At 50.4% G+C, this 69,216-nt stretch overlaps 4 protein-coding genes across 5 annotated transcripts in view; 2 read left to right on the forward strand and 2 right to left on the reverse strand.

The window, feature by feature from the left end:
- Positions 1-6,663: 6,663 nt before the first annotated feature.
- Positions 6,664-16,439, forward strand: LOC129507930 (SEC14-like protein 3). Its single transcript, XM_055322746.1, has 12 exons — positions 6,664-6,757; positions 7,760-7,835; positions 8,130-8,173; positions 8,307-8,366; positions 9,388-9,576; positions 10,492-10,587; positions 11,229-11,289; positions 12,401-12,484; positions 14,263-14,369; positions 14,769-14,908; positions 15,007-15,176; positions 16,023-16,439. The coding sequence occupies exons 1-12, from the start codon at positions 6,704-6,706 to the stop codon at positions 16,142-16,144; spliced, it is 1,203 nt and encodes a 400-aa protein (XP_055178721.1). The 5' UTR covers positions 6,664-6,703; the 3' UTR covers positions 16,145-16,439.
- Positions 16,440-28,391: 11,952 nt separating this feature from the next.
- On the reverse strand, positions 28,392-33,057 carry MTFP1 (mitochondrial fission process 1). Its single transcript, XM_055322690.1, has 4 exons — positions 31,563-33,057; positions 30,545-30,672; positions 29,936-30,168; positions 28,392-28,965 (listed from the first exon to the last, which is right to left on the reverse strand). The coding sequence occupies exons 1-4, from the start codon at positions 31,627-31,629 to the stop codon at positions 28,893-28,895; spliced, it is 501 nt and encodes a 166-aa protein (XP_055178665.1). The 5' UTR covers positions 31,630-33,057; the 3' UTR covers positions 28,392-28,892.
- On the reverse strand, positions 30,566-54,792 carry SEC14L2 (SEC14 like lipid binding 2). Its single transcript, XM_055322689.1, has 13 exons — positions 54,635-54,792; positions 52,376-52,451; positions 47,900-47,943; positions 47,446-47,505; positions 46,984-47,172; positions 45,835-45,930; positions 45,597-45,657; positions 45,094-45,177; positions 41,247-41,353; positions 41,005-41,144; positions 40,680-40,849; positions 33,157-35,292; positions 30,566-30,672 (listed from the first exon to the last, which is right to left on the reverse strand). Exons 1-12 carry the CDS (start codon positions 54,686-54,688, stop codon positions 35,162-35,164), a joined length of 1,212 nt encoding a protein of 403 aa, XP_055178664.1. The 5' UTR covers positions 54,689-54,792; the 3' UTR covers positions 30,566-30,672; positions 33,157-35,161.
- A 13,638-nt stretch (positions 54,793-68,430) lies between these two features.
- The window catches only part of RNF215 (ring finger protein 215), a 7,075-nt gene continuing 6,289 nt past the window's right edge, over positions 68,431-69,216 (forward strand). The window contains exons 1-2 of one of the 2 annotated variants that reach the window (XM_055322320.1): positions 68,431-68,772; positions 69,029-69,172. In XM_055322320.1, coding sequence (XP_055178295.1) covers positions 68,491-68,772; positions 69,029-69,172 — 426 coding nt within the window. In that variant the 5' untranslated portion in view covers positions 68,431-68,490. The remainder of the gene's footprint in view (positions 68,773-69,028; positions 69,173-69,216) is intronic. The other variant, XM_055322318.1, reaches the window with a different exon arrangement.

The raw sequence follows: 69,216 nt of genomic DNA on the forward strand, positions 1-69,216 counted from the left end.
CTCTCAGCTGACATTGGAGACCTCTGCTTTTAGCCACCAGAGGGCAGTGTTGGGACAACTGCACCTCTCTCTGCGGGTGGTGGGTGGGAGGCAGTGTGAACTGGGCCCCTCAGCATCTCCCTCACCCCCGAAGGGGGGTTTTACAGGTGGGTTGAGGAGCAGTACACTGGGCCCAGGCTGTCTGTGGGTCCACTGGGAGCAGCAGAAAGAAGTGGTCCCACCTGGGTTCAGATCCTGGTTCTGCAACTTGCTGGTTTTCTTTCCAAATCCCTGTGGACTCCCATCTTCCGTCCTGTGGCTGTTACCTTAGTCAGGGCCTCCATCATCCCTGGCTTGGATTATTAGAAAGGAGCGCATGAGTCAGTCTCCTGGTGCCCATTCCTACCCCATCCCCTGAGATTCCACAGGGCAGCCAGAAAAAAATCTTTCTGAAATGAAAATTCTGATCAATCCTTCCTATGTGCATCCTTCACTGGCTCCCCTGTGACTTGGCTATGACACCCTCGTTGCAGCCTCACCCAATACCACCAATTCATCAGATTCCTTCCTGCCTCCATGCTTTTATTCATGCTGTGTCCTCAGGCTAGGACCCCCTTCCCAGTCTTGTTCTGTGTACCCTGGAGCCTTCAGGCTCCCAGAGCCCTCTTTTCCCAGCCAGCCCTGCTCCCACTCCCTGACGTCCCTAGCAGAGTTAGAGTCTCATCTCCATGCTCTTGGAGCAACAGGGGTGCTTATAATGCAGGAGAGTCATCATCTGTCTCCTATTCCCCACTAACCACTGGCCCAGGCTACACTCTCCAAATGTTCAATAAAGCCTTGCAAAAATAATAGATACCATTTACTGAGAACCTACGTAGGCCTGCTGATCTTGTGCTATCTTGTTTAATCATCATGGCAGCCTTGTCAAGTAAATATAGTCATCCTGGTTATATGGGGAGGGCGGTGAGTAAGGCTCAGAGATGCAGTTGTTTGCTCAGTGATGGCGCCAAGACTGGAATTCAGGATGTTTGATTCCAGGGCAACATCTCCCTCACCCATCCACACCGCCCCCCCAGAGGTTGGGTCATACTAGGAGCACTGCCAAAAAGCAGAGCCTAACAGCATGACTCAGCACCAGGGACAGACCCCAATAGAGGTTTGGACAGCCACAGAATAGAGAAGGAACCAGAAAGGATGGGCTCACCTAGCTGTGCCTTCATCCTAGAGTTGATGGTAGGCTGCATGGCCAGCCTGACAATAACTATAAAAGCAAACACTATTAGGGTGCCTGACTGGCTCAGTCAGAATAGCATGTGACTCTTGATCTCGGGGTTGTGCACTCAAGGTGCACATTGGGTGTAGAGATTACTAAAAAAAAAAAAAAGTAAATAAACTTAAAAAAATTTAAAGCCAACACTATTGGCTACTTATTGTGTACCAGACAATGGGTGGCTACTGGCTTCTAACCATCTCAGTAGCCTTATAAGAGGAGGATGTTATTAGCCCTAATTTACAGGCGAGAAAACTGAGACTTAAAATCACACAGAACATTAAAGGTGAAGCCAGGATTCAAACCCAAGCACCCAGGCCTATGCTTCAGCACCATACATTTCTGAAATATTTGGGGATTGTTTGCTCAGTGTTGGGAGAGGAATTACAGCTGCTTGGGTGGTCTGTTTATGGTCACTCCAGATTCAGCCTCCCCCAGAGTAGTCTTGGGCACTCCAGTTTTCCCAAAGATGGCAATAAAAGCAGAGTCCAGTTTGGCATGAAGAACTTGGAACACTCAATGCCCTTACGGTGCCCCAGGTATTGTGAGAGGGGATATGCCAGCTCCTCCCCCAGAAAGTATATAAGCTCCCCCACTTTGAGCCTCCTTCACTCTCTTCCCCATGTTCCTATCACCATAGCCTTCCATCCCTATGATAAGCAGCATATGAGAGAAAGAAGGGAAGAGCCTAGGAACTTGACCAACAGCTTTGTCACCAACTCAGAGTTCTTTGGGGTCTCCTCCAGCAAGAGTTTTGACTTCTTGGTGGCTCTTAGTACTCCATGGCACAGACATTAGAGGCAATAGTACCATCACCATCATCATCATCATCAACATACTTAATTTTATTTTTTGATCACAAAGGGACATGAAACAATGGAGAATATACACCAGAAAAAGAATTACCGATTTCAGCTGGGTTTCTGGATATAAGAGTAATATACGAAAATCAGTTGCATTTTTATACATTAACAAGGAACATTCGAAAAACAAAATTAAGAAAATAATTTCATTTACATCAGCATCCAAAAGTAAAGTACTCAGGTTTAACCTTAGCTAAAGAAATACAAGATTTGGGAACCCTGGGTGGCGCAGCGGTTTGGCGCCTGCCTTTGGCCCAGGGCGCGATCCTGGAGACCCGGGATCGAGTCCCACGTTGGGCTCCTGGTGCATGGAGCCTGCTTCTCCCTCTGCCTGTGTCTCTGACTCTCTCTCTAGCTCTCTCTCTGTGTGACTATCATAAATAAAAAAAATTTTAAAAAAAGAAATACAAGATTTGTACACTGAAAACCACAAACTATTGTTAAAGGAAAGACTACATGTGAAAAGACATCTATGTTTGTGTTTCAGAAGATTTAATACTATTGAGATGGCAATACTCCCTAAAGTGATCCACAGATTCAGTAATCCCTACCGAAATCCCAACTGCCCTTTTTGCAAAAATGGACAAGCTGATCCCAAAGTTCATGTGGAAATGCAAAGGACTCAGAGTAGGCTAAATAAACAATCTTGGAAAAGTAGAATGGAGTTAAGGAGGATTTGTACTTCCTGATTTCAAATTTTAACATAAATTGCAGTAGTCAAAACAGCGCGGTCCTGGCATAATATAGACATACAGATCAATGGAATAGAATGGAGAATAGATGTGAAATCCACACACTATGGTCAAGTGACTTTTGACATGTGTGCAAAGGCCTTTCAATGGGAAAAAAATAATCTTTTCAACAAATACTGCTGGGACAATTCTACTACAACATGGATGAGCCTTAAAAACATTACATTAGGTGAAAGAAGCCAGTCACAAAAGACTATATGATTCTCTTCATATGAAATATCTGGATGGAATATCCAGAGCAGGGAAATCTATAGAGATAGAAAGGAGATTTGTAGTTGCCAGAGGCTTAAGTAGGGCCCGGGAAACAGAACGGCTGCTAATGGGTACAGGGGTTGGTTTTTGGGGGGTGATGAAAATGTTCTATAATTAGTGGTGATAGTTGCACAAACTTGTGAATATGTTAAAGATCACTGAATTGTACACTTTAAGGATGGTGAATTTACAATATGTGACTTATAACACAATTTTTAAAAATTTATGATGGCGACAAAAATACTTAAGAGTAAAGATGGAAAGTAGATTGTTTCAGGATGCTACCAAGAGCATCATTACAACTCTGGTGGGGCACCCCCAAATCCTCTTCCATCTCCTGTTTTCAAGTCATCCCCACCTCACCTTATAGCCATCTGAACCCTCCCCGCTTGCCTCTTCCCACTAATGCTCACCCCACTCATCCTGTGGAAAGGCTTCTCCTGGGCCCCCTCTGTACTGGCCCAACTGATTCTGGCATGACCCATCTAGGGGAAGGTGAGACAGGAATGTGACTGTGCTGAGGCCCAAGAGGGTTGAGGGGCAGCCTTTTCACACTTCCTAGTAACTACCTAGGAGGAGTGGCAGGGTGTGGCATGTGTGGCCCTGTCTGCCCCCTGCCGTTGTTTGCTTCTGGGGTTGTTGCCATGGTCCTCTGAAAGTTTGGCAAACTAATAGCTAAACACAATCTGGGGATATACGAGGAGATATATCCTGTGAATAGGGGTTGGGGGTTCTTCTTTGCCAGGGCCTTTGTTTCAAAGGAGGGAAATCACTTCTGCTGGCCTCAAGACACTCCACAGCCCAAGGGTTGTGGACCCAGACTTCCTAATACATGATTACGATTTAGACCATCTATTGAGCACTTACTATGTTCCAGGCACAATGTTAAACCTTCCAAGGGAAGGCAGGGCTGGGCTGTGGTTCTGGTGCAGGTTCCAGAATCAGACAGGCTTGGGTTCAAATCGTCACTCCCCATTTCCTGGCTGTGTTACCTCAGAAAATTTTCTTACTTCTCTGATCTTCCATTTCTTTGTAAAATGTGGATACCTTTACCTGTTTTCAAATAGTCTGATAATGATGTACTGCTCTCAATACAGAGGAAATGCTCCACAAATGGGAAACTGAGTTCCCCAGGCAGAGACCTAATCCATCTGGTTTACTGCAATATCCCCAGCATTCCCCTCCACATGCTCTTCACTTTCCTACCTCCATACCTTTGCCCATGCACTTTCCTTCCATCTGGGGATGCTCTTTCCTCTACTCCAATCCCCACTATCTACATCCTTCCTTTCTTAAAAGTCTGGCTCAAGTGCTGCCTGCATCCCATGGGAGTAACTTCTGTGCCTGGATCCTCTCCCTGGTTAGGATGGAAGCTCTTGGAGCCGAGACTGTGGGATAGTGCAACAGCAGAGTGCTTAATTGCATGGGCTTAACTCTGGCTAAGTTACTTAACTTCTTTATACCTCAGTTTGCTTGTCTGTAAAACAGGCTCAACAATCGTATCTACCCCTAGGGGTGTTCTGAGGTTTAAATGAGGTAATGCACTTAGTATGGGACTTGACATGGAATAAACTTCCAATAAGTGTAATAAACTTGCACTGTCCAATATGGTAGCCACAGACCACCTGGAGTGATTTAAAGTAAAATAAATCAAAATTAATCAAAATTGAATTAATTCAACTCACACTTGAATTCCTCAGTCTCACTAGCCATTTTCCTATGTGACTAGTGGCTACCAAATATGTCCAATTGGATAGCCCGGATGTGAAACATTTCCATCTTTGCAGAAAGTTCTGTTGGATGACACTATAAATGATGATGCTGTGTGCACAACAGGCACTCTTCCTGGCTCTCCCTGCCCAGCCTCTGATGTCCCTAGAAAAAACTGGGGCACCTCACATGACAGGGATGGGGGAGAGAAAGGAGACTGGTGGGAAATAGGTAGGATTAGGGGCTAATGAGCGGGCAGTGAAGGAACTCAATCTCCACTTGCTCCTGGCCTGGCAGGAAGTAGGTGTTGACAGCAGCCTGTGGCTTTGCAGAAAGAGGCTGGAATGTGAAGTGGGGCGGGGTTGAGGTGTGGAGTTACCTAACTGCTCCTGAGTGAGCCTGCCAGGTGCCTCAGATGAGGGAGATGGCTAAAGATGCACCCCTTCTCCCTCTGGGCCAGATTCAATCAGGCCCAGAGCAAGGAAGGTGTCCAGCACTAAGCGATGCCAGCTAGCTTAAAAAAGTTCTGAGATTGCCCAGGGATGGGGATGCAGGATGCCTATAGATAGAGAACCTGGGAGAGCCTTGGGCAGGGTGGCTTGAGCTAGGCCATGGGTCGTTTCAGCCGACGTGGATCCTCTCGCCTTCCTGACCTGGAAGACATGGTCACAGGGATGTGCTATGCTCTCAAGCAGATGTGTTCCTGGTTTCTTTATAGACAGTCATTGGTAATGTGGCCTCTGCTGTCTTGGAGCTTCTGACAGTTGGACAAGAATAATCCCTTAGATGCTATGACCCTGGATAGTCTGTATACCTCCTTAGATCTTCCCTCCAACTTCATAAGGACAAGGCAAGCATCGATAGCCCCATTCCATAAACAAGGCAAGTGACACTCAGAGATGTCCTCTTGACAGGAGCTTCTCATAGGGGATTGGGGAGCAAGGGCCAGGCCTCGCCAGCAGGTCTAACAGTGAAATATCAGGCACCACGACAGAAATCAAAGGACAGGGAAATATTCTGGGCTTCCTTCATCACTTGGCGTACTTGGTGGACACTTCTCACTGATCAAGTGTTTAAAATTCCAAGAAACATCCCCACTGCCCCAAGACCATCAATATGCCCTACCTCTCCCTTAGGGCCCAGGGAATGTGGGATCCCAGACAAGGACCCTCATGTCCTCATGATCTCAGCAATGGGAAAGCAGGCAACAGGGTGGGGAGTGCTTAGCCCTTTCCCATGTTGAAGGAACAGGGCCAGCATTGCATGATAGGACTTGAAAGACACCAGAAAGAATAGTGTCAGTGCCATGGAAAAAAAATACCTTCAGTAAGGACACATTTGAGTTCCATTTCTCTACCCCAGCCTGTCTCTTCTTGAATATGGACTTTGGTGCAGAAGGATATGTTTCCTACCCCAACAAACTGAATGAACTGTGTACTAGACTGACCAAGTCCCTGACTCTTACCAGTCAGAGCTGGGTGTAGGGGGTGAACTTTGCAGAACCCTAGATGTGGAGTCTCTTCATTAGGGAGATGGGGAAACTGATGATGGGAGCAGTTCTCACTCCTCCTGAAATCCACCCCCTTCTCTGGAAGCCTGGGAGCATGGGTGGATGTTTTATGGCACTCAGCCTGGGCTCCTGCGCCCTCTGGCACACCCTCTTGTGCCTGCCTGCCCCTCAGACCTGTCCCAGAGCCAAGCATGGGACCTCACTTAATCCCACTTATGTAATGTGCAATCCAACAGTTGGCCAAGAAGGAGGTGCCTGGAGCCACACCCAGGAGTGGGGGCTAAAGGCCCCAGTTGGGTCAGGGCAACAGATCAGGCTTGGCTTCTACCTGCAGTGGCCCCTACTCCTCCAGCCTCAACCAGACACCATGAGTGGCCGAGTCGGAGACCTGAGCCCCAAGCAGGCAGAGACCCTGGCCAAGGTGAGAGCCCCTTCTCTTGGCACCCCAGAGGGCTGAGGGGCAGAAGGAGAGGGTGGCCGGAACCCTGTCCCACTCTGTTGGCTTAGTTTGTCTCTGATATTTTGTCTTTACTGTCAACCTACCCAGGATCATGTTCCACAGCAGCCAGTGACATCAGTTCTGTCCAGGGCAGGGGTTTAGGGAAAAGTTCCACATCCAAGTAATAGTGTATGCGCTGGATCAAACTTGACTTCTCATGTGGAAGCCAGAACCAGAGAGGTTTTTCGACAGCTGCCCCCTCCCATCCCTCCCAGGTCCCTTTGGTGGGAACTAAAGGATGTTAATGGTCCGCCCTCTGACTCTGTTTGCCCTCCTTCTCTGATAAGTGACTCTGAAAGATGACCTGTGTGTAAGAGTGAGAGGGACAGAGCAGAATGTGTTGTCATCCCCACAGTCAATGGGGAAGAGAACATATAATCATTAACCATGCTTTTGTAGAAAATGGGATGAAAAAAGGCAGAAGCCTTGATGCCCTAAAAAAAAAGTAAAGAACTACAAATACACTCGTATGCCAAGCCACTTACCCACCGACCAACTCACTCATTTATCCTTTCTTTCATACATCCTCCCACACCACCCAGCCACCCGTCTATCCAATCCTCTTCTGTCTCTTCACCCACCAATATCTCCTCCCTCTACTCACCTCTCTCTCCCTCCTTCCATCCTTTGATTTCTCTTTCCTTCTTTTTCCATCCCCCCACCCACTCATCCATCCCCCCATTCATCCATCCCCCCATTCATCCATCCATTCTTCTTTCTATCCATTTACTCAGCATCTATCTTTGCTTTCATTCATCTACCCATCCAATGATCCATCTCTCATGCTATTCCATCTGCCCATCCATCCTTCCATCATAATGGGCCAGACTGCATGTGGAAGATAAGGGATGATGAAAACCATTATTGAGTTTGGGGGCCAAGGTTAAGTACAAAAACCACTTTAACCAGCATCTCCCTTCTCAGTTCCGAGAAAATGTGCAGGACGTGTTGCCCGCCCTGCCCAATCCTGATGACTATTTCCTTCTGCGCTGGCTCCGAGGTAAGGTCAGAGGTGGGGGAGATCAGGGTGAGGAGCAGCAAGAGGGGCCTGGTCCCAACTGCCCAGAACAACTCATTGCTCTCAGGATCCAATTACACTGTCTTGCTTCACATGTTCAGGTCCAGGAGAGGGGAGGGTACAGGGAAGGAAGGTCCTACATAAGCCCCCAGTGCCATGCATAGCTCCTCACAGCCTGGGGCCAGGACAAGCTGACTAGAAGTCAATCTCTCAAAAAAAAAAAAAAAAGAAGTCAGTCTCTCTCCCACCTCACACCTTCCTTCTATCTTCACACAGCTCGGAATTTTGACCTGCAGAAATCAGAGGCCATGCTCCGCAAGGTGAGACCTGTCCACTCCTGGAGATTTGAGAAGGGTTTTGTGGGGGGCAATCTAGACCTTGAGTCTCCATCTCCATCCTCTCCTTGGAAGTGCTGGGAGCCCAGTGGGGCCTTACCTCTCTTCTCCCTTTCAGTACATGGAGTTCCGGAAGTCCATGGACATTGACCACATCCTTGATTGGCAGCCCCCAGAGGTGAGCAAACACCCTCCCTCCCACACCCCAGTCTTTTACAGATATAGCATTCAAGCAGCCTCTAGATCACTGGAGAGCATGAGTGAAGGGTAACAAGCCCAAACGGCCTGTGGAACTGCCCGCAAGCTGACAAGCATTTCTCCTATAATAATTATGAATATTTCCTGGGTGTTTATGAGGTCCTGGCCTGAGTTAAAACTTTACCTGCATGAACTCATTTAGACATTACAACTCAGTGAGGTGGGTACAATTGTCCCCATTTTACAGATGCGGACACTGAGGTCCAGCAAAGGTTAAGCAGGCTACCCAAAGTCCCACAGGCCCAACATGGAGCTGGGATTTGAATTCATGAAACTGGCTTTTCATCACCACAGTTAGTTTGTGCCTCTGAGCCCTAACCCCTAGGGTCCTACTCAAACATCTTGTCTGTGTGGGAAAGAAATTTAGTCCACCAAGTTGTTGGAGAGAACAGTCCCACCGCTGGCATCTTAGTAAAGCAATGGGTATAGTTTCATTTGTAGAGTGTGAGCTCTGGGCCAGGCACTGTGCTTTACCTACATGATATTGAGGATTTTCCCTAAGAGAAGGACTATCCAAACCATTTTACAGAAGAGGAAGTGGAATGGGACTCAGAGAGGTAGTGTCACTTGTTCAAGGATGCACAACAAGGAAGCAGTAGTGTCTGTATTTGAACCAGGTATGTTGACCTTTCAGAATCCATGTTCTCCATCACTCAGCCCAACTTCTCTCAATGGAAAGGGACGTGGGAGATTTGGGAGACAGAATTAAGGAGCCCAGAGGCCTTCAGCCAGGCCCAGCTGAGACTTGGCTCTGCCATGTTCTCACTATGAGCAAGGCTTTCCCCTGAGGGCCCCCTAGTTTTCTCACCTGGACAATAGTGCCACCTTTCAGGGAAGGTGACATCTAAGTTTGTGTAGGCTTGAGCCACCCAGGTCAGCCTAGTCTGGGGGTCTCCGGGGAGGTGCATAATGCCAAGTTTTGTGTATCTTTCCATGCCCAGGTTATCCAGAAGTACATGCCTGGAGGCCTATGTGGCTATGACCGGGATGGCTGCCCTGTGTGGTATGATATCATTGGGCCACTTGACCCAAAGGGGCTGCTCTTCTCAGTCACCAAGCAGGATCTGCTAAAGACCAAGATGAGGGACTGCGAGCGCATCCTGCATGAGTGTGACCTGCAGACAGAGCGGGTGAGGCCTAGGCTGAGCAGGAGGGGAACTGGGGGCAGGTGAGGCTGTCAGGGGATGTGGTCCCAGGAACACACCTGGCTCTCTACTATCACAATCAGAGGACTCTGGGGTCAAGCCACAGCTCGGCTACTTCCTAGTTGTGTGGTCTTGGAGAGTCGTGTTCCTTACCTACACAACAAGAATAATAATAAATAACAGTTGTAAAGATTAAATGGGATAATGCAAATGTATGGCTCAACACACAGAGCCTCATGCATATTTCTCAAGATACTAGTTACTGTTATTCCTTCTGAGCTCTTTTGCCCCTGCTGTTCCTTCTGTTTGAATAACTTTACCCTCAGCATACCTCTACCTCCCATGCTTCCCTTGGCTCTCTCCCTTCTATCTTCCAGGTCCCAAACTTAGATGTCAGTTTCTCTTAGATGTCCCTGTCTCGGTTAGCGTGTGTCCCCACAACTCCTGTGCTATTTATTTGCAGCACTTATCTCAGGATTTATAGTGGCCTAGTTGCTCGCCAGTCTCTCCAAACAGATTGTGAACGCTTTGAGGACAAGAGTATTATATAGTATCCTCTCCATGACTGGCACAAAATAGGTGCTTAATAAATATTAATTGGACAGAGAGATGAATGGATGACTGAATTTTAGTATGAATGGATGGATGGGTGAATTGATGGATAAGTGGGTCAATTAATGGATGGATGAACAAATGAATGGATGGATGATAAATGGATAATGGATGGATAAGTAGGTGGATGTGTGGGTAAGTGCATTCACTGTTTTGTCCACTTGTTTATCTGAGGACAGAGTAAGGACTGGGAGAATTGCTGAGGGGTCAGGTACTAGGGTCACCATGTCCCAAATTCTGAGCCTGCACCCTGAACCTTGGGACTGGTCTTTGCTTTCATCCTTGCAGCTGGGGAAGAAGATTGAGACCATTGTGATGATATTTGACTGCGAGGGCCTGGGACTGAAGCACTTCTGGAAACCACTGGTGGAAGTGTACCAAGAGGTGAGGAGAAGGCCCCCTGGGTGACCCCTGCTTGCCTTAATGATGAGCTTGGTCTGCTGTGACCTTGTTGCTCACTCAGAGCCAGAATTTGGTAAAATATGGTTGACTTCCTGGGCTCCAGCGCTGCAACTCAGGACTCAAAGAGCTTTAATGTATTTCCCAAAAGACAGGCTCAGAGTCAATGCTGTACTGAGACCGTAGAGGCCACCTTCTGCCAACCCTTCCCAGCTCTGTTGTCCCTAGCTTTGTGACTCCAGCAAGTCACTTCTTGCCTTCATGCTTCAGATTCCTCACCTACAAAATGGGGATATTGATAGTCTGCATTTCAAAGGGATGTAGGGATATTCCAGCGGGTTGATACATAAAACGTGTATATAGTGCTTGGCAAATTGTGAATATTTAATAAACAATAGTCATCATTATTACTATACTACTATTACTATCAGATTTATTCTAAAAATGATTATTATGAGAGTGTGGTTGTAATAGTCTAAAGGGAGAAACTCTCCTCCAGAGGCCAGTGGAGGTGAAGGAAAGAAAGGAAACACTCCTTGGCCCTTTGGACACTCCACAGAGGAGAGTACAAAGATGATGAGGTAGAAGGTGAGATGTGGGTTCTGATGGGGTCTTTGGTTCCACAGTTCTTTGGCCTCCTTGAAGAGAATTACCCAGAGACCCTGAAGTTCATGCTCATTGTGAAAGGTATGTGGCAATTGACTTCAGTCTTTTGTGCCTCTGTTTCCTCATTTTGCCTTGGGAGCAATAAAAGTACCTGCTTCCCTGGTAGTGGTGAGGCAGGCTGGTTGTGTGTCTGCATGCTAATCCCTTAGAGTGCCTGGAACAATGGAAGTGTTCCATAAATAGCAATTTCTATGATTGGCCTTACTGCAAGAAGAGGCAGTTCCAACACTAGCCCTTCCAGGAATTCTCCCTCATTTCCCCCACCCACGTTGATCTCTCCACTCCCAAACTGCCTGTGGCACCAGCAGCTGGAGGGGCCGAATCTGGCATTTCTTGTCTGCTGACTTCTGGAGACCTCTTGTCGTCTTGTGTGTGTTAATCCTGCTTATTTCCTAACTTATCTGCTCCTTGAAGGCAGGACCTCTGATTTTCCACTTCTGTTGTATTCTTCACAGGCCTGGGAATATGTGGATGCTCAGTAGGTATTTTGTTGTTGAGCAGGCTGATGGATGGATGTTTAATGATTGGCTAGTTAATTGGTTGGTTGGTTGATTATTTACTCTGTTGGTTGTCTAGTTCATTGGCCAGTTGGTTGGCTGTCTAGTTGTTGATTGAATAGTTGGTCAGTTAGTTGATTAGTTGGTTTGTTGGATAGTTTTAGCTTGGTTGACTGATTGAGTGACCACCAGGCATTTTGGTTGGGTGCATAGGTGAGTAGTAAGGTGGTAGATGGATTAGTTGGCTGGCTGATTTGTCATTTGGCTGGATCCTGGATAGTTGGCTGGCTGCAGAAGGTAACTGGCTGGGTGGTTGGCTCATTGCTAAATAGGCTGATGGGTTTTCTGGTTGGCTGATTTGTTAATTGATTGGCTAGTTATTAGGTTGGCTGGCTGACTGATAGTCTGATTAGTGGGCTGATTAGAAGGTAAATTGATTGGCCATTTTGTTGGTTTGTTGATAATTTGGATGATTGGTTGGCTGGTTAGTTGGCTGCTTGTTGGCTGATTGGTTTGGCAGGTGCAGGGCCTTTTCTAATTCATGACTCCTCCATATTATTGGCTATGACTATTGTGGAGAGAGTGTCCCAATGGAATAATTTTTTTGTCCATTATCTTTTTTTGTATCTCTTCAGCCACCAAGCTATTCCCTGTGGGCTACAATCTCATGAAGCCCTTCCTGAGTGAAGACACTCGCAGAAAAATTGTAGTATTGGGAAGTAAGTAATTCCAGCTCTATCCTCTGAATTCTGTGCCACCTGGAGTCAGAAATTCCTCCTCAAAAATAAAGTGAAGTGTGTTTTACACTATAGAGTCTATCCAGTTATCTCTGCCTCTTTCCATGTCTTTGGTAACTGAAGCCTCACACCTTCCTCTTTATCAGTTTCAGTTTGGTTGTTAGTAAACCTCTAGGCTATGGGCCTCATTTTCCTTTCAACACTCATCACTTCAATGCTTCTAAAGGAAATTTAGGCTGAGGAGGATGAGGAAGAAGAGCAGGGAAAGGAGATGTGATTCAGAGAAGGAAGGATCAACAAGAAGGGACTGAATAAATAAATAATAATGCATCCATTTGATGATATTGGAAAACCATGAAAAATGATTTGATGTCAAGGGAAATGTCACTAAGATTTTAAAAAGCAGATGATAAAGTGATATGGATAGTATCATCTTCCTTGTAAAGACAAAAATATATTGCTAGAAAAAAATGCAACAAAACGTTGATTTGTGGATGGCAAGAAATCAAGTGGTTTTTAATTTTATTTTTTGTATTTTTCTGTTTCCTAAAGTCTTATAATAACATGTATTACTTTTATAAGTAGAAAAAATTATTATTTTAAAAAATGATATGGAAAGAGAATGGAAAAAGAGAAATAGTTCTTAAATTCAAGCCAATGACCATGAACTGAGAGGACAACTTCTCAAAAGCAGAATGGTCAGATCATCAAATAAGGAGATCTAAGGCTCTGGGGGTAGAAGTCCTTGCTTTCTTTTTTCTTTTTTAGGTTTTTAAAGTCCTTGCTTTCTTTTTTCTTTTTTTAGGTTTTTATTTATTTATTCATGAGAGACACAGAGAGAGAGGCAGAGACACAGGCAGAGGGAGAAAGTAGGCTCCCTGAGAGGAGCCCAATGTGGGACTTGATCCCAGGACCCTGGGATCATGCCCTGAGCTGAAGGCAGACGCTCAACCACTGAGCCACCCAGGTGTCCCAAAAATCCTTGCTTTCTTTCTCTTCTTGATATTTGAGCCTCAGCCTTTGCCCAGTTCCACAGAGAGAGGGAACAAGGTGGATCACAATGGAGCCTCCCAAATCCTGAAGCAGTGTGGGTAATGCCACACTCCAGGTCCAAGTCCAGGGCTCTATCCTACTTGGTGGTGCATAGAGCCCTGTCCATTTGTCCCTGGTGTGCCAGACACTGTGGTCTTTGCTTTTATCCCACTAGTGGCAGGGAATATCCCATGACCACAGTGGGGCTGAGGGTGGGCGGGGGAGATAGCCTGGCCACAGACTTGTTGCAAGACTCAGGATGCTTAGAGCTTTGCACAGGGCATGAAGAACAGTAATAAGCATTACAGCTTTGGTGATTAAGCAGCACAGAAGGGGAAGGTCCATTCAAAGGCCCAGGGCTATCCATCCTCCCCCAAGAGGTCTGTCTTGAGTATGCCACCTACATGCTGTATGGCCCCCAATAAGGTCCTTGACCTCATAGGGCTTTGAAGTCTCCTTGAGACAATTAGATGATTTTTACCTTCACTACTCATGACTGGAAGACCCTCAAAAATGTGCAAACCCCTATCAGCTAAGAGGGAACATGTTTCCATAGCAACACAATGCTAGAAGACACTTTCTGCAGCCCGATGGGAGGCTGGAGAATTGATCGTGGTAGCCTAGTCCCTGTAGGGCTTCTCCTGAAGCTCAGGGCCCCCTGGTGGGAATACAGGGCTGACAAGTCCCCTCCATGCCTGATAACAACCCTTCAACCCCTTTACCCACAGACAACTGGAAGGAAGGTTTGCTGAAACTTATCAGTCCCGAGGAACTGCCTGCTCATTTTGGGGGGGCTCTGACTGATCCAGATGGAAACCCCAAATGTTTAACTAAGGTATGAAGAACCCCAGATAGGGGAGGGGAAGGAGTGGAGCTGAATTCCTTTCTCACCCACTCATTTATTCCACATATGTCTATGGAGAGACCCCTGTGGGCCAGGTATTGAGCTAGAGAGCTCTAGCTCTCCTATCACCAGGCTCTCAGCAGCTATTCAAGCAAACAAGAAATGAGGAAAATTTGACTCAGGGGGATGATCTGTAAGGGGAAGTTTCCAGAGGAGGACTTGACCCAGGAGGGTCAGGAAAGGCTTCCTAGGGGGTGAGAGAGGATGGGATGAGCCAGATACTTCCAGAAGATGGTGAAAGCATATCAGGCAGGAGAAATAGCATGAAATAGCACAAGCAATGCAATGGCCAAAAGAGGGAAGCAAGCCCATTCTGTCCTATGTCTGCAGATCAACTATGGTGGGGAGATCCCCAAGTCCATGTATGTGCGGGACCAAGTGAAAACTCAGTATGAGCACTCAGTGCAGATCAGTCGTGGCTCCTCACACCAGGTGGAATATGAAATTCTGTTCCCAGGCTGTGTCCTCAGGTAAGGGCCAGGCTGCCAACCCATTTCTGGCTGGGGCTTAGACACCCAGGGTCCCAATCAGACTGAGCAGCACCTTGTCCCCCCTCCTGCCCACCCAGGTGGCAGTTCTCATCTGATGGTGCAGACATTGGCTTTGGGGTTTTCCTGAAGACCAAGATGGGGGAGCGGCAACGGGCTGGGGAGATGACAGAAGTACTCCCCAGTCAGCGCTACAATGCCCACATGGTGCCTGAGGATGGGAGCCTCACCTGCTCTGAAGCCGGTGTCTGTAAGTCTACCCTGGCTGGGCCATAGGTCTGGAAAGCTGGAGCCACCTGTCCCATTGTTTAGAGGAGGAAACAGAGGGGCAGTGACTCCCCCTACCCCAGGAACATACAGCCTAAATTAGCGTCATTCATTAACACAGTTGGTCATTCTTCAGGCTAAATTCTCAAGCATTTACTACACACCAAGAGCTAGCAACACACAGGTCTCAAAGAGGGTGAGAGCACTCAGGCCACAGGATGCAGGTAAGGGACAATAAGGCAGGTGCAACATTTCCCGGGAAAAAACCAGGGCTCTGAGAAGTAAATCAACTTTTCCAGAGCCACACAGCTGAGTGTGATGCCAGGGTCCCACTTCAGCCTCATGGTAGCTGCATAACCCTGGGCAAAGTCTTAACCAATCTGGCCCCTTGGTTTGCTCACCCGCAAAGCAGATGTACAACCTCTGCCTCTTGGGTGGTTGTGAGGAAGTAGATGGTATGCACTAGCCTCGCCTAGCACCTTACTTCATCCAAGGGGGCTGGGAGGCTTTTGACAATCCCAACTGCCCTGCCTCACCCCTATCAGGCAAACATTCAGGTGTGGAGACAATGGGAAGAAGGGGCCATTGTTCTCATTGCCAGTTGGTGCAACTAAAGCCAGGCTGGGCATGTGCCAAGAGGAGGTCAGTGTCTGTTTACAGACATGGCTCAAGGGTGACAGTTCCCATGAGAAAGGGGTGGTAGAAACTTGGCCCAGCTTAGCAAACATGGCAGGTAGAAACATAGCCCGTCCTCTCTCTGTGGCTGGGGCAGGGACATGGGGATTGTGAAGCCAAGCCTAACCATCCATATGTCCATCTGTCCCCCTAGATGTCCTGCGCTTTGACAACACCTATAGCTTTGTCCACGCCAAGAAGGTCAGCTTCACAGTGGAGGTGCTGCTCCCAGATGAGGGCATGCAAAAGTATGACAAGGAACTTACCCCTGTCTAGGCAGGTCCCTCACTTCTCAGAGACTCCTGACCCTCTCCTTTATCTATATCCTACCATCCCCTCTTCCCTCAGAAATTGATCATTAGTCCTCTTGACTCTGTGAGATTAGTGAGTAGAGAAAGAGCTGCTGCCTTGGGGAAGATTTATATGTTGTGGTCATACCAGGAAAGTTATGAGAGGCACAGTTTTGGAGGATGGCAAGATTGCATAAGAGGAAAAAGCAAGGTGAAAGCAAGAGATGAATGTCACTGAAAACCAAGAAACCAGAAAATGAATCCTTAGCTTTATGTTCTCACTTCTAAGGCATTTGTGTGTATTTTAATTTCTTCTCTATGACGTATAAGCCACTTGGGTTACAGACATATCTAAATTCTTTTGACTTCTACTCCTTATACAGTAGATGCTCAATGTATACTTGTGAAGTTGAATGAAGGTAATGAGCAGGTAATTCACAGGTGTGCAGGACAAGGAGCTTACCAGAGCAGATTCAGCACCTTGGACAGAGACAGGGCTGTGGAAGTTGTGGACTCTCCTGGAGACCCAGGTGATCCAGCCCCCAGGTTTCTGGGTGTGGCTGCCCCCTGGGGTAGGTAGGCGATGCCTGCATAAGGGTTTGTCTGGTTCAGGGCACACAGCTTTCCCAATCTATCACTCCCACCTGTATCCTCTTCCCTTGGAACTCACAGCTTATATTTTAAGCAATTAAAAAAACTTTACTGGAAGCACAGGAGGTCCTATCTAGTTCTGGTTGCTGCCTGGCAATAATAATTTTAAAAATTTCAGCTACCACCTGGTGAGTACTTTCTTGCTTACCACACATGGTTCCAAGTGCTTTATGAGTTTTGTTCATTTCACTCAAACCTTCCCCAGGGACCACTTATCATGGCCATCTTATGGGTAAGAAAACTAATGCTCAGAGAGGTGAAGTCACCCTCAACATCATATAGTTCTTAAGTGGCAGATTCAAGACCTAGGGTTTGTTTTTTCTTTACTCCAAAGACATTGTTTTTAATACCATAATATCACTTCCTGAGACCCTACTTTCATAAAAAAGGAGAGAAGGAATGACTTGTTCATCCTAGACCTTCCAGTAGAAGTGTCCTGGGTGTTATCCTCTCCAATCCCAGTTAATGCAAAGTGTGTGTAATGCCCATTGGGCAGCTGGGGCAATAGGAACCCCCAATGCTCAATTGCATGATGTTTGTCCAAGGAAATTCACCACAAAATGGGCTATAGCTTTGTTTCTAAGCCTAGCACCCTGTCCACTATTCACATGACCTCTGAGAAGCATGACCCCACAACACCCACCATGACCCACCATGGCTGAGGGAGAAGTCAGATCTCCAGGACATTCCTGCCAAGCCAGGGAAATGGAGACACTGGCTTGAGCCCTCGGACCTCTTTCCAAGAGATACCAAACTACACAGAAAACATGGGTAGGTGGGAACCAAAGGGATGGCTGGTTCTTGGGAAGGAGCTGCCCAGGACCAAGGGTGCTGGAGTGAGCCACAGTGGAAGGTCTGACCCTGAAACCAATCAAGCAAATGTTCAGCAGTGGCTAACACTTTCCATCTGCACTTATGGATGCAGGATTTCATCTCCATTTTATAGATGGGAAACTGAGCTCCCAAAGGCACTGGCCTGGGTTCCTTCAGCCCATGGGTGGCAGAAATACCACTGAAGTTAAGGCCACCTTCCCCCACCTGCTTACTCCCACCAAATTCACATTACTGTAGCAACTTGCCAGAACAAGTCTGTCGACTCTTAGAGGTGGGGAAGGTGAGGGAGGGAGGAAAGGAAGAGGAGGAGAAGGTTGCCAGATTTATGGGGGGAAATGCAATACTTAAAACATACTTAAAACTTATTGTTTATCTAAAATTAAAACCTGATGGGGCATCCCATATTCTATTTGGCCACCCTACAAATCAGGGAGAGGGCAATGGAAGAAGGGGAGAAAGGGAGGAGGGGGAATGGGCTCATTCTCTTGGAAGACTGTTGTAGCACCAGCAATGCCGGACTAGGGGTCCTTCGGAGTGGTTGGCCCAGCATTGGTGTGCAGGGTGGATGCACAGGGCAGTCTTACCCTTGCCCCCAAGGGAAAGGCTCTTGCATTGCAGCAAGGTCACAAGGAGGATGCTGGGGTGGACCCTTTGCACCCTTGAAGCTGAGGCGGCTGTGAGCACCACTGGATGCCTCATTTGCCTGACCTCCTCTACTGCTGCTTAGAGACCTCACTTTGAGTAGAAGGGTACTTGCTACCAGGAGACAGGGGCAACACCAGGAGCCTAGACTGGGGCTAGAGCCAAGAACCAAAAAGTGCCCCTCAGCATCTGTTCGATGCCCAGCCATGGCAAACCAGCTCCTACTCTATTCCACCATCAGTGAGAAATAGCCCTCCTCAGCTTCCAGCCTCACTCAGGGGCCACTTAGTTCCAGTTCTGAATGTCCAGGAGGTGGTGTAAAGAGAAGGGAAAAGACCTGACTTTGTCACTGTGGCTGATGGGCACCCCATTCCAGCAGTGGTCAGCAAGTAGTGTAGGGGCAGGAAGACCAAGGCCCACATGCCCCCTACCATGAAGGGTAATTGCATTTCAGTTCTAATGACCCAGAGATGACTGGGAATGAAAGGTCTCAGCTGCCCTTGGTGACTGCAGGCTATTCCCATAGAGGGATCAAATCTGACAGTTTGGGCCACTTACCATGCAGACCCCAGCCCAGAGCAAACCGTGGGCAGAGAACAAGCCAACTGGTGCTAAACGGGTTACTTTCCCTAGGAAGCCACTACTGCGGTGGCTTCTCCAGAGAGCCCACTTTCACATCATGCAGTTAAGAGGTCATATTTGTCCCTCAACACAGAGGAGTGCCAGAGAGAGTTAAGGGAAGACCAGAGCCCTAGAGTAATAGAAAACTTTATTGTACATAAATAAAAGAGTGGTTTGGGTATCTTCTGAAGGGCCTGTGCTCTCTCAGCTTTCCTTGATGGTAGCCTGGGACACTGTATCCATCTCCTCCCCAGAAGAAGTTCTCTCCATTGCCCTGGCCACTGGCTCTATCTCCTGGGTGTCCTGATCGACCAGGGCACCCCTCGGCATACTCCCCAGACAGCCAAGGGTATGGTGCAGCTGGAAGGCCTTTCCTACCTTCTTCAAGGTCAGCAGGAACAGGATCAACTGCAGAGTAACAGCTGAAGGCCAGCACCACTGCCATCAAGTCCTTTAGGACGGGGCTGGGGAGTGGCTCAAGACCACCCAGAGGTATGAGGCAGACCATGCAGGAGAGCTGGAGCAGACTTCAAGCCCAGAGTTAAAATATGAAAAGAAGGGGTGCCTGGGTGGCTCAATTGGTTAAGCATCTGCCTTCAGTTCAGGTCATGATCCCAGCATCCTGGGATGGAGCCCCATGTCAGGATCCCTGCTCAGTGGGGAGACTGCTTCTCCCTTCCCTCTGCCTCCCCCTCAGTTTGTGCATGCTCGCTCTCTCTCTCTCTCTCTCTCAAATAAATAAATAAACTTTTTTTAAAAGTAGGAAAAGAAAAACCAGGAACATGTTGGGTGAAGCAGGGTGTGGCTGGGGATAGGACAGGGCAGTGAGGTCAGGATCAAGGGCAAGAATCCATGACCCTGGATAACAGAGGGGAAGAGACCTTTCCAGGTCTAGGCTGCCTCCCAGCCCGGCACCTACCTTTACACCATGACATCGGCAGTTTCTTGAACCTCAGTAGCCCTACAACTACCATATGGGTGCTCCCCTTCACCTGGAAACTCTGTGGAAGGGAAGCTGTTAGCTCTGGCATCTTCTTCACCTCCCAGCCCCTGGCAGAGGCCCAGAGCCAGCTAACTCCTAACCAGGTGTGTGTTCAACTGCTAAATGGGGCCCGGGGCAGAGGGCAGTGAGGTGTCCCCTAACAGGGTTTAAAAGAAGGTAACTGAACAACACAAATATCCATCCCCAAGGTACTGATTCAATTCTAATACCTCCATCCCATGGATATACCATCATAAATGTCAAAGAGATATCTGACCTACAGAGCTGTAGAGTATTCTAGAAGGCTATAGAATACTATAAAACTTGGATCATTATATTCATGTGTATATACAACAAAAGCTGCCTGGATATGGCTGCACTAAAGATATTCACTAATGATGGTCTACATTGCAGGATTAGATCTTATTGAAGTATCTAAATTGCTTTAGATGGTTATATATTTGTTTATTGTATTTGCTTGGTAAAGGAGGCCAGAGGAATATATTAGTACACCCGTCATAGGTCCTGGCACCAAGAAAGCAAGCTTCCTCCTCAAAGCACCCATGGGACAGAAGAGGCATTTGCAGCTATCTGATGGCCCACAGCCTACCCACCCAAGCCACAATTTCTTCCTGGTTCCTGCCCCCTGACTCACCACCTTGTCTACCCTCCCAGGCCCAGGGCTGTACCCGTGCCAGATTCAGTAACATCCATTGACCACATAAGCCGTGGGCCCCCCAGCAGCCCCTCTAACCTGGTCCCACTCTGTCTTACCACAGAGCCAGCCTCTTTTGGGATGGGAACAGCCAAAGTCGCAGGAGTCACATACAGATTTCTCCCACTTATCATCTGCCAGCTGCCAAAGGTCCAGACAGAAAGATATGCTCAGTCAGAGGGGTAGGGGAGGACAGTCTGCCTGGGGCAGGAGACTGCTCTGAATCCTGATTCCAGCATGGCCATATTAGCTGGGTGACAGCAGGCCATCACTCAGCCTCTCTGGACCTTCCTCTCTCTGGTTTTCCTATATCAGGGAGAGGCCACCTACATTTCCAGGGTAAGGATTTCCCATGGTACAGATGAAACCTCCCAGTATAGGGCCAACTTTAACCATGATTCCATTTATTCTGGAATGGTCCTAGAAGCGTTTGCTACACCCATTTTACAGGTGGGATGATGGAGGCTCAGAGAAATGGTTGAACTTCCATTCTCTTACCCTGGTCTTACCTACCAAATGGGTGCACACATGTCCCACCAAGAGCAGAAGACTGAGGCCGGACACAGGATGGTACAGGTGGCCCACGTTCTGCGCTCCTCCTACTCAAAGCCTCGGGGTTCCACACTCCACCTCCTCCACACCTACACACACCAGCCCAAGACTCACCATGCAGTACCTGGAGGGTCACCTGCAGGGTTGTCGGGTCTGGGGTGAGTGCTTCTTGGGTGAGGGGGTCCTTTGAAGGGCTATGCAGAGTGCCTGACAGGCCAGCAGAAGCAGAACCATTCACCTCCTGCCTGAGGAGCATCCTAGCTGGGTGACTGCAGAGGAAGAGGCGTCATAGGTCAAGGAAGTCTGGTGGGTCCCCACAGCCAGACTGAAAGGCAAGCCCTGGGCAAATTCCCCCAAGGGGAGGCAGTGGGAGTGGGAAGGCCAAAAAGAAGCTGCTAAATAAGCTTGACCAGCACTGAGAATCATCATAGTTGCCATTAGGGGCAATTTCACAAATGCATTGTGAGCTGCACAACCACCTCTATTTTATAGATGTGGAAACTGAGGCAGGAAGTCCTGTTACCATCTGCCTATGGTGGTTACATGCAGCTGTCAGCTACAGAACTCAGATTCAGATTCAAACTCCCAAGTGAGGGCTCTTCTAGAAATATTTAAAGGTTGGAGTTTTTATATGGCAAGTCTCAGAGGATGCCAAATGGCATTAAAATGAAAGCTGAATTTACCTTTACCCTCTTCCTACAAAAACTTCTTTTCATCTGTGTGAGCAACTGCTTGAAAGCACACTCACCTCTGCATGGCCCCCAGTTAATTCTTTTTACCATTTGGCCACCCCTTTTAAAAAAGGTTTTACTTATTTATTCATGAGAGGCACAGAGAGAGAGGCAGAAACATAGGCAGAGGGAGATGCAGGCTTCCTGTGTGGAGCCACCCAGGTCCCCCTACCATTTGGGCGTCTGGCCACCTTGCCATACTGTCTCAAGAAGGATCATTTCGATCCAGAGGGCCTCAGGCAAGCCAAAGACCAGAAGGGAGTTTTGGGGTTTTTTTTGTGTTTGTTTGTTTTTTAAGAATTTAAGGCATTTGTTTAGTGTTTGTTCAGTATTTACTACATGACAGGCTCTGCCTTAAATACCCGGGGTGCAGAATTGGGGTGAGCTCCTGCTCCCAAGTTTGGCCTGGCTGGGGAGCTCAAGCCTCAAGAAGCAGGACTGCCCTGGACCTCCAGGAGGGTCCTGCTCAGCCTGGGACAAGACTGAAAGGCTCCCAAGAAGCAGGGTGAAGGTCAGGGAAGAGGAACAGGTGACCCAGGGTTCTGGTGTCCTCAGCTCTCAGTGGGGGACTCCAGGAGCTGGTGGCTTTGGAAACATGAGGCCAAGTGTTGAAAGGCACCTGGCACAGCAACTCACAGGCCATCAGGAAAGAAGTCCTCTCCTCCAGGTATCCTCAGGATGCCAAGTCTGGCACCTGCTGCTGCCCAGGCCAGACAGCGTGGGATGAGTGTGGGACAAGTTATCCTCAAGGAGGCTCACCAGGGGTACTGCTGGCTGGGAGGAGGCTCAGCTCAGTGAGGGTATGGGGGAGGACACACACCTGGCACACCATCTCCTAAGGGAGCCTCATTGCCCAGATCTTACTGAGCTGCTGCAAGACCAGAGCAACCCGCAGAAGTCCCCTGGGGACGACCATAATGAAAAGAAATCCTGTGGGTCCTCCCCACACCCTACAAGCTTCCACATTCCCACCCCCTACAAGCTTCCTTAAATTGGCCCAGAGGAGGCTGGGAAGGAACAAGCCCCACCTGGAGCCCACATGGCTGAGCTGGGCACAGGCCAAATACTTCCACACTCCCCCCACCTGCCTGCAACGCCTCCAGATTTTAGAAAAGACACTAAAGTCCCCTTCCTCAAGAGGATTTAATAAGGTTAGTAAGAGTTGATGCTGAGGGAAGGCTTATCACACAGTGGGCTTCATTTTCTCAGCTGTAGGATGGTGATGGCGCCTATTGCATTGGCTCTTACGGAGATTATGTAACACACTGCTTAATGCAATGCCTGGCATACAGCAAGCACTCCATCCAGGTTTTCTGTGGGTGTCTTTCATAACTCTTGTGCAAGGGGAGGGAGGAGCATGATGATGAAGAGTGCTGTATGGAAAGATGATCCTGTCTGGGAGGAAAAGTCGAGAAGCATTCACAGGGTAGGTAGCATCAGAGCTGGATGCTGAGGGCTGGCAACAGAGGAAGATGGATGTGGAGAGGGCACTCCTGGCCGGTGGCATGGTCTGAGTGAAGGCAGAGAGGCTAACGTGCAGGGCACATCCAGGGAATGGTGAGGAGTCAGCAGAGGCAGGAATGCAGGAGCAGGGATGTGTTGTGGTGAGAGATAAGGCTGCCAAGGCCTCCAGGCTCTGAATGCCAGGCTGAGGTGTTCAGAATGGATCCTGGAGGATGTCTGGAGTGATAGAAGGTATCAGAACAGAAGGTCCCTGGGGAGACTCAGCCAACAGCATGATCAGAAGAATGTTCCTTTATGCACTGGGCATTTAAGGAGTTCCCAAGATATTAGCTTGTACAAATAAGACCATGACGATGACCCTCAGCTGCACATCTTGAGACAATCATGCAATTATTTCCTCTGAATAAAGTCTTAGGAGTGGAATCATTGAAGTGTGTAATTGGCATAATTTATGTCTGAGTTGGTCATCAGGTGGAACAATTCAATCATTTGTCCTTGAAGTTGAGGCCTCTTGACACATTAATAATAGCCAATATTTGTGGAGCTCTCTCTGTGAGCCCCTGCTCTGGCTTAATGCTCTGTGAGCCATTTCTCCTGTAATCCTGGCAGCAGCTTCAGGAGGTCATTACAGAGAATTGTATGGTGAGGAAACCAAGGCGCAGAGAGGTTAGGTAACTTGCCCATGGTCACATAGCCTGTGAGTCAGCCACTCCACAACGGGCTGGAAGGCAGGAGGTACAGAATCAGAACTGGGCTGGGGGAGAGGGAGAGAGGGAAGCTGGAAGAGATGGGAGGAATGTTGAATTATGGGAGTGGGGGAGTGGGGGTGGGGGCCGGACTGTGTGAGCTTGGGCCAGTGACTCCAACTCCAGGAAACAGGAATCCAACTATGATGTGATTGTAAAGAGTAAATGAGCCACATCACAGGAAGTGTTCAGCACAGGACTGGGCGCACACTAGGAGTTAGTTGTTCACTGATACTGTTCTCAATAACCCTGGAGGAAGTTTGAACCAGCCAACAAGGGCAAGTTGGGTGGTGCTGCCTCTTTGTGGTGACACTGAGCATTGCATGAAGGTGACCCTTGGGGGACCCAAACTTCCCTGAATGCTCTTGGACAAAGCCCTGAGCAGGTGGGAAAAGACAAGTTTTCCTGCCCCCAATCCCAACAGGGGTCTGGCCCCACCCTCAGGCAATGGGGGAAATACTGGTTTGGAGGAAGCACTGAGGAGGCTCCCAAACCAATCCTAGGGGATCAGAGGGTCTCTAGAAGGGGAAAGAATCGAGTAGGCTATAGTCAGGAGAGGGTGAGTGGACCTGCAGGAAGAGGTAGGGGAAGGGAGTGTCCCAGTTGGAGAGAATAGTGTATGAGAAAGCCCAGTCAGGGCAAATGCCAGATCCAAAAAATCAAAAAAGAATGGCTCAAATGAAGATTTAGGGTAGGGCACAAAGGATGGGGTCATCCAGACCATGCAAGGCTCTAAGAGCCCCCAGAAGGAATCTGGACTCTGTTCTGAACATTTTAAGAAGTGGCTGGCTAGATAGAAAAGCTGGGGGCAGGGCAGGGAGAGACAAGCCAGAGGCTGCTGCCCTCATCCAAGCCTGGAGGGGACAGATAGGACATGTGGTGGCAGAGGATTGGGGCCAGAAGCTACATAAGTGAATGGGAAACCCCAGGGAAGAGCGAGAAGGGCCTGAGCCCAAGTGTCAGATGTCGGAGTAGGAGCTGGAGAAGGAAAGCTGGAGCAAAGGCTCCAGACAAGCAGGGGCTACAGCCGAGGCCACCTTCCTCCCCCTGCCTGGCTGTTTGGGGAGAAGGAGCAGAGTAGGAATGGATCTTGTCCATAATCCTACAGGTTGTGAGGCTTCTGTCAAGCCACTTACCCTCTCTGATCCTAGCCGTGGGTCTGCACAGGGTGGGGAAGGTGCCATGACCCACTTCCTGGGTTGGCAGGAGGGCCAGAGTAGTAGTGTGCTGGTAAACATTTAACCTCTGGCTCCCTAGGCAAGGGGGAATCCATGCTTTGTTGATCTCCATGGTGTAGACGGTCCTATCATGACCTATTTCAAGCTACCCAAGAGAAGTCATTGGACAGAGTTGAGAAACCGCAGCCAACACAAGTGAGTAGAACCACCAGACAGATACAAGAAATGTAAATAACCTCAGGAACACAGATAATAGTAAAGCCTAGTAAAATCAAGAAGCAGTGTGCTGGGCAGCCCTGGTGGCTTAGTGGTTTAGTGCTGCCTTCAGCCTGGGGTGTGATCCTGGAGACTCGGGATCAAGTCCCACATTGGGCTCCCTACATGGAGCCTACTTCTCCCTCTGCCTCTGTGTCTCTCATGAATAAATATATAAAATCTTAAAAGAAAAAAAGAAGCAATGTGCTTTGAGTGTTACTGTTTTTTGCTGGTTTGGGTTTTGGTGGGGAGGGGTTTTTGGGGTTTTTTTGCTTGTCCTCTAAGATATCATTGACATATTATTTGTAGGTATATGACACGACTTGCTATTTGATATACAAATATTGCAAAATGACTACCACAGTAAGTCTAGTGAACACCCATCGCCCCATAGCTACAAATTTTTCTTCTTGTGATGAGAACATTTTACTACCTTTGTTTTTAATATAACACATTTAAATCTGAATCTATACCGCTTTATTTATGTATATTTATTTACTGTTCCCTAACTTCTTGGGGTGGGCCTCCCCATCAGAGTTGGACAGGTCCAGAAACAAAGCAGTAGCCCCTTGCTCCACCAGTTGCTCCATTGTGGCCAGACCTAGCCGAGAGGCTCTTTCAGTAATTACAGCAACCAGGCCCTTCAAGCTCCGACATGCTGCAGCCACCTTGTGCCAGCCTCTCCCCGTTACTAATTTTTTTAAGATTTTATTTATTTGAGAGAGAGAGCAAACAGAGGGGAGGGACAGAGGGAGTGGGAGAAGCAGACTCTCTGCTGAATTCACAGCCCAAAGCAGGGCTCAATCCCAGGACCCTAAGATCATGACCTGAGCTGAAGTCAGAGGCTTAACTGGCTGAGCCACCCAGATGCCTCTCCTGCTGCCATTATTTTTTCAAATAATGGCTATGTTTAAAATGATTCCTAAGAAGGTAGTGATCTTGTTTTTGGCCCATATGAATTCCTCAAGTGCACCATTCACTGACCCATAGCAAGAGGATGTGCCGGGTTTCAGGCATCCAGAAGAAGCCCAACTTCTGCCTAAGGGGTTGCTGGGCCCCTGAGCAAACATTAGAGGAGCAAAGGGAGGAGCACCCTGATTTCAGTGCACACAGGCAGGCCTCAGTTTGCTCGCCACCCCACAGCTCCTGTCCCAGGTCACATGTGGCAGGCACAAGAAAGGCCCTTACCAGGGTTGTATGGCTGGAGTTGAATGGGTCTTCAGCTATATGTTTAATAAAGATTAGACTCAGAGCTCAAATGTGGCAGACCAAGATAATGTTCTTTTTATATTTGGGGAAACTGAGGCCCACAGAGGGAAAGGATTTGCCCAAGATCAAGTAGTGAGCTCTCCAGAGGCCAGATCCATCCTTGGTTTTGCTGATCAAGATACCTCAGGTGGGTCTTGTAGTTCAAGAGGCCAGTGACAGCTTCCTCAAAGGTCTTCAGGAGCATGATAGTATCTCCCACAGGCCCATCTCCCCAATACCATGAGTGCCTCCTTGAGCCAACTGCCTCCCTGCCTCAGAGCCTATCCCTGATCCCCACCTCCAAAACCAAGAGCCACCAACCTGCCAGGGCTCTTCAATGGGGTGACCAGGAGCCCAGACAAGTAACCTCACAACAGGTGCACACACTCTCAGGAAAGCTCATCTCCAAAAGTCCCCACTGAGAGGGAGGTTGGGGATGGAGATGGGGCAAGACAGAGCTGAGGGGCAACATGGGAGGGGCATCAGGGCTGGTTATGAAAAATCCTCAAGATTGTTCAAGAGCTAAAGTATTTCCAGCTGAGGAACAGTGGCAGGTGGGATGGGAGAGGCTAGGAGGCAAGTGATAGGGAAGGACACAAGGCTGTGGCAATGTTGAGAGCTGTGCTCCAAAACACAGAAGCCTGACTCTGGCCAGCAGCTCCTAGTTTTAGGGGGAGCCCAGAAGGTGGAAGATACTCAGTGATCAGGGAACTGATGGCAGAACCCAAATGTCATAGGGATGCAGGTGCGGGTATACCCCTCGATGGGGAGATGGAGAGGTGCAGGATTGGAGATGGGGCCAGAAGGGGGCAGAGGACTGGTGAATTGAGGGGGCTCAGAGCATTTAAGGGAGCTGGAGAGAGCAGCCAGAGATTGGGCAGAGGTCAAGGGGGGGCCAGGGAAAGGAACCCAGCTGGTGTGGGATGAGAAGGGCAGCAGAGAAAGGCCCCATCACAGACTCCCAGCCATCACACTCACCTTGCTGCTAGACACCCCTCAGAGCATAAGCCACAACCTGAGCCCCCATCCTGTCTCACCAGCAGTCCTGCCCCGTCTCTTGACCCCTGTGAGTCCCCATCCAGGGGCAGGGGTTCTCTCTGGGGAAGGGTTAGGCCCCATGTCTATACCCAGGCTGCGAGACATGGCCAGAACTGATTTGTGGCTTGGCACCGGGCCAAGTGACAGGGACCTAGGCCTGCTTCTGCCCTGTGTTCCATATCCTGAACCCCACTCCCTGCTTTTCCACCCCTCAGATGTTAGCAGCTAAAAAAGGGGCTGGCCCAGAATCAAGGAGGAATGCCCCTTCAATGCTCCCAGGGACAGCCCCTGGGTCACTCCCTTTCCCCCAAGGCTCCTGAGTCTCCGGTGATAGTCTCTGTGACACTCGTACAGGGGGCTGTCTTCACCTCAGGCACCTTCAGACACAGGTGGCATCCCCTCCAGAGGTGTTGGTGCTTTAGGAGGCTTGCTGAGAGGTCAATGCCCAAAGATCCCAGGCATCTGCAGGGGAGCGTTGGTGGGTGGGGAGGTACTGTAAGTGACACATGGCAGAAGTCAGCCTCCACCTTTGAGGGCCCCCGGGCCTGCTCATCCCCAAGAGAAAAGAAGAGAACGCAACTTCTTGAGAATTTATTGGCTGGGGGCTGTCCTGCCTTCCAACCAGGCCTGAGCAGATCAGCTAGCTGGAGAATCAGTCCTCAGGGTACCCGCTATGGCACCCCTGCATTTCTTCGGGTACCTGCTGTTCCTCGGTTCAGCCACACTTTTGCAGGGCCAAGCCACTGGGCCTCCTGGGTTCCCAGACTGCTAAGTGATCTGGGCTCCCCCTGTCTGGGCCTGTCTGCTTATCCTCCATGGGAGGATGTTACTTTCCTGTCAAAAGACAGGTCCACTCCCTCTCAGTATCACAGATTCCAAGGAAGCAGATGGGGTTTAGGTCTCCCATTCCTGTGAGTCATGGCAGCTGCTGCTCCTTGAGGTCTTTGTTCTCTTAGTTTCCATCTGGCTCAAACATACCCAGGCCTCAGACTCAGGGAGCCAGGCATCCATCCGTACTCCCTGGCAGGAGGAGGAAGTTGGACTAGAGCAGTGAATGGGCCAGGTATCAGGGTGGGGTCAGGAAGAGCTGGGTTTCTCCACTGAGGGATAGAGCTTGCGTAGGCTGGAGTCCAGGAGGAAGTCCACTGACCTGTGGGGTGGTGGACAGTGATGAGCAAGTAACCACTGGGAACTAGAGGGGGGAATGGGAGGTAGGAGGTCAGGGCTAGGAAAGGGACTCCTAGATGCAGGACACAAGTGCCATCCAGGTAGCAGACATCATCCTTTTCTTTGTTCAGCTGGGGAAACTGAGTCATAAAGAGGGTAAAAAGCTCACTTAGGGCCTTTATTTAAGCTATGTTCCCTTGGGAAAAGACTGCTCTTCTCACTCTATGTTGATCTGGTTGAGTTGGCCCCATCTCTGGTTCTAAGAGCAGGCACATGACCCAAGTATGGCCAATCAGAAAAGAGAAATTGGCTCAGGGGAGGGCACTGAGTCCAGAATAGACCCATGACAGCCTTCCTTGGGATTTTCTTGGTCAGTTATGAAAAGCTTCCTCTGGGGCTTGCTAAACTGATGAGATGGAAGCTAGGAGCTGCTGGAGGCTATTTCTGCTCCCATGTGGGGAAAATGAGTGAAGCCAACATAGGGTGGTGTGGAAAGAAGAGCAGTAGGATGGGGAGATCAAGACCCCTAAAGACATCATTTGGGTGTCTAGATCCAGCCATGCCTGAAAGCAACATAACTCTGGACTTTTCAGTTTCATGAAACAATTAATTCTTATTTTACTTAACCCAGCTTTAGTCGGGTTTCTGTTACCAAAACCTCCCCAAACCCATCCCCTCCAATTTGCACCTGTTCCTGCATGCCTCTGGCTGTTCTGTAACACTGGGCTTTCTTCCTAGAATCTATTGGTCCTGTGTCCTATACCCTCAAGGCACCTCCCAAACCTTTCCTGTCAAATACCTGCCAGGACAGAGTCCTTTCTACCTCAGGAGCCATGACTGCCAGCCCTGCCTCTGCTGCTATTGTTTTCTGCAAAGTGGGAACACCCCACTTCTCTTGGAGCTTATCTCCACCTGTAGAGTGGATGATCTCTGAGGCTGGGAGGGGCACCCACCTGTCAATGGGATGGATGATGACAGGGATGACCAGAAGCCCCAGTGCAGTGGTGGTCCACTTACGGACAGACAAAGGCCAACGGGTGGCAGTGCCCAGGATGTAGAGAGAAGCAGCACACACACGGTTGATAGTGAAGCCTGGGATAGCCACAGAAGCCAGAGCCTGCCACACAAAAGTGTCCACCACAGCCACGGTCACCCTGGTGCTGCGACCTGCCTCCGGGCTTGGTACCTGGTAGGAACAAGAGACAATTAATCCAGCAGGGGAAGAGGTGGGAAATCCTGTGGACAAGGGAATGAGGCTGGACCAGGGCAGGGAAGGGGCCAGTGGGGATGGGGACAGAACCACACTACTGTCAGGTTCTGGACTGTGCCAATTCAGGCCTGAGGGTGGACTCATTCACATCCAGAACTGGGGTACAGACTGTGTCACATGCAGGGCTAGGGGTAGGGTGCACTACCTACAAACAGGACTGGGGTATGGACTGCAACAGGCAAGGTTGTAGGGATTGGATTCGTCCACCAGGGACTTTGCCACATGCAAGGCTCTGGTAAATCACAAAGGGAGTGGACTAGGGTGGGGGGTTGAGGGGCAGGCTAACACTCACGTCTCCTGCCTTCTTGCCCTTGTCAATGGCATCGGCCAGCACGTAGGAGCTGGACACACCATAGCTCAGCCACACCACAGCTGCTGGCACCAGGGAACGGAATGCCTCTCCCACCTCATTGGCATAGCCTGTTGGGGAGAAGACATTTAATTCTGGTGTAGGGAGTGGGGTGCCTGGGTGGCTCCATCTGTTAAGCATCTGACTTGATTTCGGCTTAGGTCACGATCTCAGGGTTGTGAGATGGAGCCCCACGATGGGGTCTGTGCCGAGCCTGGAGCCTGTATAACATTCTCTCTCTCTCTCTCTTTCTGTCTCTCTAAAAAATAAATAAAAATAAAAAAATAATAATTCCGGCTATGGGGAAGGGAGATGTTTTGCTCCACAAGGGGGCACTAGTCCTAATCCCAGCCCGCTAAGCAGTAGCTGGGTGACCTTAGATAAGTGATTTTATTTCTCTGAGTTTCAGTTTCCGGCTCTATAAAAAGGCACCTATGAAGTCCTCCTCGACTCCGGGGCCATTGCGGGAGAGCTGGGTACAGTCACAATTATTCCCTCGCCCTCCCGGCCTGGGTTCTAGAAGCGCGGGCGCTAATGGGGAGCAGGTCCGCTGATGAGGCCCTCAGCACGTGCCAGGTCCTTCCAGTGCCTCACCTCCCTCTACCCGTACAACTACCACTCCACGAACACTGTGCTCATCTCTATCTGCCAAGAAGAAAACCGAACACCAAGCAGAGCCGCACGAGGGCCAGATGCCCACTCCACGGCCAGGGTCCCGACGTCCCCTCAGCGCCTTCCTCCCAGCCCTGGAGCTTACCCCTGGGAGGCTGACCCGCGCAGGGCCGAGCTGTGGGGCCTCGGGCAAGTCGCTGGCCCTCTCTGAGCCCGCTCTCTGGCCCAGGCAGAATGAGGACTGTGGTCCTTCCACCTTCTCCAGGCCTCTGGCTGGCGTCTGGCGACCTCTGCCTCTCCAGCCCCGGGGGGGGAGGGGGGGGTCACCATGCCCCCGCCCCCTACTCACCTAGATACCGCACCCAAGTGTCCCGGAAAAGGTCGCGCTCGGCACCCCGCGGGGGCGGCTCGGCCATGGCGCTTCTGGCTCGGCCGGAGCCCCTGCAGCCGGTCCTGCTGCCGGTCCCACCTCAGCTTCCACTACGGCTCCAGGCTGCCGCGGCGGGACCAGCCGAAGGTCCCGGACTGAAGGACACAGGTCGAGCTCTCCCCGCCAGCAGGGAGCGTCTGCAAATTACCCCGCGCACCGAAGCCCCTCTCCCGGGCTTGGGTTTCACAGATTAATATTCACGTTTTCTCCGGGGTTGAGTGGCTGTCGCAATCCTTACCCGCGACAGACTGTAGATTTGGAGCCCAGGAGACTGGGGTCCAAATGTGGCATGCTACACTTCCTGGTTACACTTTATAGCTGTGTGACCTCAGGCAAGAGACTGTGTACTCTGAGCCTCATTTTATTAATTTATTCAATGGGGAACACGGTGTTCACTCCTGGGACAGTTGCAAGGATTAATTATTAAGAAATCATTTATTAAGTTTACCACTGGCCAGACCGTTCAGTGAAGACTCTAGACAGATTTCTTTCTTAAAGCATCCCACCAACCTGGGACCCCCATTTTACAGACAATGAAATAGGGGCGCGCGCGCGCGCGCACACACACACGCACACACACACACACACACACACACACACACACAAATGGGTCACTTTCTCAAGTCATACAGCTAAGTGGTGAAGCTGGCATCTGAATCCAGGCAGTGGCTCCAGATCCTGCGCTCTTAAATTGAGCTGAGTTAAGGAGCCTGGGGGGAGGTTGGATATTTGGACTCCAGTGCCTTTCTGCCAGGTGCCATGTTCATATATCAAGTTCTGAGGTCTAACTGGATTGATGTAACCCCCAGACCATGATTCTTGTGGGAAGGACCTAGTATGAATGAATGAATGAATGAATGAGGCTAAGGAAACAAGACATCAGGGAAGTGAGCAGAACCGAATGAGTGGTCTTGGGTAGTAGCGATTACTTAGCCTGACCTCAGTTTTCTCATGTGTACAATGAGTGCGCTTCACTAAAGCTGTGAATCCTTTGGATTTTGGAGGTATCAGCTAGCAAAGAGGCAGCCATTAAAGACAGGTAGTCCTGGGTTCAAATCCCAGTTGAGCCACCTATTAGCTATGTCTGTAAAACCCACTAGAGGCCCGTATTTCCTGAGCGCTCACTTGTTAAGCCTCTCTTCTAAGCGCTGTGCGCGTATTATTTCCTTGAATCTTTGCAACAATCCAGGGCCATAACCACAGGGCTGTTGCCTGGTACCCAGAGGGCACTCATTTTAAAGAAATAGCTTTTTATGATTTTCAAATAAAGATTGGAAACATAAAGACCACTGATTCAGTATTAAGGATCTCATTTTGGGACACCTGGGTGGCTCCGTGGTTGAGCATCTGCCTTTGGCTCAGGTCGTAATCCCCGGGTCCTGGGATGGAGTCCGACATCAGGCTCCCCGCCCCCCCCCCCCGCAGGGAGCCTGCTTCTCCCTCTGCCTGTGTCTCTGCCTCTCAATCTATGTCTCTCATGAATAAATAAAATCTTAAAAAAAAAAAAAAGGACCTCCTTTTTAGTCCTCGGCGTCTCTTGTCATTTTATGGTTGTGTAGGGCAGCCGGATCAGCCGTGGTGACCTTGCAGGAAGCTGGGACTCGGCCAAATGGCGATCTCTAATCCCGGAAACACCGGTAGCGCTGGCGGGGAATTAGGAGACGGTCCCTAGCACCACGTAAGCGTCGCTCGGCCGCTCCCCTCCCCCTCTGTGCCCCCCGCGGGCTCCGCGCACTCCCCAGACCCGCACTCGTCCCTGCGCAGGAAACTTCCAGGGCGCACGGTGAAACCGAGTGGGGCGGGGCCTCCGCCCAAACCTTGAAGGTTGTTAGCAGCCCCCTTGGTGCCCTTAACAAAGATGGCGGAAGGCGGTCCTTCGGCTGGGCCAATCGGGAAGCAAGCTGGTCGTTGGGTCCCCTGGGAAAGCGCGCGCCATAGGGGAATAGCGGGTGGCTTCTGCGCGTGGACCCCACTTATTGGCGGCTGGGTGAGGCTACTGAGGCACAAGTTCTGTCACTCTGAGGGGCAGTGAGGAGCTAGGTGGTGGGCATTGACTTCCATTCCCCGTGCGCTGAACGTTGCTTCTTTATTCATTGGTTAATTTTCCTAACAGAGCGTAGTAAACCAAGGTCGGGACGACCCCTCGTAAGCGGCCGGGCCGGCGCCCGCGCACCCTCAGGCGGCTCCGCTCGGCGCCAGCCCCGCCCCTTGCTCCTCCCTCAGCTTCGCCCGAGCGTCTCCGCACGCGGGGCCCGCGCCTGGCTCTCCCGCGGCCCGGGCGGCGCCGCCTTCCCGTGTCCGTTTGCGGGGCGTGGCGTGGCGGTGCGTGCGGTGGCTCCCCGCAGGGTCCGTGCCCTCCGGTCCCCGGTCGCTGAGCGCCTCCCGGGCCAGCCCTGCTTGTCGCTGGCCGGAGGGGCCGGGGGCCTTCCGGGCGCTCTGTGGCTGCCCCCAGATGCCAGGCCGGCCTTTGGCCCCCTGCCCCGGCAGCCTCCCCGCCAGACCCCAGGAACCCAAAGCACCCGCCGGACGCCTCCCCCAGAGATGGGACCGCCAAAGCCTTGCTGAGGTCAGTCAGGAAGCGGGCTGGCCGGCACCGTGGGAGACCCAGACTGGGGAAGGCCTTCACCGAGATCTGCTGTCTTGATGTCACTTGTCATTTTTGTGTGGGATGCTCAAATGCAGAGTTACTTGATGAGAGGCTGGCGGCCCTGAGACGGGGCGGGGGTGGAAGCCTCGGCATTCACTCCCACCCTCAGCCCCCCTGGCCCTCCCCGGAGCTGGGATCCCTGGAGGTGGTTTCCCTGTGCTTTGTTTGCGTTGAAGGACAGTGGCTGGGTACCAAATGTCTGTCCTGAGAAGCTGAGTCACTGACAGTAATTAAAGAGATAGCCAGTGGGTCCCAAGAGTTGCAGAGGTCTCAAGGTGGCTTCCCTGTCTACCCCTGAGTGGGAAGATCTATGCTGAGTCAGGCCATCTCCTGAGACCTGGTGGGAAACGCCAAGAGGTCCTAGCCTCAGAGATAGGAAGTTTACAAGAGCCCTTGACCCCCACCACCATGACTCTAGCAATCTGCTACCTTGCTACTCCTCATTAGGATCTAGACTTAACATTTTCATTTGGGAGCAAGTTCCTCCCCTACAGCCGGCTTCCCTGAAGTGTTAGGTCTCAATCTCTCTCTCTCCCTTTTTCTAGTTTCTTCCGTGCTGCCACCCCCATCTTCCCCTCCCTTCCTGTCTCAGCTGTCACTGGACAGGTGAAGTTGGCACGGCTTATAGGATGGTAGATCCTATCATGGTGCCCAGCCCCAGGGGACTCTTAGTAATTTGAGAGGCACGGAGACCCTCTCCTGCTGCTCTCTCGCTTCCTAATTCTGAAATGAAAGTTCCCCAAATTCAGCCCAAGGTCTTTCTTGTAGCCCAGCTTTTTCTGGGCATCTGGGTACTGGGAAAATGATGGCTACAGGGACAGAAACTGACAGGGAGACACTGAGGGAGCCAGGTCTGCTGTGAGGAGAGGCATTACTTTGGGGTGACTGCCCCCAGTTGTTTCATCTTCTCTTCTGAGGCTTTGTCTGGAAGCAGGACCTCCACAGTGAAACTGACCTTCTTGGCATGAATGAAGCTGTAGGTGTTGTCAAACCGCAGGACATCTGAAGGGAGGCAGAAAACCAGACAGTCAGGCAATTCTGACAAAGGACAGCGATTTTTGTTGACTGAACAAGGCAGTGTGTGGTACATAATGAGGACCAAGGTGGCATAAGCAATTGTCCCTTACCTTCTGAAACTTCAGATCTTTACAGAGAGGGGGAAAAATATAAGAAAGACTATGCTGAGTGCCAGGATGAGTGAGAGAGGCAACCACATCTGTCAGTGGTTGGAAGGGGAGGGCCCTATAGACTGAAATCTATAAAATCATGTAAAAGGCTTTTCAGAGGAGTTAGAACTCGAACTGACAAAGCAAAATCAGTAGCTGCAGTAGTTGTCATAATAATAACAACAGCAATGGTAACGATAGCTCCTTGGGTGTCTCAGCCCTGGATTGGTAATCTATATATACTATTATATTATTGTTCAAAATAACTCCCAAGTTCAGCATTAGTTCTGCTTTAGAGCATATAATAAAAAGGAGGTCACAGTGTTACATGGTGAGGAAGTGATGGTGCTGCAATTTCCCCGTGGCAGCACTGTTGCCTAACTTGAGCCCTGGAGAGACAAGCCCGGAGAAGGTAAAATATACAGAGTTTTGGAACCAGGACTTTATCCCACCAAAAGATAAATGGCCAAAGATGCGCACCGCATCCTTGTTTGTAATTCTGAAAGATTAGGAAAACTCAAAATGGGCATGAACTTGGCAGAGAAGGCTTTGAAGCCTTGGCCAAGGAACAGAAAGCCTTTAATCTACCCCTTTTCTTTTTAAGAAGTTGTTCCCTTTTAGTCAAACAGCCGTTCAAGAGAACAGAGTGTGAGAACAAAAACACTGGCTCTGCCCTTTCCCTGTCCTGGTCTTCTCTTTTTCCAGAAAAAAAAAAAAAAATTAAATAAGCCAAAAAAAAATGTATTTAAACCTGAGGTTTAACCTCTCCCCTCTCCTGCTCCTAGATAAAATGCATAGTTTAGATGTTGGGCAGACACACCACCCACACTTTCTTCATGGTGTGAAGTGAGTATTACTCATTGATTTCCTCTCTGCACCAGAGGTCTCTCAGAACCAATAGTTCCAGAGTGGTTGAGCGTCTGCCTTTGGCTCAGGGCATGATCCCAGTGTCCTGGGATCGAGTCCCACATCAGGCTTTCTGCAAGGAGCCTACTTCTCCTCTCCCTATGTCTCTGCCTCTTTCTGTGTCTCTCATGAATAAAATCTTAAAAAAAAAAAAAAAAAAAAAAAAAGAACCAATAGTCCCTCTGGAAAGAGGGACACTTCCTCACTATCCTGGATGACAGAGTCCCAGCAACCAGGATTAGTCATGCTGGGGGAGAGTTCTGAGCTCCTTGGATCGAGATGGCTCAGCCTTGTATAGTCTGCCCTCAGAAATGAGGAAGGGGCTATTGGAGGCCCAGGCCCCAGGGAAGTGGAGTTCATGAATTGCATGGTTCATTTTGACACTAATCATGTACTGACAGACCTGTAGAGCCCCCCTGGGGCCTCCAGGTTAGGACTTCTCAACCTTTATTGGGGAACCGACCCCCTTGAGACTCTGATGAAAGCACACCATTTCAGATCACCTGGAGCCCATCATGGACCCTTGGGGGCAGAGTTTCCCAATGGGAAAGGCACCATTCTGAAGAATGGTGGTACATGGGTGTAATCGTGTCCTCTCATTTATATATGGAAAAAAATATGTATTCTAAATTAGCTTCCCTTTATTTCTCCTGACGAGAGATTCTATCGCTTTTTAAATTACGTATTTAGGTGGGTTGTATTATCCATTAATTTCATTTCAGAATAGTAAATTAGACTCTGTATGTTATAAAAGAGAGGTGTTTGGTCTTTAAGCTTTACAGTCACTGCTCTGGGAAGTCTACAAACCCCAGATTAAGACCTGCTGCTCTGGGGGGGGGGGGGTCCCTGGGTGGCTCAGCCATTTGGCACCTGCCTTTGGCCCAGGACATGATCCTGGAGTCCCGGGATCGAGTCCCACGTTGGGCTTCTTGCATGGAGCCTGCTTCTCCCTCTGCCTGTGTCCCTGCCTCTTTCTCTCTCATGAATAAATAAATAAAATCTTAAAAAAAAAAAAAAAAGACTCCTGCTCTAGAAGGGCCTTGCTGGCCAGTTAGTAGAACATGTGACTCTTAATTTCAGGGTTGTGAGCTCAAGCTCCATATTGGGCATGGAGCCTACTTAAATACAAAATAGGGGCTCCTGGGTAGCTCAATGGTAGAATGTCTGCCTTTGGCTCAGGGCATGATCCCGGGACCCCGGGGTCCTGGGAACGAGTTCTGGATCAGGCTCCCCACAGGGAGCCTGCTTCTCCCTCTGCCCACGTCTCTGCCTCTCTCTGTCCTCATGAATAAATAAATAGAAATCTTAAAAATAAATAAACACACACAAAAAGACCACCTGCTGTAGCCCACTCTCCTTATTTTAAGGAGAAGGAAAGCAAAAGCTAATTATTTAGAGACACTTGCTCAAAACACTTGGAGAGTTGGTTGCACAGCTGGACTCAGAAACCAGGCCTCTTGGAGCCTAGCTGGGCTCTTTTCTCCCCAGCACTGCCTGGCAGTACTGTTGAACCTTCGTCCAGTGTTTTAGGTCTTTTAGACTGTTTTGCCCTCCTGGTGGACAAAGTCCAGATCTTTTCTCTGAATCCTCTTCTTTCCTAGTATTATTCTACACTCAGGCTCTCAGGAAATATTAGTTGAGAAAAAAATAAGTAAAATCAATTCAGACTTTTCTTCTCCACCTTACTAGTTAAGTACAGTTGGGCAAGGACCAGAATGGCCTGAGGTGGATCCATGTGCTCTTGCCTTTGGAGGCTGGCACAGAGTTTTAATTTCTCCACGGAGTGATTATGTTCCACTCTCAGGGAATCGCCTGGTTCTTCAAAGGCGCTGCCCTCCCACAGGTGAGCTTGTAACCTGATACTGGGTTCTTTATGGGCTCAGGTCTAACCTGAGCCATGGCTCCAGACAACAGCTGATCCCACCTCATTGTCTTTACACCTGGGGAGGGGACATGGGTGCTGTGACCTGCCTTTAATCCTTCTTGGAATGGACAAGAAGCAGTTCCCAGTCAAGGCCCCACAGGCAGATAAATGTTCAATCTGGGAATGTATCCAAGAAGAGCTAAAATAAATTTGGGTTTGCAAACCTAAGCCAGATTATGTTGTATTGTTCCTGGGTCCTTTCTTAGGCTGTTATCCTTCAGATAATATAGACAGTAATAGGCCATGCTGGGAAATGGGTTGGGCGCTGCTACTGGCTATATGATCTTGGGTAAATTACTCACCTGGTCTGGGACTCCACTCTACCCCCTGTCACATCAGGGGTAGACCTGATCATCTCTAGGATAGGCTATGGCCTAGAGATCTGGACCAGAACTCGAGGATTCCCTCATGTCTTCTTTTGGTGTGTATGCAAGCTACTTTGTGGGAGAGATAACATCCCTTCTCTATACCTCAGCTTTCCTGTCCACTTAAAAAAAAAAAAAAATCAAGCTTAGGGCACCTGGGTGGCTCAGTCACCTAGGCGTCTGCCTTTAGCTCAGGTTATGATCCTGGGGTCCTGGGACTGAGCCCCAAGTCGGGCTCCCTGCTCTGTGGGGAGTCTGCTTGTCCCTCTCCCTCTCCCCCTACAATTCTCTCTCTCTCTCTCTCTCTCTCTAATAAAAATCTTTTTAAAAATTCAAGGTTATATATCAAATATGCTCTGTGGATAATAGTATCTGGGCTGGTGTGCTAGGCCTTGTTCTTGCTGAAGCATACAGTAATATGCCTTCTTCTCCAAGGACCTGGCTGTTTGCTCACTAACAAGCATACTCCTCCCTGGGGAGCCATACCACAGAGCATCTATAATAAAGGAGTGGTGGAGACCAAAGGTTGCCTGGCATGTGGGGAAGTACATAGCATCTGAAGTTGGGATGATGGTGTGAGACATCCGGGGGCTAGCTCGGATATCTCCTGGTGATGCTGCCCTAGAAATGGGGCATAGGGCTTCTCCCATCTCCAGCACCATCTCTAGGATGGTCTTTTTCCCCCACACAGGTCTTGCTCTAATTATTATAATGGTGACTACAGTGTGTTGAGTGCTTGCTATACACCAGGCATTATGCTAAGTGCTGTCCATTTAATCATCATGTATCCCCATGAGGTAGAGAATTTGATCCCTATTATAGCAATCATGAAACTCAAGCTCAGAGAGGCTAAGTCACACGCCTAAGGACCAGTCAGTCTCAAATCCAAGTCAGCTTGATGATAAAGCCCTTGCTCTCATCGATTTTCCACACCTGGCCCATTGGCTCTGATGTAAAGAAAACTGGACATTTGAAGCGCTTTTTGTGTGTGTATGTGGTTTTTCTGCTTATAAATGTAGTACATGATCATTGTAAAATAATATAGTTGCAGAACTAGTGTAAGAAGGTAAAACCCTCTAGAAGCTTCCTACCATCCCAGAGATAACCACCATTAGAGTTAGCACAGATTCCCCAGAATTCTTTTCAATGTATACACTTAAAAAAAAAAAAACAAATTGTGTATATACCATATGCTGTTTCATTCTTTGTTTTTTTAACATGTATCAGACATCTTACATGTCAATTTATTCTCTCAAATGGGTATAATGTATTCCATTGTATGCATGGGCCATAATTCATTTAACAAGATCTTTTTAAGACCATTTGGTTTATTGCCAGTTAAGGCTGCCAGGAACATCCTTGTCTCTATATCTTTGTGTCTTTGTGTAAACATTTCTGTAGGATAAATTTCCAGAAGTAGAATCGCTGAAAGGAAATTTTAATTGATACCACAAAGTTGAAGGAGGTAAAACACTTTCTTTCTTTCTTTTCTTTTTTTTTTTTTGGAATTTAATCTTTAGGTAAAAACACTCAATTCCTCCTGGCTAAACTTCCTGTTCATGTTCTGTACCTGTTTTTTGATCAAGTTGAAGATAAGTGAGACTCATAGGGTCAGGACTGGGCTTTTCAGCATTCTGCTCACCCTGGGATCCCTGCACCCACCGAGGCAGATCTGCCTCTCTGATGTCTGGGGAAGGAGCATTCCCCAGAAATATCTGGTCACAGTTACAGATCCAGTTAAATTTGGACCAGAGAGCAAGTGTTCTGAAACCTTGTGGTCACCTAGCACCATGACTCACCTCAACCTGGAAATATCAAGTCAGAGTCCCACCCTGCTGCTAACTAGGTGGGTCCCCTGCTCATTTCCCCTCCCCAAGCCTAGGTCCCCTCATCTGTGTAAGGAGAGGGTCAAAATGATGGAGCCCTATGTCTAGTTCTCACGTCTGAGACCCTAAATCCTTGGAAGAAGAGGGACCTCACAGGCAGACAGCCAGGGCAGGGGCTTTAAGCCATGAGAGAGGTACTTACAGATGCCAGGATCACTGCAGGTGAGGGTCCCATCCTCAGGAACCAGGTGGGCATTGTACCTCTGGTTGGAAAGCACCTCTGTCATCTCCCCTGCCCGCTGCCGCTCCCCCACCTTGGTCTTCAGGAAAATCCCGAACCCAATGTCCGAACCGTCTGACATGAACTGCCACCTGCAGGGGACATCCTCTCATTCAGGCATGATTGCATCTGTGTGCGTGCTGGGGGGGGGGGGTCCTGCCCCCAGGGTGGCTCCTCCCACCCCAGCCCAACCACTGGCACCTATGGCTGAAAGGCACAGGTGGCCTATCAGGGTCCAGAACACTACCTGAGGACACAGCCAGGAAAGAGGATCTCATACTCCACTTGGTGTGAGGAGCCACGAGAAATCTGCACACTGTGCTCATACTGCTGTTTCACCTGATCTCGCACGTAATACTTCTTGGGAATGTCACCCCCATAGTTGATCTAGAAGCAAAGCACAGAGTGAACTGAAATGTGCATTTGAGCCAGGTTTCCCTGATGAGCCCTCGCCCCTATGGGCTATGCAGGGGACTATGCAGCTCATACCTTGGATTTGCACTTGGGGTTTCCATCGGGATCGGTCATGGTGCCCCCATACTCCACAGGCAGCTGATCAGGGCTGACATATTTCAGTAAAACCTCCTTCCAGTTTGCTGGCAGCAGAGGGAAGGAAGGAGGAAAAAAGGATTGTCACTAGACAAGATTTCCTCACTGCCCTGTGGTCAACACAAAAGAGGCAGGAAAAACCTGTCTGCCTCAGCACGCAAAATGCAGGCATTGTAAGCACATGATGTGCACACAGCTCCGCAGAGGGTCCAGGAGGAGCCATCACCCAGAGGACTGCCCTTTCCCTGGACTAAAAATCAGGATATCCAGTGTCCTATCTCCATTGCCTCTGGCCAGTTGAGGAACCTTAGGTCAATCCCTTCATTCTGAGCCTGGTTCCTCCTGCCCCACAGGGCTCCAGTGGGAGGGACGGGAACTAAGTCCTTGAGAAGGTGCTGTTAACTGTTAACTGCCCCCAGATGAGTCTGAGAGTAAATCATCACCTTCAGGCAGGTGATACAAATATCTGGTATGCGATCAGAGGGCACAAAGAAAAGAGGGAAAGGCATCCCCTGCAGAGGGAACAGCATGTGTAGCAAGCAGGAGGGCCTGAATCGCAGTATCCCCCTGGTTAGACCGAATTCCATCCAGGAAGGTCCAACCACGTGTCTCCTCCCCTACTTTTACCTACATGGAATCGTGCTCAATCGTGACTTACTGACTGCGCCACTATAGAGAGGCCCCTTAAATGGGTTTCCTTGGCTTTACCCCAGCCACGACTTCACGTCTGCTCTGTTTTTCAGGCTGTCTAGCTGCCAGTGACTCGGCTCCTTTTTCTTTCTTTTTTAAATAACCAAGCCCTTTCCTGACTAGGAGAGTTTGAGTCTAGTGCAACCAGTGCTGAGAACCACTTCACCAACTCCAAATTCCTAAACCACTGTCAGCCAAGTAACAATATTTTGATACTGGAAACCTTTTCATGCTGACCCTAGAGACCATAAATAGGCAGCAGCTTCAAGCCATGGGGTAGAACCCAGGTCCTCTGCTGATACTGACTAGAATCCCACAGCGGCTATCCGGGGTCTCACAGCCTCAGATTTCTAGGGTCCTGAGACCATGTAACTCCTACAACATGGCATCTAAGGTCTTGGGGAGAATGTAATCTGTGCTCTTAAGCTCCACTGACCAGTCCAGAGTGAATGTCTTCCCTCCTCTGTTCAAGATCCCGTATCTTCTGAGCCTGAGGCAGGTCTGGTTGAAAGGGCTTCAGGTGTGGGTGGGAAAACAGCCTGCACCTCCTCTGCAGCTCTGCTGCCAGGAAACCCGACCGTCTCATGCTCATGGTGGGTGGTAGCAGCAGCAAAGCCAAAAATCATCAGAGCCTTTTGCTCAGATTTTATATTTCTTCCCCCAGCTCAGCTGGAAAGTTGGAATAGGGCCAGAGGGGCCCTTCCCATCTTACAGAGAGAGAAAATGAGGCAATAGGAAGCAGAACTCTGTTGCTGCCAGAGTCAGGACCAGAACCCAGAAGTTCTGTACTTTCCAGAATGCTTCATGCCACTCCTAGGGCTCACTAATACATATGGGGAAGATCTCCACTTCTGGTGTGCTGCCTGATGGGGAACATTCAGAAACCTTCAGAATCCCTCTTACCTACCCCCAAGGCCGACTCCATAGGTGGCATCAAGCCTGACATGAGTCAGTCCCAATCTACCTTTCTGGCCTTTTCTTCCCACCCATTCCACTAACACTCCGGCAAAAGTCAGCTCCTCTCTATCCCGGCTGACTTGATTCCTGCACATCTTCCTCGCTGCTTCCCCTCATGCCTCAATGTCTGCTTGACTCCCCTGCGTATCCAGTCTCTGTCGAGTGAGGCCCTGCCAACCTCATCAATCACTCCTCCTCCCTGGTGGGCTCCTCTTGCTCCACCTGCTCTTGAGCTCAAAGTTCCCAGGGCTCTTTTTTTTTTTTTTTTTTTTAAGATTTTATCCATTTATTCATGAAAGGCAGAGAAAGAGAGGCAGGGACATAGGCAGAGGGAGAAGCAGGCTCCCTAGGGGAAGCTTAATGGGGGACTCCATCCCAGGACCCTGGGATCACGCCCTAAGCCTAAGGCAGATGCTCAACCGCTGAGCCACCCAGGCGTCCCTCGGCTTAATTGATAATTCCCAAATTTCCAAACTGGGGTTCTCTCCTCAGCTTCAGGCCCAAGCATCCCCAACATCTGTAGATCTCACAGACTCCTCAAACTCAGTGTCAAGCTAATTCCTCCAGCTGTGTCCCCAGCTGAACTAATGTCACCAGTGATTATAATACTCAGTCATTCATGCCAGAGACCAGAAAGTCATTCTAGATTTCTCTTCCTCCTTTCCTACACCCAATGCGATCAGGTTCTGCTGCTTTACTTCTTAAGTAAGTCCCAGATCCGGCCTCTCTTTTTTTTTAAATGTTGCTTTGTACTGAGCTCATAACTAGTTCTTTTTATTTTATTTTTTTAAGATTTATTTATTTGACACAGAGACAGCACAAACGGGGAGCAGCAGGCAGAGGGAGAGGGAGAAGCATATCCATCCCAGAATTCTGGGATCACGACCTGAGCCCAAGGCAGATGCTTAACCATCCAAGCCATCCGGGCTCCTCTATTTCTAACCCCCCCCCCCACCCAGCTCAGGCTTGCAACGTCTCTTGCATGGACTGCGGCCCTGGTATACGCACACTGGTACCTGTCCTTCACAGGCTTGCTGGTCAAATGTGTCTGCCTTTAAAGTCTGATCCTGGTACTCCCCTTGCTCAGAACCCTTCTTTGGTTCCCCACAGCCCGTAGAGCTGTGTCCCAGCTTCCCAGCACGGTAGGGAGCCTATCTCCCGGCTCCCCTCCAGCTGCACCTCTCCCCAAGCCCTGCCACCCCGCTGCCCTGCCATGCTCTCTACAACGGCCTGAGCCACAGCGCCTAAGGTCTGTGCTCAGTGCTATTCCTTCTGCCCAGCGGCTTCCCGCCTGGCTTCATCTGGCAGCCTCTTACTCATTCCCTAGCACTCAGATGAGGTAGGCATCCCCTAACTGGGGTGAGGAGGGGTGAGTGCCCCTGCTCACTGTTCCCACCCCCTTCTTGATTCCCCGCTTTTACATTTAACCTGCAGTGCTGCTACATGTCTGTTTGTGACTCTCCTTCCCCAAGAGCACTGCCAGGGACGCTGTCTGATTCATCTTTGTCACCTGGTCCAGGGTCGGCACACAGCAGGTGCTCATCAAAGGAAGCCACTCCTAGTTGCCCCTAACTAAAAGCAACCTCTGCTCCTGTGACCTCTGTGGCACTTCCCTCTGCCATTTCTAGTACCTTTTCTAGCTTGTATTGTCACTTTCTCTACCGGCTTCTCTCCTGTTAATACTGTAAGCTCCCTGAGGACAAGACTGGTGTTTTGGGTGCCTGGGTGGCTCAGTTAGTTAAGCGTCTGCCTTTGGCTCAGGCCATGATCACAGGGTCCTACGATGGAGCCTGAGTTGGGCTTCTCGCTTAGCTGGGAATCTACTTCTTCTTCTGCCCCTCCCCTGCTGTTCTCTCTCTCTCTCATATAAATAAATAAAATCTTTTTTAAAAAAGACAAAAAAAGATTGGTGTTTCATTCATCTTTGCACCTACAGTGTTCAGTACTTTCTTCCAGAGTGTCTGAGAGAAAGAGTGCTTATGAAAACAGAAGGGAAGACCCTAGCCCAGCCCCCACTTGCTCCTGGGTCCCACCACTACCAACCCAACAGAGGAAGCCTTTGCCCTAGACACTTCTAAAGCTATCTCCGATTTGGGTCGTGTACCATCCCATGGCGTTGAGAAGAGTCTGGGCTACTCACCCCCCAGGACCATGATCTTCTTGCGTGTGTCCTCACTCAGGAAGGGTTTGATGAGGTTGTAGGCCACAGGAAACAGCTTGGGGGCTGGAACAGAGACCAAGTGATGTGAGACCAGGAGCAGGGCTCACCCTGTCCCTGACAGTGTCCTCCACAGACCCCTGTGTCAGGTCACAGGTTCCCTAGTGCTGTGGGGCCCACACAGGCAGCCCAGGTTGCAAGGCTTGGTATGGCCACCTCTTACTTCCAGCTTCCCTGTCTGGACAGCGGGTGTAGCCTTCCTACGTCACCGGTCCAAGAGGTTCCAAGGAGGTAATAAATCCTAAAAGCTTTGTGAACTGTGAATTGGTCTGCCTACATCAGGGGTCCTCAGATGCCCTCCTCTGGCTCATCCCATTCTACTCTCCTGAATCTGGCCCAGGAATGCTTTTGGCCCCTCCTTCCCATTTGACTTCATCACAGATACCTCCCAACCTACCTTTATTTATTTATTTTTTCCAACCTACCTTTAACAACAAAAAGACGCTTCAGCGTTTCAGGATAGTTCTCCTCAAACATACAGAGAAACTGTGGAAACAAGATCACCGAGTCCAGCAAGCTCAGACCTCTGTACCAGGGAGGCAGGCCCTGCCTTCTGCAGGCTAGACTTGGCCCCCGTGGCCTCACCCACAGGGCATCCCAGCAGAGTGGCCTACACCCACTTTCTTTCCTCTCCCCACCCCTCCTCCCAGCCCCACCCCTCACCTCCCCATAGGCCTCCACTGCTGGCTTCCAGAGATGCTTGAGGCCAAGCCCCTCGCAGTCATAAATCAGGGTGACGGTCTCCACCTTCTTCCCCATCTGCAAGGGGCAGAGGGGCAGAAAGTCACATCAGGCTGCCGCACTGCAGAAACCTACTCCAGTTCAGGGCAAGAAGCTGATTTGCTTGTGTGCTGAAATGGCAACCGTATCTGGGCGGGGCCATATCTAGGGTTTTCCGAATTGAGATAATCACCCCCAGGCCAAAACTGTAGACTAGGCTTGTCACTCTTCCTGCCTAAGTGTCCCTGTTCTTATCCAGTAAACAACTGGGTGGATCTAGATTATACCTGAGGTCCCTCCTGTTCTGCAGTTTGGCCTGATGGCCTGCCTCTTCCTCTGGGCGCAGCACCTGGTAGCGCCCAGTCCATGGGGCCTTATGTGACCACTTATCTGGCACAGAGGCACAGAGACTCTCAGTCCAACCTAGTCCTCAAGGGTGCCCATCTAGCGCTTCTCTGCATCCGCAGCCTGCAGGGTCTCTGGACACATTAGGCTTTCAGTGCAAGTTTGTGAATGACAGTGTTGAGATGTTTCCAGATATATGACATCATTTCACTGCATCCTTACACTAGCTAGAGAGGAAGGCAGGAAGGAAGATCGGGGTGGCTCCAGCTCTCTCCCTTTAGCCTTTTTCTCAGAGAGGGAATCACCTGTCCTTATCTTTTTTTGAATGCAGCGTTAGAGAAGCACAGACTCTGAGCTCATCTACACCAACAGAACCCAATACTATGACAAAGATTTTACAGATGCTCAGATGAATGAGAAAAGCAATATAATGTAGTATGTTATCTATGAAAGTAAATTTCTTTGATTGAAAGGACTTCCCTTTATTCTGAGACTATGCCATTCTTATAGTTTTGGGGGTTAATTATAGCAACAGTAGCCGGTAAATTTCCTTTTAAGCCCTGGAAAAAAATAGAAATGTGGCAACACGGGTCAGTCCCTAAAACATTGAGATTTCACTTGTCCGTGAAATCCAAACCTCTGGGCCTCAGCCCTGAAGTTATGCGTAAATCCCTGTGTGATATGCCTACTTCTGCTTGAACACTTCACAGTGATGAACTCGTTTTCAACCGAGCTAAGCCCACTTGCCTTTTCGGTCTGGCGGGCACACTCCTGCAGGAGCCGCTCACAGTCCCGCATCTTGGTCTTGAGCAAGTCCTGTTTGGTGGCTGAGAGGAGTAGACCCTTGGCATCCAGAGGTCCAATGATGTCGTACCAGATGGGGCAGCCGTCCAGGTCATAGCCACACATGCCCCCTGACAGATAATGTTGGACCACCTGGGCAAAGACATAGAAGGGGCATCTGGTCAGCAGGTCAGGGGAGGCCATACCTTCCCTGTATCCCGGGACCTTTCTATGGGTTCATCAGGCTCTCCTTCCACAGCCTTTCCCCCTGGATGGCAATGGATACCCACTCTGGAACTCTTAGGGCTCACTTGGCATGGTCAGACCTCTCCTCTGAGGGTCCCAGTCCGACAGACTCGGGATACAGATTGTAGGTGTGATGGACCTAACTGACATAGTGGGTGGGGTAAGATCATCTGTCCTCACCTCTGGAGGCTGCCAGCTTGTGATGTGGTCAATGTCCTTTTGCTTTCGGAACTCCACATGCTGCAAAAATACAGTCAGGACTTTAAAAAAGCTGGGATGGAGGAACCCCTTATAGGCATCCAACAATAGGTAATACCGTGCTCCAGGTATGTCACGAGAAGGCAAGTGGCAGGACTGGAGAAGAAGGCACTGCCTATTTTTGAGGTCTGTGCAGAATGGACTGTAATTCTTAGCTGGCCCAGAACTATGAAAGCTCTGTGTTACCAGGGTAGGGAATGTACTTTGTCCCAAAGGGATAAGGCAACAGTGGTCAGCTAATACTCAGATATGCCACACGAGCCAGAGGCTGTGATCGAGTGGGCAGAGTGGGCAAAGGAAGTCCAGGCCCAGTGTGATTCTGATGGGTGGGAACCGAGGCAGGCAACAGTAGGATATGGAGCCAAATAGATCTCACCTTTCTGAGCATGGCCTCGGACTTCTGCAGGTCGAAGTTTCTTGCTGTAACAGGGAAATGTGGTCAGGGTTAGACCAGCGGCCTGGGCATCTAAGGTAAGGGAGATTTCTCTATTCCTGTGCTTGGGGCTGACTCCTCCCCAACTTCACCCCCAGCTGACTCCTAAATCACTCCACCACGCAGAAGCTTATTAGGAAGACCTTCTCTAGGGCTTTCTGGAACACCACTATCCCGAAAGAGCAGGTCAAGGATCAGGGCAGGTGGGTGCAGCCTTGTAACTTCAGAATCAAAAGAATTTTACCCTAGTGGATGCAACAGGTGAAAGATCTCATTTCCTTTCAAGGAAAGTGAACCCTGGACCCCTTTATCAATCAGCCTTCCCCCTCTGCACAAAGTTAATCTCCTTCACGGTCTAACATCCAGTTCTGAGAACTTGACCTACAGTTCAAAGATGAACACCGCTGCCCCATAATCTGGGGCAGATCTAGTAGAACATCCCCTGAGGACAGAAGGGTTGATGAGCCTCCAGTCAACGTTGCCATATCTGCCAAGGACCCACACAGACCCTCATGGGACACAGAGGGCCCTCCTCCCAGGGTTCCTGGAAAGCTTCAGAATTAAAGTTTACCTAGGCCAACTCTTCATCTGATGCTCCAATCCCCAAGTCATCCTGCTCAAGCTTGAACACAAAGACCTCACTGCCCCCCAAAACCACCTGCTTCCAGATAATCCAAGCTGCTATTTGCACTCAGGGCTCATTGTTATGCTAAGCGGAGATCCACTGCAGGAGGCAATCAGAAAGTAGGATCCCTTCCTCAGCCACATGACAGGCTTTCCAATACTGGTGAATTCTGGGCTGCCACCTGCGTCCCCTCAGCTGTCAGGTTGCCCATCCATAGATCCCTTCTTGGACCATTCCTCACAGCCTGGTTTCAAGTCCATCCACAGAACTTCCCTTTGGATGGTTTCCAGTCTGCCAGTGTCCTACTTAAAGCGGGCTGCCCAGAAATGAGCACAGCACCTTGCCTACCCTTCTCCAATAAAGCCTAAGAACTTTCTTGGCAACAGTCATACCCTTAACTCAGATGGAGCTTATAGTCAACTGACCCTCCCAAATCCTTTTCAGCTGTGCTGCAGCTAAGGCTCCATCCCATATGTTGTGAAGCGGTTTTCTGGATACATCCCTATCAGATTTCATCTTGTTACCGTTGGCTCACTCCATTTCATCCTTTAGGGAGTTTCTGAGATCCAGATTCTGATCAATTTTTGCCAACTGACCTATGAACTGTCCCTCCCAGCCCTCTGTCCTCTGGATCTGACTGACATCTAGATCTGCTGACAGCCCTGGAACCTGGGCCAGACAGGCTGCCCTCTGGACTGTCACCGGTCCCTTAATCACTGATCTCTGGGAGTGGCCAAGCATATTCCCTGACTCTGCTATCATGAAATCCACTCCACTGTCCTGCACCCGAAGAGGGCATCAAGAGATTTGACCAATGCCACACCCGTCATCGGTGCCACACACACATTTGTAGAACTTGACGGCCTTTACTGTTAAGAAGTTTCTTCCGATGGCCACATTTCATGCACCATCATGGCAGCAAGGGGGAGCTTTAGGAGGAATATAATCTGGGTTTGCATCTCAGCCATTCCCCTTTCTCCCAGTGTGACTTTGAGATACTGCACATCTCCAACTGAATCATCAATGATCTAGAAACACATGAAAGATGCAAAGCAACACACTATCATGATGGGGGAGCCCAGTTGGTTTGTGAGAGTGGGAATCCTCCATAGGAACAGAAGTGGTGGTGAAGTGTGTGTGACCCCTTATCACCGGACAGCTCTCTAGTTAGCCTGTATCTGCCAGCACCCAACACCCAGGGTCTTCTCTGAGGGCCCTCCCTGAGTTGCCACTTGGCCTTGGCAGCACCCGGCACGGTACCTCCCGGTGCCTGCTGAGTCAGGCCTCTCCAGGGTTCCTGTGCCTTGGTCTGAGGCAGATCAAAGCATGGCTTAGGGCACTGCCAGAGAACATGACCTAGGAGCAGCTATCCTGGGTTCTTATTTGATCACTTTTGAATCCTGAAGAAGGAGGAGACTCAGACCGGCTTTGCCCCCTTCCTCCCCGACACACACACAGTTTCTACTGTCTTCTTGTTTTCATCAGGCCATCTGATCCTCCTTGCTGGGAAGCCCAGAGCTCAGCCCCACTCAGGGGGAAGCAGTACAGACTAGTATGCCAGCTATCAGGGCCAGGAGGCCCACAGAAAACTAAACCCGTGTGAGGGGAAGGGGCCGAGAGTGGAAGCCTGAACTAACACCTAGGTTAGAGAAAGACATTCTGCTAGCATGCACTTTGAAAAGGTTTCCTTTAGAATCAAAGGCAGAGAGGGAAAAGGTTTCCTTAAAAAAAAAAAAAAAAAAAAAGGCAACAAAAACCCTAATTGAAATTCACAGTAGAGTCTGACCAGGCCTGAGCTCCTGCCCGGGAAATGTAAGGCACAAATAAAGTGCCAAGGAGATATTTCCTCTGTCTGAAGAGGCAGAGCGTGGCTTCAGGGGCAGCTGTGGCTTCCTGGAGAGAACACTGGCCTGAAAGCCTGAGACCCCTGGTTGCTGCCCTGATTCTGCTTCTCATTAGCTGTGTGCCTTCAGGTACGTGCCTTCCCCGCTCTGGGCCTCCGCTGGCAAGGCCTCCCACTGGCCATCCATCTGGCAAAGGAGGATGACTATACTCTTCGATATCTTTTTTTTTTAATATTTTATTTATTCATGTGACACAGAGAGAGAGAGAGAGAACATGAGCAAACAGAGCAGCAGGCAGAGGGAGAGGGAGAAGCGGGCTCCCTGATGGGCAGAGAGCTCACCTCAGGGCTCAATCCCAAGACCCCAGGATCAGCACCAGAGCCAAAGGCAGACCAAGAGCCTAAGGGACCAAGCCACCCATGTGCCCCACTCTTCGATATTCTTGCATGCAAAGAGAGGGGTTATCTCAGGACTGGGGAGTTGGGAATGCCTGGGAAACCAACCACCAGGAGCCCAGGCAGCCTCCTCTCAGATAAAAGAGCTGCGTTATTATTCAGCTCTCTGAAACCACTCATCTCTACCTAACAGCAGCTCGGTGGTGTGTTTGATCATCTTGCATCTGGCTCTTTAAGGCAGCACAGCCTTCCCACGCTGCCTACCCACCCACTTCTAGCTATAGTCCTTCAGCAAATGCTAGACCAAAATATCCTCCAGCGCTGGACCCGACTTCACTGCGCCCCCGTGCTGCCCCTCCACCCAACCTGAGTGGGCTCGGTGGGGGGTGGTCACAGCATTTTTGGGGAAAGGGTCAAGTGGTACTTTCAGAGACACAAGGGGCCCCATGTGGCTTTCCTGGCTGCACCACCCCTAGGATGCCTACCAGTAGGTCCCCAGAGTGTGGCAGCTCCATTTCTGGCAAGAAAAGAAATATACATCTCTTCACCTGTCCCAAGACCCCTGGGTTAAGTATGTGTGTGTCTATGTCTATAAATAAACAATCGGGCGTGGTATACACTTTAGTGTTGGGGGCCATGAGTCTATATCACAACTGAATCTCTGCTAGCCTAACACAGTGGAATTTTCTCTATTATTTCAATGGCCAGGAATAAAGTTTTTATAAAGAAAAAAAGAAGTGTCACAGGAATCAGGGTGGCACTTGAGAGCAGAAGAGAAAAAAGAAAGGAGAGATCTCAGGAGTTGGGGCATGGGGTTGAGCTGTACTCTGATGCTCCGAGAAAGCCATGCATTTCATTACCACATGCAGAGTTCCATCCTGTTACATCTTGCAACAGGCAGGGCAGCCTGTCTGGTCCTATTCTACCAGAGAGGAACCTAAAGCAGGTGTGTGCACCTGGCCCACATGCCATCATCTGGCCAGGGCAGAGCTAGACCTAGAACTCAGGGCTCTGGAACCCGGTAGGGGCTCGAGGGTAGTCTTGTCTACCTAAGTTAGGCACTCTGCCCCTCCTGCAAGCTAAACTCTGCCCTAAACTGCTGGCCTGCCATCCCAAAAGGCCACAGAGGGGGATCAGCCTCTCCCAGGGGCCTGCACTCTGGTTCTAAACTTGGCTCTGCCTCAGGCTTCCCACATGGCTGGGTCTTCCTAGGCTTCTCCTCAATCCACTTCCCCAAAGTCCATCAGCAGAGTGGATTTATGGAATGGGTGGAAAGTGCACTGGGCTGGGAGTCAGCCCACCAGCTCTAGACTTCTCTCTGCCTGTAGCTCAAATGCTGTGTGACTTGGAACAAGTTACTTCACCTCTCTGAGCCTCAGTGTCATTATCTACTCAATAGGAGGGTCAAGGTTACGTAATCGCCAAGGGCCCTTTTGGCTCTAAAGGTTGAATTCTCCAGATTTGAAGATTGCCAGGGGCAAGGTTCCCAGAGGGTGCCATTCTGCTACTCAGAACAAGCCCCTGCCCCAGCCTCCCACAGCCCCTCTTCCCTCACCTCGGAGCCAGCGCAGGAGAAAATAGTCATCTGGATTCGGCAGGGTGGGCAGCACATCCTGGACATTCTCCCGAAACTGTAGGGAGAGGTAGTAGGGTGAGTGGCAGGTCCCACCCTGACCACCCGCTGCCCAGGACTCTCCATAGGGACTGTGCTGGACCCCTCTACAGCATGGGTCAACTCTGCAGACACCGGCTGAGCACGTAGGCTGCATGGTGCACTCTTTGCCTCAGTGGATAGCAAGGAGGAGGCAGGAAGGGAGTAACACTCTACCCTTGCCTGCTGTGTGCACTTCCACACTCCCCAGTGTGGCAGTGGGCATATGTGTTCCCAGCTAACTGTGATAGTAGACACTCTGGGACGTGCCACAGTAAAAGCTGTTTGCCAAGCATTCCCTGTGTGCCCAGCACTGAACTTGGCACTTATCTTCTTCATGCTTCACTCAGAATCTCTAGACGTCTTACTGTCCCCATTTTACAGATGAAGAAATTAGAGCTCAGAGAGGCTAAGTAACATGCCCAAGGTTGAGCAACTAGTAATCGGAGGAGCGGGGATGCAAACCCCGGTCTGTCAGAGGCCAGAGCGTGCACTCTTTCCACTGTAGTCTTCTGCCCCTTAGTCATGGACTGGGGAGCACTGTGCTGGGGAGTAGAGGGAAGGAAGAGTTGGATTGTGACTGGCCCAGGAAGACAGTGGGTTCATGACGACTTCAAAAAAGACACTTGCCAGAAACCAAAACAGGTGCCAAAAAAACATTTGCTTGGGCTTGAAGGACTTCAAAGGTAGCAGGAGGGAGGAGGGCCATCCAGGTGGAGGGAACAGTTCCAACAGGAAGCCACGAAGGGGGAAAGTGCAGGGAGTGCCAAACAAGAGATATGGACAGTGACCCTGAGGGATGGTCACATCTACCTCCAACTGCTCACTACCCTGTGGGTGAGCACCCCCCCCAATGCTGTCCCCATGCCTCCTGCTCCCAGTCACTCACCCTTCTCTAGTCAATGACCTACAGGACAACCACGGAGGGGACCAATGAGGACCTGCCACTTCTGCCCCTTGCCTAGGTCAGCAAGGGACTCAGAGTATCCAGCCCCATCCCCCAAACAGCTCCCAGACTTCCAGGGAAACTGGTCCTCCAGGGCCCACCCCTCACCAAGGACCCCACCCAGCCTCTGGTCTCTAGTTTAATCACCACCTAATCCCTCCTCTGCCTGACTTCCCCTGCAGGTCAGCAGTAAAACCTGAAACCTCCCTATCCAGCCTCCCTGGGATGGAGGAGGCCCAGCCTGGGGCAAAGCTTTCACAGGGTTGGTGCCTCAGCCCCGCAGCCAGCCGTGGCAGGAGACACATGTCCCCAACATCCCCCCCCCCCCCCCGGCCGCCACCAGCGCCAAGCAACGGAGAGCTGCTTGGCTGTGAGCATCCAAACCCTGAGACCAGACCCCATCAATTCTGGGGTCAAGGACAGCCAACCTCCCATCTCCTTAAGGGCAACAAAGAGTAGAGTCAGTTGGTGGAGAAGGGATCCAGCCTCCAAACTGTTGCCCCCTCCTCTTCCCAGGCACCGGGGCAAAGCCAGGTTACTCCCTAGCCTTCTGAAGAGCATCTGCCTGAGTTCCCAGCCAGGGAGGGGCCTGGACCGCAGGACAGAGGAGGGCCCGTCTGAGCTCAAACTAACCTCAACCCAGTAAGTCACCCATGGGATTCCAGGCTTCACACAGAAGGGTGCTCCCTTCAACATCGTGGGGTCCAACCCCTCATTTCATTTCCTCAAGGGGCACACAGTGAAGGACGGGTTTGCCCAAGGTCGCAGACAGACTTGGTGCCCCAGCAGGGGCTCTCCAAGTATCCTACGGAGATGTCAGGGCCCTGTTGGCGGTGCCACTGCCCCCGCAAGAGGAAAACCTCCCGGAAATGGGAGGAAATCTGGGGCCCTACCCCTGCCCCTGCCCCGGGGGGCCCCCGCTGCCAGGCTCCGGAATGAATATTGCCTTTGTGCCCTGGCTGCCTCCGAGGGCTCCCAGGCAACCACTTCTCCCCAGGTGGCACCGCCAAGGGCTCACTCGGGGCGGAGGCTGGGGTGGCCAAACTTCCCCGGGGCCTCCTCGGCCGGGCCGGGAGGGAGGGGCGCGCCGCGGGGTGCCACCGGCCGTGACTCCCTCCGTCGCCCGCCCCCGGTCGGCCCCTTCCCGGCTCCCGGCAGCCGGCAGGCGAGGCCCCGGCCCGGGGGGGGGGGCGGGGGGGGCCGGGATCAAGGCTCACCTTGGCCAGTGCCTCCTTCTGCCTGGGGCTCAGATCGCCGACTCTGCCGCTCATAGTGGCTCGGGCTCGGGGCGCGGCGGTTGCGGAGCTGATGGAGCACGGGCTGGTTCTCCGCCGCGGGAGTAAAGTCCCAGCCTTTGGCCGGGGCCGCGGGGCTGGCAGCCAAGCCCCGCCTCTTAAAGGATCCCGAGGGGTGGAGTGCGGAGGGATGCTCGCGGCGCGCAAGCCTCCGGCGGGTCCGGGGTGTGTTCCTGCGGCGGAGACCCCGGCAGGAGGCGAGCAGGGGTGCCCACCCGGGGCCGAGGCCAGTGGACATTAAAAAGATCAGCAAATCTGGGTTCTAGTCTCAAATGTATCTTTAGCTCGCCTTATGACCTTGGATGAGACACCTGGGCTCCCTGGGCCTCAGTTTCCCACCTAGGTGCTATCTAATGAGCTCTCCTTTGATCAGGTCCTGTAGTGCAGAACCTCACTCCCCAAGGCGGAAGAGAGCTTGCCTCCAGCCCCTGCGGGGGGGCCAGATCCTGAAGCCTACCCACTGCCCTGCCATGAACTGTGGTATTGGCCCTCTTCCTGTTTGCCACTGGTTTGGGAACACTGCTGCCAGCTCACGGGCATGGCATGTCGGTGTTGATAGGCTTTACCCTCCACCTGTGAGGCAGGCAGGCCTAGGGGGCAAGGAAGCACAAACCCCATCTCCCTACCCAGGGCCCTGACCTCTGCTCCCTGCCTTCTCAGCTATCCAAGAGCTGCTCCTAAGGTGCTCGCGACCTCAGCCAGACCTCAGCCAGTGGGGAGGAGTGCTTCCTCTCTGGGAGTCAGAAGACCTGGGTTTGAACCCTAAATCCTCCACTTGTCAGACTTCAGCAAGTAACTTCACTTCTGTAAACCCAAACCATTTCATTCCCTACATGGAGGTGATGATCTGCATTTTACATCAGCTTTACAGGATCAAGCGAGCTGATGTACATAAGTTCACTCAGTGCAGTCAGTGCCTAGCGAAGGGTTTCCCTCTGTGACCCCTCCCTAGTCCACCCTGCACAGACTCCCTTTGCCACCTGCCTGGCCGGGCTTTGGCCTCTGGGTGGGGATGTAGGGTGGACATGGAGGAAGCCTCCGTAAAGCTACAGCTCGATGAAAGCAGGCCTGCTATCAGCTTATCTGCTTCCCCTGCTCCTGCCCAGGGGCAGAAGTTGTGGGTTCCTATAACTGCAAGTCTGACTCAAGTAATGGATGCCTCCATGCCCTCTGACTGTCCTCCCCTGCCTCACAGCCCCTCCCTCATACAATAAAGCCATTTCCTCCTTTCTGAATTCAATAGCCTTCCCCCTCTGCCTGGGCACACACCCCACCTCCACCACCACCACCACTTACTCTATTCCTACCTCCATGATAGCAGCTGTTCACATTCTTTCCTCCTACCATGTGCAGCCCCTAGACACTGTTCTGGGGATCCTGAAATGAATCAGACACCATCTTGCCCTCCCAAAGATAAGATACAGGCACCATCATCCAGAATACGAGTGAGAAAAATGTGCCGAAGAGAGCAAGTACCTGGGAGGTTAAAGGAGGAGAACTGGCTTTGGGTTATAAGAATCCTAGAAGACTATGTGGAGGGAATGGCATTGGAGCTGGGCCCTAAAATATAGGGTAGGAAGGAAAGGGAAAGGAAATCCATTCATTCCATGCTGGCACAATGGCATGAGCCAAGTTTGGGTGGTTGATACCAGAGAGGTATTCCTCTCTACTGCCAGAGAGGAGGGAAGAGGAAGAATAGGTGAGAGGACCCTTGGAGAACCACAGCGTGGCCCTGCTTTGCAGCCCTGGCCCTCCTAGACTGTGAGGTCCTTGGACACAGGACCCATCTTTGAATCCCCACAAGCGCCCTACCCCCAGCACAGTAGCCTTCACACAGGGGCCTGTTCAAGAAATGTATTCTGAATGAATGCAGGCAGGAAATGCTCCAACAGGCACAGGGTGAGGTGCTGAGGGAGCCCTGGGAAGGAGACACAAGCCCAGATCATTCGGGGATCAAGCAGCTCACCTCACTTAATAGTGTGGAAAGACAGGGGATCCCTGGGTGGCTCAGCGGTTTGGCACCTGACTTTGGCCCAGGGCGCGATCCTGGGGACCCGGGATCGAGTCCCGTGTCGGGCTCCCTGTATGGAGCCTGCTTCTCCCTCTGCCTGTGTCTCTGCCCCTCTCTCCCTCTCTCTCTCTCTCTCTCTCTCTCTCTCTCTCTCGCCCGCGCGCTCACTCTGTCTCTCTCTGTGTCTATTATGAATAAATAAATAAAATCTTAAAAAAAAAAAAGAGTAAGTGTAGATTTAGGACTTGTATCTAAGTCTCTGGCTTCTGGGCCAAATGCTTCCAGGCACCCACAGGTTGCGGTATGGACTCACCTGGGAGTTCCCTACACAGGCTACCCAGGAAAGCATGAAGAAAACATTCACCCAGCAGGAAATCATCCTCAGCCCCAAACAAGCCCCCAGGAATCTGGAGTTACCCATGATAAAGATCTAAGGGAAGTATACACACTTCTTCCAGTCTGCCCTTCTCAGGTCCTGTGGCTGCCTGCTTCTCCCTCCACTGACACCTATCTCCAGCCCACTATGGAACAGCTAGTTAATCTGATAATATAAATCCTAGAATAATAATCCGGCAGACTGCTCTGAGCTGGTTACTAAGAGAGAGCCCCTCCTCCGCATCCCCACCTTTTCTCTAACCCCTTACCCCTGTCCAGCAAGTCTTGCTTCCTGCTAGGTATGTTGTTCACCTGCTCAGGAATCTGCAGTGGCTCCCTAGTTCCTTCAGGAGTCAGCCCAATCTCACTGATCTGCTCTCAAGGCCAAGGCCTATCTCATCCCAGTATCCACTGTGGGCCTCCACTGCTGCTCCTCCCCTCCACACACTTTCATTTTAGTCAAAGAAGCTCCATGCTGTCCCTCAGACATACCTTGGCTCTCCTGCCGCTGTCATAGTCACTTCCCTCTCCCTTTTCCTCCTACCAGATCCTCCCTGATCTTCAAAGCCCTGATCAGATGCTGTTTCCAGGAACTTCACCCTGACCTAATCAATCCAACATGGGAGCCCTACCAAGCAGTACCCCCTCTCTCCTGACCTTGACACTGACTACTCTGTATTGCAGTGGTGATATCAGCAAAGGCCTGGCCCAACAGGAAGAGCCCAGGCTCTTCAGTCAGGCAGGCCTGAGGGGAGATCTGGGCCCTGCCACTTGCCAGCTCTGTAATGAGTGTGCTGTGCTGAGTACCCCTTGCCAAGCAAGGTAGTGGTAACAGCTGAAAGAAGGCTGCCAGGCCTAGGAGATCTAGAAGCAGCGTGGGGGTAACTAGTGGCTCTAGTCTTGGGAGTTAGTGCCTTGGGGCTGAGATTCCTCTGGGAGGTGGCTGTGGGCACAGGCAGGGGCACTGGACTGGGAGTCCAGGGCCAGGACTTCTGGCTGTGTTCTTGAGTGAATGTGCTACAGTGACTATTTAGCAATGAGCACTGGTGCGGGAGGGGGTGTTCCTTGGGGCTATCTGCCCTGGGCTCTGGGCTTTGGATGACTTCTCTAAAACAAGGGCACTGACCTCCAGATCAGAGACCCCAGGTACCTTGTCCTCTGATTGTCTGGTATCAGCAGGGAAAGGGGGTGGTGCCAGGATTGGCATGGTGGTTTGAGAGTCAGAGAAAACAGTCTTTTAAACCCTTTAACAAATATTTGTGGAACACTCTACTTCCATGGGCCAGGGCAGCAGAACTCTCTAGAAAGCCCTTGTGTTTGCAGGCGACCACACAGAAGGGCCCTGACTCCAACCTCCTTGACTCCTTTCCTTATCCCAGTCCTGCCATGCGGGGTTTCAGCTGCCTTAAGTTTGTTTTGTTTTGTTTTTTTCCCCAACAAAGTGGGGAGGGAATGAAGAAATCCCACACTGCCTGGAATGCCATGACGACAGAGGTGACAGCAGCAGAATGAGGAAGCGACTGTGATGGACTCAGTCCTGTACTCCTCCAGGTGGTCCAGGCTGGAGCTGGGAGCCAGAGTACCCTGCATTCCTTGGCTCCATTCGGAAGTATTTAGGCAGCAGCTATGGTGCCAGGCACTGGGACACCTTGGAGAACAAGGCGGACCAGGCTCTGCCCTCAAGGAGTCCCTGGTCCCCAGGGAGATGGCTGGGACAACAGATCATTCAAGTACAGTGTCACCATATTGGTCAGTCAGGAAGCTCCCTGCTGGGTTGGGGGGGTAAGGGGCATCTCAGGTTCCACAGAGATCTGATGACTAAGCAGGAGTTCGCATACTGGATGGGGCAGGAGGCCTAGAAACCATTCACTCCTTCCTTCCTTCCTTCCTTCCTTCACATATTTCACTGAGCTCTGTGGTAATCCTAGAGTAGGAAAACTGGCCTCATGGTACTTACAGTATTGGGGTTGGTGGCATGTCCAGACTGAGCTTGGGCTGTGGATAAGTGAGAGGGGAAGTAGGGATCAGATAAAGAATCAGGGCTTAGGGGCCCCTGGGTGGCTCAGTGGTTGAGTGTCTGCCTTTGGCTCAGATCGTGATTTGGGGTCCTGGGATAGAGTCCCTCATCAGGCTCCCTGCAGGGAGCCTGCTTCTTCCTCTGCCTATGTCTCTGCCTCTCTTTGTGTGTCTCTCATGAATAAATAAATAACATCTTTTTAAAAAATCAGTGCTTAGGGGTACATGCGTGTAGGAGGGGCAGGTGATAGGAGGGACCTTTGAGAGGTGGAGAGGGGCTATTCTGAGACCCCTGAGCTAAGGGCTCCCTTAGCTCCTGCCGCCCCCTGTGCGGATGGTGGATGGCAGATGGCAGGAGTAGGGAGGTCCTTCTCCTTTGGGGACCTCAGCATCCTCAGGACAGAACGAGACTGGAACCTCTGCCAGGGTAAATTCAGACCATGGGTGGAGAATGCTTTTGAAAGCTGAAGGGCCACCTATGAATCTCCCTTGGGGAGAGTGGGGCGGGTGTAAGGGAGGGGCAGGATGAGGAGCCCCCTTGTCAGGCCCCTCAGGTCCCATCCCCAGCCCTACCTAGAATAGAGGATGGCAACCCCTCTACTCCCTCCCTCTTTCCCTTCCTCCCCAGCTCCCAATTAGGAGAGCAGGAGTTTTTAGGGACTTTGGTCTAGGAGGTGGTAGCCAGGGTTCCAAATGACTTCCCTGGCAGCTCCTTGGCCCCCACTGGGGCCTCTCCCCCTGCAGGAGTTCCATGAGAGCCAGAAAGCAGTTCCGGACCAGGAGCTAGGAGGCCTGAAACCAAAACCCAGCTCCTCAGGGGGCAAAGTCACCTGCCTTCTCCAGGTGCCTGTCACCTGCAGAGAAAAATAATCCTTGCCTCTCTCCTGGGGCTGCTGTGAGAACTGCAAGTGAATTAAGGTCTAGAAAAGTGGTGGGTGCGCAAAGTGGAAGGATTATCAGTACTATTATGTGTTATTTCTGAAGCCACAACAAACAGGAGAAACTGAGCCCGCCCCGCTCCTCTCAAGGAGCCTACTTCCTCCTACTTCCGCAGTCCATCCAGGCTTTGTGAAGACACAAATCCTCTCTCCGCCCCACTTCCCACACCCAAACCCCCCTAATTAAGTCCCTTACCTTCCCAGCTATCATTGTCTAATCCCTAAGCCCTTTCTCACCAGTCTCCAGGTGTCTCAGGGAGTCAAATCCCTTTAGTGGCCCAGTTAGCCATGAACCCAGAAGCTTTGGGCTGGGAGTGGGGACTGCAGGACTCCCCCAGGATGGGAGGGGGAGGACAGAGGAGGGCAGGAAGGGTGCCGGAGACCCTGCCCTGACTCTGGACTGGCTCACAAGAGCCTGGAGACTTCCCTTGGGAAGAAGGTGGTTTCATTCCTATCCGGGGACCCTGCATCTGAGATAGAATACAGATTCCACCACCAGATCTGTTCAGTGCAGGTCAGTGCCTTTGGGAAACAGAATGGCAGGGGATGAGTCACCCCCTCCCCGCCCCCTGCCGACTCTGGAGTCAGGCTCCCTCGGTTCAGATCCTGATTCCATCACCTACCAACGTTACTTGACTTCCACGCCTCAATGTCCCTTCCATCGGATGGCAATGATGATCTTACTACCTCATAGGGCTGTGATGAGATTGAACAAGTTTATTCATGCAAAGGGCCTTGAATAGTGCCTGGAACATAGTAAATGCATCAGCGGTTTTCACTTGTATTTCTTTCTTTTTCTTCTTTTTAAAAATATTTTATTTATATATTCATGAGACACACAGAGGGAGATGGAGACATAGGAGAGGGAGAAGCAGGCTCCCTGCAGAAAGCCTGATGCGGGACTTGATCCTAGGACCCCGGGATCATGAGCCACCCAGGAGTCCCTCACTTGTATTTCTTATTTCCCACCCCCACCCTGATATTCTTGCCACTCACATCTTAACCCCCACACCACCTCTCAGAGAGGCCTTTCTTCCCCTGGTACTAAAGCTGAAGCAGGTCCCTGCCTCCCCCTGTGCTATTTTATCTCCTTCATATGGCACATAACGTGGTCTGAAATTACCTTGCTTGTATACCTGGATATGGTTTCCTATCTATTCTAAAGGGCAGGAGCCATTGCTGGTCATGGTTGTTGTTCCGTGTCCAGTGCCTAGATGACCCAACATGTACTCTGCCCTCTGAGGGCTGGGCCCAGGTAAGGAGCAGGCCCCTGGCCACCCCTCTACTCAGCAGCCTTCCTGTCCCTGACACCACAGTTAGTTGCTGCTACTCTGCACCTCTGCACCTGCCCTGTGTGATCTTCGGCAAGTCACCACCCCTCTCTGGGCATCTGGATGAGGAAAGGGAGGTAGCAGTGGAACCAGGCAACCAAGGGACAGTCTAAGATTTTTCTTAGAAAATTTGTTATATGTCCTGGGGCTCATGCCTATTAGGTGGAAGAACCTCAAGGATCTCTGGGGCCTGAAAATATAGACCCCAGCCTAGCTCTCTAGTTGCCACTAATCCTGAAAGCCCCATGGGGATAGGGGTGGGGTGTGCTCCCCTGAGCCAGGCATCATCTTCCTGAAGGCTCCTTGTAAAAACAGCAAAGCCCAACATTGGGCCCCTGCGTGGTCCTATTCCCTGGGGACTAGCTTGCCACCTGGTGGCAGCTTGATTACATTGGCCCTCTTCCATCTCGGAGGGTGCTCATGGGGTCATATCCATGTTCTGGATATGGACTTGCCTTCCCTGCCCTTCATCCTACTTCCAGCATCACTCACAGAATGCTTTGTCCATTTTGATGCACAGCCTGGCATCACACTGAAGAATTCATTTCACAGCAGAGGAAGAGCAGCCATGGGCTCGAGCCCATGGAATTCACTGGCCTTTCCACATGCTCTATTCCTAGTGTCTAAAACATTTCACTGCCCCAACCCCATTCCACTTCGGGTAATGCATATTCTGCTTCACATTTAAAAAAATATTTTATTTATTTATTCATGAGAGTCACAGAGACCGGCAGAGGGAGAAGCAGGCTCCATACAGGGAGCCCGAAGCGGGACTCAATCCCCGGTCTCCAGGGTCACACCCTGGGCCGAAGGCAGGCGCCAAACCGCTGAGCCACCCAGGGATCCCCCTGCTTCACATTTTTGTTAACAGCTTCATTTCTTCCCAGGTGGCCCTGCAACTTTAGAGGGTGAAGGAGACGGGACACTGGGCCCTCCTCCACACAGTTCGCAGCCCAACCCAGTGACAGGAAACCTTGTAATCGAAGACACAAGCCACTTGGAGTCACAGCATTTCTGGTGAAAGGACTCCCCCCCCCCCCCCCCCGCACCACCACCAAATTGTTTGGTTTGACTCTCATTTTCTTTTATAGATGGGGACACAAGCCAAGAAAAGGGAAGTGGCTTGCCTGGAAGAACATAGTTGAAAGAGTGACACCGCTGTCCCTGGCAGCTCCCCACTCAGCTCCAGAAGTGAAGCAAGTTGAGATCTGGGGGCTTGGCTCATCTAGAGGGGCCCAGAGTGCTGAGCATCCTGTCTGCCCATCCCTGAGAAGAGGGAGGCCCAAAGGTCAGCACCAGGTCCAGTAGCCTGCCTCTTCCCCCAACTGGAATCTCTTCCTTCACTGTGGGGTCCTCTAGTCTCCTCTTCAGATGCTCCCAAGCAAGGCCTCTCCTGGCACTCATGGCCTGCTATCAATCTCCTGGCCTTTGCTGCCCTGTTTCTGCTCCTCCACTCACCCCCACCCCACCCCACCCCATCCCACACAACAGCAGAAGGGCCCTGGCTGGGAAGGGCTGGGCTGGGCTGGGCTATACCCTGCCACATTCAGACTATCTCCCCAAGCACTTGTCTCTTCTAGGATAACTAACGGTTACCAGAGGGAGGACAGACCACAGAGTAATTTGGTTACTCACCAAGTTTACAGGGCCACTAAGGCTCCCACCGATGGAAAACTAGGATGTGGATATTTGTGGGGAGGCAGAAACTTGTTCCAGACTAGGGACAGGTGTAGGCAAGGGGTCTGTATCTGTTTGGGTGTGTCTGTGTGTGTGTGTGTGTATGTACATGTGCATGCTAAGGGGGTAGTGAGGACCCCTTGCCTAGGTGAGCAGGACGGAGGTTAGGGAGCAAGTAGTGGGAATAGGGATAGGCAGACAGTAGAGTCAACAGCCTCACTGATTACAGGGTGTATCCTTGCAACCCTGTCATTGGGGCTGACAGATGGGCTGGGACATTACAGAACTGGAGAAACAAGACTCTCTGTGGACATCAAGGGACCAGCATAGTGCATTTTGCGACTTATGAAGAGTGATTTCTTAAGGTATGAAAGAACATAAGTAACCTATGCAAAGAATAAAGAATCATATAATGAACACCCAAGTGACTTAAAGAGCAGAACACCCCTGGTTGCCCTTCCCCAGTTACATCCCACCTGGTGAACTGAAGTTCTTGCTTTTCAGTTCCTTAATTTTTTAAAAAAGATTTTGTTTACTTATTCATGAGAGATGCAAAGAGAGGCAGAGAGATAAGCAGAGGGAGAAGCAGGCTCCCTTTGGGGAGCCTGATGTGAGACTTGATCCCAGGACCCCAAATCATGACCTAAGCCAAAGGCAGATGCTCAACCACTGAGCCACCCAGGTGCCCCAGTCCCTTGATTTTCTTTATAATTTTGTTACAGATGAATTTATCTCTTAAAAATATAGCTAGTCCAGCATGTTTTTTTTTGAGGTGAAATTCACATAAAATTAATCATTTTAAAGTGAAAAAAAGTCAGCAGTACTTCGTACATTCACAGTGTTATTCAGCGAACACCTCTATCTGGTTCCACAAGATTTTCATCACCCCAAAAGGAAAAGTTGTACCCATTTAGCAGTCACATACCATTTCCCCTCCCCTCCCCTCCAGCCACCAATCTACTTTCTCTCTCTAGAGATTTACCTATTCTGAATATATCATATGATACCTAGGGTTTTGGTGTGTGTTATTTCACTTTGCATAATGTTTTTCCACGTTGCAAACATGGGTCAGGACTTCATTCCTACTTATGGCTAAATTATATCCCATCATATGAACTATCAAAATGTATCCACTTGTCCATCAATAGAAATTTCAGTTGTTTCCACCTTCCAGTTATTGTGAATAACGCTGCTATGAATGCTGATGTACAAATATCTGTTTGAGTCCCTGCCTTCATTTATTTTGGATATATACCCAGAAGTTGCATTGCTGGATGATATAGTAATTTTATGTTTAATTTTTTGAGAAACCACCATACTATTTCTTATAGCAGCTGCACCGTTTTACATTCCCACTGTTGATCCACTTTGAGATAACTTTTGTATATGATGTAAGGTAGGAGTCCAACTTTATTCTTTTGCATGTAGCTGTCCCGTTGTCCCAGCACCATGTTTTAAATTATTTTATTTTTATTTTTATTTTTAATTTTTTTTCCCCAGCACCATTTGTTAAAGAGACTATTCTTGGGATGCCCGGGTGGCTCAGCAGTTAAGCGTCTGCCTTTGGCTCAGGGCGTGATCCTGGAGTCCCCAGATCGAGTCCCATATCAGGCTCCTTGCATGGAGCCTGCTTCTCCCTCTGCCTGTGTCTCTGCCTCTCTCTCTCTCTCTCTGTCTCTCTCATGAATAGATAAAATCTTTAAAGAGAGAGAGAGAGAGAGAGAGAGAGAGACTATTCTTTCCCTTATTGAATAGTCTTGGCACCCTTATTGAAAATAAATTGGCCATAGATGTCTGGGTATATTTCTGGACTGTCAATTCTATTCCATTGACCTATAAGTTTCTTTACGCCAGGACTACACTGTTTTGATTATTGTAGCTTTGTATACATTTTAAAATTGGGAAATGAGAATCTCTAATTTTGTTCTTTTTGTCAATATGAGATATTAAGGGCTCCTTGCAACTCCATGTAGATTTTAGGATGGGTTTTCCATTTCTTCTTCTTTTTTTTAAAGGTTATTAGAATGTCAATATGGATTACATTTAATCTGTACATTGTTTTGGGTAGTATGGCCATCTTTTTTTTTAAGATTTTATTTATTTATTTGACACAGAAAGAGAGCACAAGCAGAGGAAGAGGCAGGCAGAAGGAGAGGGAGAAGCAGGCTCACAGAGGAACCAGAGTAGGGAGCCAGACACGGGGCTTGATCCCAGGACCCCGGGATTATGATCTGAGCTGAAGGCAGATGCTCAATTGACAGAGCCAGCCAGGTGCCTCAGTAGTATGGCCATCTTACTGGTAGACAATATTAAGTCTATCAATCAGTTAACATGAATGTCTTTTTTTTTAAGATTTTATTTATTCATTCATTCAAAATTCATATATTTTTTTTATTTATTCATGAGAGACACACACACACACACACAGAGAGGCAGAGACATAGGCAGAGGGAGAAAGCAGTCTCTCTGCGGGGAGCCTGATGCAGACTTGATCTCAGAACTCCAGGATCGCGCCCCAAGCCAAAGGCAGGTTCTCAACCACTGAGCCACCCAGGTGCCCCCATGGATGTCTTTCCACTTATTTAGGTCTTCTTTCCATTATTTCAGTAATATTTTGTAGTTTTCAGTATACATGTCTTTCAGCTCCTTGCCTACGCTTATTTCTAGGTGTTTTGTTTCTTGGGCAACGATCGTAAATATAATTGTTGTCTTAATGTACTTTTAAAATCATTCATTACTGATGTTAGAGATATACAACTGATTTTTGTGTATTGTTCTTCTAAGTCCTGATGTTTTTGAGCTTAAATAGTATGTATCATTTGGAGACTTGCTTTTTGTGCTAAGCATTCTATTAGAATTATCCACGGTGATACACACAACTATTCCATTTGTTTTTCTCTATTGCATGGTATTTTACATATGGACATAGCACAAATTTATCTCTTCTCCTAGTGATGATGAGTTGGGCTATCTTCACACAGAGCTGCTCTACACTTACCCAGGAAATGGTTCTCAGCCAGAATCGCACATGAGAGTCACCTGCAGTGCAAGGTTCTTGTCATCACCAGCAACAAGGTCCACCTCCAGAGATAATGATTCTGTTGATTTGGAGTAGGGTCAGACATCAGTATTTCAATTATAGGAATAATTTGGTTGCAAATACTTTCTCCCCACTTGTGGCTTTCCCTACCACTTTATTACCAGATTTTGATTAACACGAGTTTTTCATTTTATTGTGGATGCATTATTTTCTATCTTTTCCTTTATAGTCTGCTTTTATGTAGTAAGAATTCTATCCTGACCTTGAAGTAAACAGGATAGGCTTTTATGTTTCTTTCTAAAAATGCCTTAAGTATTACTTTTCATATTTAGATCTTTAATTCACAAGGAATTGATTTTTCCAGTACAATGAGCAGTAGAGGTCCAATTTCATTTCTTTTCCTTATGGGTAACTCATTTCCTTGGCAAGATTTGCCAGTCACACTGCCCCCTCTCCCCAACTGCAGCACTCCCCCTGACAAAGCCACATTTCTATGTATAGGCCAGTTTCTGCCTTCACTGTTTGATGCTCCATTTGTCTGTCTTTGGACTTACATCAGACTATTCTCTCCATCTAATTCTTCAGGAGCATCCCGACAATTCAACGTTAGTGGTTATATGGGTGTTTACTATAGAACACTTTTAATTGGGGCACCTGGGTGGTTCAGTTGGTTAAGCATCTGCCTTCTGCTCAGGTCATGATCCGGGAGTCCTGGGATCAAGCCCCACATTGGGAGTCCCTGCTCAGCAGGGAGTCTGCTTCTGCCTCTACCCTTCACCCTGCTTTTCCTCACTCTCTGTCTCTCAAATAAATAAATATTAAAAAATGATTTTGCTTTTTTAGTATGTTTGAAATTTTTCATAAAAAAATATTGAGGGAGGGACGCCTGGGTGTCTCGGTAGTTGAGCAGCTGCCTTTGGCTCAGGTCGTGATCCTGGGGTCCTGGGATCCGCATCCGGCTCCCCATTGGAAGCCTGCTTCTCCCTCTGCGTGTGTCTCTGCCTCTGTCTCTCTCTCATAAATACATAAATAAATAAATAAATAAATAAATAAATAAATAAATAAATAAACAAACAAACAAATAAAATCTTTAAAAAATATTGGGGGAAGAGTGTTGTGGCTTACCTGGCCTTTGCCTTTTTATCAGGATATAATTTTTAAAAGACTGAGGTATCAGGGGATCCCTGAGTGGCTCAGCAGTTTGGTGCCTGCCTTCGGCCCAGGACATGATCCTGGAGTCCTGGGATCGAGTCCCACATCAGGCTCACTTCATGGAACCTGTTTCTCCCTCCGTCTGTGTCTCTGCCTCTCTCTTTCCCTCATGAATAAATAAATAAAATCTTAAAAAAAAAAAAAAGACTGAGGTTTCAGAAGAGACAATTTCTAGCTGCCACAACCCTTGGAGAAAATGATGAGTTTTAGGACAGTGTGTGGACTTCTCACATTCCTGTAAGTTTCAGAGATTATTTGTTGGAGATGAGGCAGTGCTGCTTTATTTTATTTTTATTAAGATTTTATTTATTTATTCATGAGAGACACACAGAGAGAGGCAGAGACACAGGCAGAGACACAGGCAGAGACAGAAGCAGGCTCCATGCAGGGAGCCTGATGTGGGACTCGATCCCGGGTCTCCAGGATCACACCCTGGGCTGAAGCCGGCGCTAAACCGCCGAGCCGCCGGGGCTGCCCCAGCAGTGCTGCCTTAATATCGTGCCCATTTCACTACCCAGAAAAGTGACGTAGCCTCCTGGCCCCACTGAGGAGCTGTGTCTGGCCTGCTTTGTTTAAGCAAAACGCCCCCAGCCCCTTCCTGCGCCTCTGGGACCCTTGCCTCAATCCCCCCCCCCCATCTGCGTCCCACACCAATCTGTCTGGTTCTCTGTCTCTTGGAGTTTGGTCTGGTGCGAGATGTAAGCGCAGGGAAGATGAGGGTGTGACTTGACCAAGGTCACACCGTGTGACCGGAAGGCTGGCGCACAGCAAGGGCCGGCCAGCCTCCAGGCCACCACACGTCCCTTGCTCCTGCCCTTCTGGGGTCCGGATCGTGCCTCTGCCTCCCAGGTCTCCAGCTATCCCCCTCGGCCTCCCGGCTCTGATCCCCGCCGGTCTGACCACGCCGGAAGCTGTGTGACCGGCTCCCGCCGGGCTCCCCTCACTCCAGCCTCTCAGGCCGCCGGCGCCGGAGCTCTCCGCGGCCACCAGGGGGCGCGCGCGGCCCGGTCGGGCGCGGGAGCCACCGAGGACCCCCCTCCCGGCGCCCCGCCCCGTCCGGCCCCGGCCCCGCCCCTCCCGGCGCCCCGCCCCGTCCGGCCGCGGCCTCGCTCCTCCGCTCCGCCCCCCGCGCCCGGGACCCCCGGTTCCCCTGTCTCGTCTGCTCGCCGGCTCCGGCCATGGGCCCCGCCGCTCGCCCCGCGCCGAGGTCGCCCCCGCCGCCGCCGCCGCCGCCGTCGCCGCTGCTGCTGCTGCTTCCCTTGCTGCCGCTCTGGCTGGGCCTGGCGGGCCCCGGGGCCGCGGCGGACGGCAGCGAGCCCGAGGCCGGGGCGGGGCGGGGCGGGGCGCGCGCCGTGCGGGTGGACGTGAGGCTGTCGCGGCAGGACGCTCTGGTCCTGGAGGGCGTCAGGATCGGCCCCGAGGCCGGCCCGGCACCCCCGCTGGGCGGCCGCCTGCTGCTGGTGAGCGCAGCTGAGCCTTCTGGCCCCGCCGGCCCCGCGGTGCACCGCACCCAGATCCGGCCTTCTTCCTGGACCGAGCCCCGGCAGCCCAGCGCCCCTCCCCAGGCTGCCCGGGCCTCAAACCCCGGCTTCCAAAACTTGAGATCCAGACGTCTTCCCCTTCAAACTCGCTCCCAAACCCTGGCCTTGCATCCCCTGTGTGTCCAACCTCCTGTCCTCCCCTTCCTCCCTCTGCCCGTGGTCCCTTGCCCCGCAGATGGACATCGTGGATGCTGAGCAGGAGGTACCCGTAGAAGGCTGGATTGCAGTGGCATACGTGGGCAAGGAGCAGGCTGCCCAGTTCCACCAGGAGAGTCAGGGCAGCGGTCGGCAGGCCTATCCCAAGGCCCTGGTCCAGCAGGTGCAGGGGGTGTATGCGGGGAGGGGGCTGGAGGAAGGGGTTTC

Source organism: Nyctereutes procyonoides, unplaced genomic scaffold, assembly GCF_905146905.1.
Source record: "Nyctereutes procyonoides isolate TBG_1078 unplaced genomic scaffold, NYPRO_anot_genome, whole genome shotgun sequence".
NCBI classification, from domain to species: domain Eukaryota; kingdom Metazoa; phylum Chordata; class Mammalia; order Carnivora; family Canidae; genus Nyctereutes; species Nyctereutes procyonoides.

Bases quoted from the DNA above. Each gene is read 5' to 3' on its own strand.
- MTFP1 (XM_055322690.1), bottom strand. From the start codon at position 31,629: ATGGCCGAGCCGCCCCCGCGGGGTGCCGAGCGCGACCTTTTCCGGGAC. The intron at 30,169-30,544 runs GTGAGTGTTAGC...TGTTCCTACCAG, and splicing joins AGGGCAAGAAGGCAGGAGAC to GTACCAAGCCCGGAGGCAGG. The intron at 28,966-29,935 runs GTGGGTGCCCCT...ACCACCCCACAG, and splicing joins ATCATCCATCCCATTGACAG to GTCAGTGGACTTCCTCCTGG.
- SEC14L2 (XM_055322689.1), bottom strand. From the start codon at position 54,688: ATGAGCGGCAGAGTCGGCGATCTGAGCCCCAGGCAGAAGGAGGCACTG. The intron at 47,506-47,899 runs GTGAGATCTATT...GTATTTTTGCAG, and splicing joins CCGAGGCCATGCTCAGAAAG to CATGTGGAGTTCCGAAAGCA. The intron at 45,931-46,983 runs GCAAGTGGGCTT...TGCCCCTTGCAG, and splicing joins GTGCCCGCCAGACCGAAAAG to ATGGGGAAGAAGGTGGAGAC.
- LOC129507930 (XM_055322746.1), top strand. From the start codon at position 6,704: ATGAGTGGCCGAGTCGGAGACCTGAGCCCCAAGCAGGCAGAGACCCTG. The intron at 12,485-14,262 runs GTAAGTAATTCC...CTTTACCCACAG, and splicing joins AAAAATTGTAGTATTGGGAA to ACAACTGGAAGGAAGGTTTG. The intron at 14,909-15,006 runs GTAAGGGCCAGG...CTGCCCACCCAG, and splicing joins TTCCCAGGCTGTGTCCTCAG to GTGGCAGTTCTCATCTGATG.